We start from the raw sequence: 72,089 nt of genomic DNA, 5'->3' as shown, positions 1-72,089 counted from the left end.
CCTTCTATACTTTTTTCTCTTCCCTTTTCTACCTGCCTTATGCTAACACTGTGTATAACTTTTGATATATCTTTTTGCGTTTTTAACAGAAGCTAATGTATACATGAATGCTTCTTTTTTACACAAATAGTAGCACATTATAAGCAATATACTTCACCATGTTTTTCTCACTTAATGCTATTTTTTGGCGAACCATCCACAGCTATATATAGATATATCGAGACATTCATATTCTTTCATTTTTTTCTTTATTATTATTATTATTATACTTTAAGTTCTAGGGTACATGTGCACAATGTGCAGGTTTGCTACATATGTATACATGTGCCATGTTGGTGTGCTGCACCCATCAACTCGTCATTTACATTAGGTATATCTCCTAATGCTATCCCTTCCCCCTCCCCCCTCCCACAATAGGCCCCAGTGTGTGATGTTCCCCTTCCTGTGTCCAAGTGATCTCACCGTTCAATTCCCACCTATGAGTGAGAGCATGCAGTGTTTGGTTTTCTGTTCTCGCGATACTTTGCTGAGAATGATGGTTTCCAGCTGCATCCATGTCCCTACAAAGGACACGAACTCATCCTTTTTTATGGCTGCATAGTATTCCATGGTGTATATATGCCACATTTTTTTAATCCAGTCTGTTACTGGTGGACATTTGGGTTGATTCCAAGTCTTTGCTATTGTGAATAGTGCTGCAATAAACATATGTGTGCATGTGTCTTTATAGCAGCATGATTTAGAATCCTTTGGGTGTATACCCAGTAATGGGATGGCTGGGTCAAATGGTATTTCTAGTTCTAGATCCTTGAGGAATCACTACACTGTCTTCCACAATGGTTGAGCTAGTTTACAGTCCCACCAACAGTGTAAAAGTGTTCCTATTTCTCCACATCCTCTCCTGCACCTGTTGTTTCCTGACTTTTTAATGATTGCCATTCTAACTGGTGTGAGATGGTATCTCATTGTGGTTTTGATTTGCATTTCTCTGATGGCCAGTGATGATGAGCATTTTTTCATGTGTCTGTTGGCTGTATGAATGTCTTCTTTTGAGAAGTGTCTGTTCATATCCTGTGCCCATTTTTTGATGGGGTTGTTTGTTATTTTCTTGTAAATTTGTTTGAGTTCTTTGTGGGTTCTGGATATTAGCCCTTTGTTAGATAAGTAGATTGTAAAAATTTTCTCTCATTCTGTAGGTTGCCTGTTCACTCTGATGGTAGTTTCTTTTGCTGTGCAGAAGCTCTTTAGTTTAATTAGATCCCATTTGTCAATTTTTGCTTTTGCTACCGTTGCTTTTGGTGTTTTAGACATGAAGTCCTTGCCCATGCCTATGTCCTGAATGATATTACCTAGGTTTTCTTCTAGGGTTTTTATGGTTTTAGGTCTAACATTTAAGTCTCTAATCCATCTTGAATTAATTTTTGTATAAGGAGTAAGGAAAGGATCCAGTTTCAGCTTTCTACTTATGGCTAGCCAATTTTCTCAGCGTCATTTATTAAATAGGGAATCCTTTCCCCATTTCTCGTTTTTGTCAGGTCTGTCAAAGATCAGATGGCTGTAGATGTGTGATATTATTTCTGAGGGCTCTGTTCTGTTCCATTGGTCTATATCTCTGTTTTGGTACCAGTACCATGCTGTTTTGGTTACTGTAGCCTTGTAGTATAGTTTGAAGTCAGGTAGTGTGATGCCTCCAGCTTTGTTCTTTTGGCTTAGGATTGTCTTGGCAATGTGGGTGCTTTTTGGGTTCCATATGAACTTTAAAGCAGTTTTTTCCAATTCTGTGAAGAAAGTCATTGGTAGGCTCCGTGAGCATGGGACCCTCCGGGCCAGGTGTGGGATATAATCTCCTGGTGTGCTGTTTGCTAAGACCCTTGGTAAAGCACAATATTAGGGTGGGAGTTACCTGATTTTCCAGGTGTTGTGTGTCTCAGTTTCCCTTGTCTAGGAGAAGGAATTCCCTTCCTCCTTGTGCTTCCCAGGTGAGGCGATGCCTCACCCTGCTTCAGCTCTCACTGGTTGGGCTGCACCTGCTGTCCAGCACCGACTGTCTGACATGCCCCAGTGAGATGAACCTGGTACCTCATTTGAAAATGCAGAAATCACCTATCTTCTGTGTCACTCACGCTGGGAGCTAGAGGCTGGAGCTGTTCCTATTCAGTCATCTCCACATTCTTTTTTATAGCTATGATACTCCATTGTGTGACTGTACAATAATTTATACAACAGATCCCCTTTTGATGCACAGCTGGGTCCAGTCTTTGGCTTGTACCAATGGTGCCACAGTAAGAAACCTTATGCAAGTGTCGTTTTGCATCTTTTTTTTAGCATATATTTGGGTTAAATACCTAGAAGTGGGATTTCTGGGTTAAAGGGAAATTATATATGTAATTATTCTAGATATTGTCAGATTCTTCTCCAAAGGTGTTCTACTTTGTAATATTCCCTCAGAAATGCATGAGAAAGCCTGTTTCCCTACAATCTTATTAAAGAGTCTTGTTAATTTAGAATTTTTTGCCAATCTGATAGTCAAAGAATAGTATCTCAGTGAAATTTTATTTATCATTTCTTTTATGTTGAGTAAGATTGGCATCTTTTTATATGATTAAGAATTGTTAGCCTTTTTCCTGTGAACTCTGTGTATCTTTCATCATTTTTTTTACTGTGGTGTTGATATTTTCCTAGTTTTAAAGGTTGTTTCTATAATAGTGTTTTTAATCTTTGTTATATATGTTACAATTTAAAATCAGTTTGTCATCTGTCTTTTACTTTGCTTATGATTTTGTTTTTGTCACAAAATACTTTTACAAACATTTTTATGCAATCAATTTTATCAGTTTCTTTTATCATGGATACCAAATTGAATCATGGTTAGAAAAATTTTACCCAGTCCCAAATCATAAAGGAATTCATTCATGTTTTCTTCTACTGCTTTTGTGATTTTGTTTTTTACATGTATATTTCTTGTCCATTCAGTATTATCTTGCTATATGAATTGAAGAATCTGATTCTATTATCTCAATGCCAGGTATTAAAAAAATCAATTTGTTTCAACTGCTTTGCCCTTATCATACACTATATTCATATGGCTTTATCATATCCTATATTTCCATATGCAATTTCTGAATTCTCTACTTTGTTTCCTTTATCTGTTTGTCTATTCATGTACCCATAATACATTCTTTTATTTTACAGAAACTGTAATATGTTCTATTTTTGGTGAGGCTAGCTTTCTTCCTCTTTATTCTTCTCTTCTTGAATCTCTCTGATTATTCTTGTACATTCTTTCAAAAGAACTTTCTATTCAAACTGCTTGGTTTTAGAGGGGAAAAAACTTGATAGTTTTTATTGGTATTGCATTAAATTTAGATGCTAATAAAAGGAGAATAAACTTTATGATGTTGGCCTTCTTATGCAAGAATAAGGTTATGTCTTATTTTTTCATGTGTATTTTGTGTCTTTAAGTCTGCAGTTTTATTCATATAGTTTTTGGACATTTAGTATTCATTTTTTGTCTATAAATTTTATTTTCTTTTGTTATATGTTATTCAGTGGGGTTTTCCATTTTATTGTGTGTACATAGGAGGACTACTTTTTGCATTGTATAAGTATTTTTGAAAGCAACTTGGCAAAATGTATTCAGAGCCTTCCACATAATCACACTGTTGATGTATTGTTATTGAGTTATTATTGAAGTATTATCCATCATATCTTGAGCTTTTTATTATATGAAGTAATGATGCAAATTCCTACTGACCGTTCCCACATTCTTCCTCCACTTTGTGTCTTTCCTGTCTCAGATTTCCAATACTATGTTTCTCATTTCCCAGTCCTCACTTTCTTTCCATCATCTTTAGTCCCACAGCAACATTTTCAGGGTCTATCTTTGAAATATGTCTGGAGTCAACCACATCTCAACTTCTCTACCACTATAAGCCTGGTCTGAGCACAAATCATCTGTTACCTCCTAACTAGTCCTTTGGATTGCACTCCTGTGCCACTATTGTTTTTTCTCAGCACAGGCACCCAGAGTGATCCTATTAAAAGATAGGGCATGTCATGGTCTTTCCCTGCTTAGACCCATTTTCTGATCATTCATCTCATTCAGACTCAAAACAAAAGACCTTGGGAAAGCTGACAGAGCCCTTACTGCCTCCTCGGACTTGCTGTCTTTATTCCAGACGCAGTAGTTCCTTGGACAAGTCAAGCAAGCAACTTCCTCAGGGCCTCTCCACCTATTGCTCCTTCAGTCTAGAGAACTCTTTTCCCCACAATTTCATGACTTGCTCCCCTGCTTCCTTCATGTTCCTACTGAAATGTCACCTTTTGAGAGGCTTCCGCTCTTTTGCTCTGTCCCCCTGATTCTGCTTTATCTTTCTTCATAGTTTGTATCTTCACTTGTCATGTTATCTATTTAATAGTTTATGACTTGTTGTCACTCTTAAACAGGATGTAAATCCTATGGGCATCAGGCCTTTGTCTACCTTTTCACAGCTGTATCTCCAGCACATAGAAAAGCGGCAGGAGCTCCATAATTACTTGAATTTCACTAATGAATATAATGTATTAGCGCCTTAAGGAGTTTAAATTATGGTTTAAAATTAAGATAAAAATTATTTTAAATTATGTGATATCAACTCTATGTCCCATAGGAGTCAGGGGAAAATCCATGTGGGATTGAATCATTTACACATGCTTTCTGGAGAAGACGGGGCTTGAAGAGTGAGCTACATTTGGATGCATGGAAGGAAGGGAAACAGAGGACGTTTCTAGTGTTGAAACCAAGACAAAGGCACACAGGTGTGTGGGAATTGTTGTAGATCTCAGTATAGAATCCGATAAAGGGTAAAAGCCGTATTTACAAAACCCAAAAGAATAGCTTAGTTTATTTCTCAGTTTATTTGAAATGTTCTAGAATGATGTGTTAAGGCATTCTTTCATTGCTCTAAAGAAATACCTGAGGCTGGGTAGTTGATAAAGAAAAGAAGTTTAATTGGCTCATAGTTCTGCAGGCTGTTATAAGCATGGTGCCAGCATCTGCTCGGCTTCTGGGGGAGGCCTCAGGGAGTTTTTACTTAAGGTGGAAGGCAAAGTGAAAGCAGGCACGTCACACAGCAAAAGCAGGAGCAAGGGAGAGAGCAGGTTGTGCCACACTTTTAAACAACTGGATCTTGTGTGAACTCATAGTGACAACACTCTCATTACCACGGGGATGGTGCTATGTCATCCACGAGAGATCTGCCCCCGTGATCACATCACCTCCCACCAGGACCCATCTCCAACACTGGGCATTCCATTTCAACATGAGACTTGAGTGTAATAAAAATACAAACCTTATCAAATGAGTTGATACAGGTTATAGATAAATATATAGTTATGCCTTAAAAAGAAGGCATTTTGCTTCTTTTATTTTGCTTTTTAAACATCATCTTCATGTAAATAGGTCACATATTATTTTCATTGGCTTCATAAGCCTTTGTATTAGTATATCGATGGGGCTATCATCGCAAAGAAAGGAAGCTATTGAACACGTAGGCTATATATGTGTAGAGGAAGGTCTTACGTCAGCGTGTTTAACGCATATGGTGGGGAGGCGTATCATTCTCTTTGACACCTGCTGGGTGGGATGGCTTTGGAGTAGGTGCCGGCCAGGTCATATCGGTTGCGATTTCAGAGGCCCTTCTGGAAAGGGCGGGTCATACTGTCTCTGTCCCAGTTGCTTAACTCTGCTGTTGTGGTAAGAAATTAGCCACAGGCAATAGATAAACACTGAAGGTGATCATGGTGTAATATAGTTATTTATAAGAGCAGATGATGGCTGGATTTGTCCCTTGGCCATTGTTTGCCATACCATACTTTAGGCCAAACTCAAAGTTGGACAAAGCTTGTCTCTTGTGTCTTCTGTCTTCTTCTTTAGTTGGCCTCTTGGCCTGTGCTGGCATGTCACTCCCCAGCACCAATGATGCTTCCAGGTAGCTGACCTGGTTGGTCAGTCACTAGACAAGGTGGTCTGTGAATCTCAAGAAATTTACCCTCTAAGGACATGTTTGCATTTAGCGTTTTTTTGTTTGTTTGTTTTTTGTTTTGTTTTGTTTTTTAGAGATGGGGTCTCGCTTTGTTAATCAGGCAGGAGTGCAGTGGCATGATCATAGCACACCACAGCCTTCAACTCCTGGGCTCAAGGAATCCTCCCACCTCTGCTTCTCAAGTAGCTGGGACTGCAGGTGTGTGTCACCACACCTGACTAATTAAAATTTTTTTGTTGTTGTTAAGATGTGGTCTAGCTATGTTGCCCAGGCTGGTCTCAAACTCCTGGCATCAAGCAATCTTCCTGCCTTGGTTTCCCAAAGTGTTGGATTATAGGCATGAGCCACTGCATCAGGCCTAATAAAGGATTCTGAAGTTGAAATAAAAAGGCTGTTCTATGAAAAATACAGCTAATTTTATTTCATCTGGTCATAAAGATGACGCATAGTGATTATCAAAAACTTGGAAAAGGAAGAAGAAAAAATATCACAAATTCTACTATAGTCAACATTTTGGAGCACGAAAGAATTCATTTCCTGTTGGAGTATTTCAGGCTCTCAGGGATGCAGTTGGCATCAATACCTTACACACTAGGCTTGTCTTAAGCTTGACATAAGAGCAGCTGCTGCCCATTTTTCTAATCTGTGAGGGCAGCTCTATTTCCATAGCCTCTTTTACTCTGTCTAGCCCTTGCTTTCATATCTCTCCAGTGAGACAAATTCTTTGGCAGAAGTATTTAATTATAATATAACTAAAGAGAGCAGAACTGAGATAAAATAATATATGACTTGAGGCAAGTCACATATTATCTGTGGGTCTCATTTTCCTTTCTTGGTAAATGAAGGGGTGCACCTAAATGATGGTGACCACATTCTAGTATTTTGTGAAAACTATTTTGCCTTCATGATCCTAAAGTCAGGGCCACTTTAGACGAATGCAATGAAAGTTAGCAAAAAGGTGGGCATGGTGGCTCGTGCCTGTAACTCTAGTACTTTGGGAGGTCAAGACGAGAGGGTGGCATGAGGCCAGGAGTTCAAAACCAGCTTGGTCAATATAGTGAGACCCCTTTTCTACAAAAATAAACAAACAGACAAAAATTAGCTGGGTATGGTGGTGTGCCTCTGTAGTTACTCAAGGGGCTGAGGTGAGAGAATCGCTTGAGCCCAGGAAAAGGAGGCTGCAGTGGGCTATGATGATACCACTGCACTCTAGCCTGGCACTGCACTCCAGCCTGGCACTGCACTTCAGCCTGGGCAACAGAATGAGATCCTGTCTCCTAAAAAAAACAAACAAAAAGTTAGCAAGATGAGAGACAAAATTAAATGAAACTATTATGGAATTAAAAGCAGAACCAATTAAAGTAGATTCTGGGCCCAATAATATAATGATATTATGGGGTATACTTGCAAGAGGAAGCCAGCGTCAGAGGCATTGTGGGAAAAAATGAGAAATGAAGTGATAATTTATTTGGAACAAATCAGGTATTGCAACATACAAGAACAGAGGAGGGAAGAATAATGAATACATCATTCATGTATTCACACCCAATATGTATCAACAAATACTGTTAACATATAATTACCATTTAGTCTAATATGTGTTTTATTGGAATAGAGAGGTCACAAATGCTGGATCATCACTAGGTCCAAATGATCTTATAAAGTGGCATATTTGTAGTGGAGTTGGTATTGAAGACAACATTCTATAGCTAAACTTATTCCTTCATTTTGTTTTGTTGCTGGCAAATTTGTATCTATACAGTACTGCAGCAACCTCAATTCTTGCCTCCTCAGAAGAAAGAATTCAACTGAAGGGCATAAGGCAGCAGGAGAGATTGTTTTGGAGCAGGAGTGAAAGTTTATTAAAAACTTTAGAGCAGGAATGAACAGAAGGAAAGTACACTTGGAAGAGGGCCAAGTGGGTGACCTGAAAGGCAAGTGCGCGGTTTGACCTTTGGACTTGGGGTTTTACACGTTGGCATACTTCTGAGGTCTTGTGTTACTTTACCCCACTCACCCAGCTCCTGAGATCTTATCAGGAAGCTGCTGATCACCAGTTTCTGGTGTTTTCTATCTATTAAGAGACTGCCTTTCCCTGGTGTTGGCTGTGACCAATTATTACTTTAGAAAGTCAGTTAACAACTGCCCCACCGTGACCTGATGGTTGCCTGACACTTCTGGTGTGTGTGTGTGTGTGTGTGTGTGGCCTCTCCTGCCCTGCTCATACCTGACTAGCTACCTACTGTAACACTTTGAGAGGTTGTTCACACCCCAACTTTACAAAACATGCTGAAACCGTATTTCCACAATTAAAGTCATTTACCCATTTAGCAACATATATGCAATGCCAGATTTTCACTTTGGGACCAAACCTTACTTTATTTTTTGGACAGAGATGGGGAGAGAGAGAATAAGGCCCTTAAAAATTAAATCTCGTAATTGCTGGAACAGTCTTCACCAAACCCAGCCAATAGCTTGTTATACTCTAAATATAACATGTCATCTTGTGACAAAATCCAATTTTGAGAGTAAGTGAAAATTCATTTCAATTTTCTGTCATTTAGTGTACTTGAAAACCAGAAACTTACAGTTGGACTTTTTCCTATTTATTTTGTGTCAGGGGATAGGGAATGATCTGCCCCCATGTCCCTAGAAGATGGTAAGATTGATGAATTGTTTACACAGGCAATCAGAATTCCACTCAGACACCATTAAGCAATTCACTGTCTCGACTTACTTTAGCTTAACGTGGTTTCACCCCTTAGTCATTTCTGAATGACACCCACAAGGAAATTTAATTAGTTGACCTTATTCAGTTCTATATAGTAGTTATGTGACAGTTAATATATTTCACGGCTGGTAATTATTCTTACTGAATTACTGAATTTTCACAATAATTTATGTTTCAGAGGTTAAAATGCAATATTTAATTTGCAGTGTAAGAAATGAGCAACATTTAAAGCCTGAGGTGGAGGACAAAAGTATCATGAGGAGAAAAATTAAAAGAGCATAAAGAGGCTATAACAATGTGGTTACTTTGTTTCAAAACCATTCTTTTGCTAACCAATGCTTAGGCAGACAGCCAAGCAACACTAAATGGCCTCATTGTTAACAAGTTAATGTAATCAATTTTCAATTACAAAAATGTAGGTGAATTTAGGCCTTGCCCTTTGTTAATTTCTACCAGTTACGCTTCCTTTTTTTAGATCATAGAAGAAAATGTTTGAACATTTTGTCCTTTTTTGACCCTAAATAAATAATTCTGCTTTTCACCAAATAAAACTACTAATAGTAGGATTTGACAGTGAGAGGTAAGAATATTTGCTTTTGTAGAGGAAAAGCCATTTCTGTACAGATGTTCATCTGTCTTCAGTGGTTAAGTATAGTCATGTTTGAAAAGCAGGAACAGATAAAATGAATCAGTTCTCAAAATCTTGTCTATCCTCTTTTATTTTTGTGCTTGGAAAATTGAGGTAATTTACATGCAGCACAATGCTTAAATATTAAGTGTAACCACTAACCAGCTCAAGGTGAGATACAGCCCATTTTACTTAGAAAGAGAAACCTCAAAATTTCTTCTTGCTCCTTGCTAATCAATAAGACTCTCCTAAGAAGTAACTATTTTTCCTGATTTCTATCACGATAAATTAACTTTATTTGTTTTTGAACTTCATAGTTCAAGATGGTTTAGTTCTCCGATTACGACTTTTAAAATCCTGTCCACATCATCGATACAAATTTGTTTAGGTGTCACAGTATTCCAGGCAGAATGCTTCAAATTCACCATGTTCTCACCCCTATATAGGATTTCCTGTCAGTATCATAATTAAAAGTGGATCACTTGTGCTTCAGTTAAATGATTCTGAGCTCAAACGGAAAGCTGTGAGACAGTTAATCCTGGTAGAATGGAGTACCCTGGCCGATGCTGGAGTCAGAACTCACCAGCAGGTGACCCCGGGGAGTGGAGTAATGGGCGCTTTTCCGAATCTGGGCCACCTGAACAGAGAATACACTGTGGATCTGATTCCAGAAATGGAGTATATGGTGAGGCCGGCATTACGGGAAGAGGACAGGAGCCCACATTAGAATCAGCGAGCAGCAGCATGAATGTGATACGCCTCAGAATTAGGGCCTTTAGGCCTGCCTGTATCCATTTCTTCTCCCAACATTGAGGTTAGTCCTTCTGCCTGTGAGGGTTAGTACCAGCCTGCAGATGGAGATCCAGTTCTGGGAGACACCATGTAAATGTTAGAACAAAGTAGCACTCTCTTTCGCAGAGAACCTGCAAAATAAAGGCTGGCTCCGCTACAGGGCAGATTCACCCCTCATTGCCAGGCCCATGCCTTGACTGGCTGGAGCTGCCAGTGCTCCGCCAAATGCACCCTGAGTTTCAGACAGTCAGAATTCAGCACAAACTGCTTCATCAGCCTCCCCTTCCTGCATTCCCACCTTGAATAAATAGCCGTGTGCAGACAGTGAGAAGGCAAGCCTGGAGGACTGGCTTGTCAGGGCTCCCATCTGAGCTCTGTCACTAGCTTTGTGACTCTGGACAAATTGCTTTACTCCTCCAACTCTCAGTTTCTCAATCTGTTGAAGAGGAACATAATAGTCTTTTTTTTTTTTTTTTTTTTTTTTGAGACGGAGTCTCGCTCTGTCGCCCAGGCTGGAGTGCGGTGGCTGGATCTCAGCTCACTGCAAGCTCTGCCTCCCGGGTTTACGCCATTCTCCTGCCTCAGCCTCCCGAGTAGCTGGGACTACAGGCGCCCGCCACCACGCCCGGCTAGATTTTTGTGTTTTTTAGTAGAGACGGGGTTTCACCGTGTTAGCCAGGATGGTCTCGATCTCCTGACCTCGTGATCCGCCCGTCTCGGCCTCCCAAAGTGCTGGGATTACAGGCTTGAGCCACCGCGCCCGGTCAGAATAGTCTTACCTTATGGGTTAAATGAGATCATCTGTGCAAGTGGCTAGTGGCCCTCTTTGTCCCCTTTTACACTGAATGAAAAAGAAAAAAAGAGCCTCTTTCAACTATTGGCCTTCAAAATTCAGCTAAAACACTCTCAGAGACCTGCCCTAATCCCACCAGCAAGTTCATGGTGCCTCCCTATTTTAAAAATTTTATTAATTATTTTTAGAGATAGGGTCTTACTCTCTTGCCTGGGCTGGAGTGCAGTGGCCTGATGATAGTTCACTACAGCCTTGATCTCCTGGACTCAGGATATCCTCCTGCTTCAGCCTCCTGAGTATCAGGCACTATAGGAATGCACCACCATGGCCAGCTCATTAGAAAAAAATTTATTTTTTTGTAGAGATAGGGGCTTACTATGTTGCCCAGGCTGGTCTCAGACTCCTGGGCTCAAGCAATCCTCCCTCCTTCACCTGTCAATGTGCTGGGAATACAGATATAAACCACCATGCACCCAACCCCTTGTTTATTTTAAATAACAAACAATTTCCTTTCTAGCTCCTACTCTGGACAGTATACTACTGAGGGCAATGATTGTGTCTTTCACGTTCATGGTTCTAACACTGCTATGGTGTCCGGCACATGGTGGGCACACAGGAAATATTTGTCACATACATGAATGAAATCTGTGGCCTGGCAATTATATATTGCACATCATTCATTTTAAGTATTTATTCTTTGGTATAGCATTCATGTTCAAGTTTATTTTGTAGGGAAGGTATGAGTTTCAGTGAATCCTTCAAATTTACCTGTGGAGCTCCCCTAGCTATCTTAAATTGGCTTGACAATCAACACCAACACAAAATTACTATTTATGAAATGATTCTCTGTTGAAAGGCTCTGCAGTGACACTGTGAAAATAGCTATAATTTAGCAATTGAGTAGCATTTGCCTTAGTGGAGGAGTAAGTGGAAATAATAACCTTAGTTCTGACTGATGCCACAGAAACTGTCAGATTTCTGGGCTGAAGATTTACAGAGAAGATTGGCCATTAATTTCACATTATGCTTTAACACTTTTTATGATAAAAGTTAAGGTTCTGACTATAAGCCTCAATGCTTGCGAAATGAGACTAGCAACATAGGAAACACTCCCACCTGCCTGAAATACTAGATTCTGCTGTTATTATTAGATTATTAATACTGTGACCAAAAAAGTGCCTCTGTGCATGCCTCCCACTAGTGATGGAAACAAGCTGAAAGTTGCGGGGACTTCCTGTAATGTTATTAGCAGTCTTCACTCATCTTCCTAGCTCTTCCTAAGATCCTATCTCATTAAAACATACACACATGTCGTCTATGTACACCAACAGCATAAATTCTTAAAAGGAACTGTAAGAGAGGAAAAAGACTTTTTTTCTCAACCTTCATCAATTCTCAGTTGAAACAGATCCCTGTAACAAAAGACAGATTCACAAGAGAAAAACAAGCAGAAGCGTATTAACGTGTATATTTCAATGTACAGGGGAGACACCCAGGGAATCAATAGTTCTCACAGAGGTGGCTTTGAGTTCCAGTTTATATGGGATCTTCAACAAAGAACAGTAAATGTTTAGAGAAGTGACAAGACAAGGAAAAGGGCTTTGCATCTCCAGGGGCGGTAATGTGGGGAAAGGCAAATAACTGGCAGATAAAGGCTGGTTAGTAAAGCTTGTTAATGTAGATTGCTCTGGTGCAATCTTCACGCCCATAAGAGTCTAAAATTGTCTTCAGTGGTTAACCTTTGTTCTCCCTGTTAGAGAGGAGAAGTGAGATTTTTTGACTTTGTAAATTTATGTCCTGCTTTAATCCACGTAGACAGAGGACAGAGAGCTTTCCTGTGTCTGCTGTTCCTTCTCCTTCTTCTTCTTTTCCTTCTTCCTCCTCCTCTTCTTTCTCTCCCTCCTCCCCCCACTCCTCCTCCTCTTCTTTCCTCTTCTTTTTTCTTTTCAGAGGCAGGATCTCACTCTGTGCCCCAGGCTGGAGTGCAGTGGCACGATTATAGTTCACTCCAACCTTGAACTACTGGTCTTAGGCAATTCTCCCACCTCAGTCTCCCAAGTAGTTAGGACTATAGATGTGCACCACCACACTCAGCTAATTTCTATATATATATATATATATATATATATTTTTTTTTTTTTTGGTAGAGATGGAGTCTTGCTATTTTACCTAGACTGGTTTCAAACTCCTTGCCTCAAGTGATCCTCTCTCCTTGGCCTCCCAAAATGCCGGAATTATAGACATGAGCCATGGCATCCAGCTTGCATCTGCTTCTTAAATGCCATCAGCTCAATGATCTTTATGCCAAAGAGGAATATTTTGGGGTAGCATATTGTGGTCTTCCACAAAACAAAACGACTCATCCTTAAACTCGTAAGACTGCAAGCAAGTGTTAATGCAGCAACCCGGCTTTGACCTCCATGACTGTGGCATTAAAGAGTTGATATCCTAACCATCTTTGTCCGAAAGTTCTGTTTCCATGCTACTTTATTCAGGCACACACACAAATACTTCAGAACATGTATAATCATTCATGCTTCAGGGAAGTGTGAGTAATCAGTGTTTAAAAAATCATTTAACACATCTTGATATAATATTCTCATAGCTCACGATTGTTATCCTGGGGACACAACATTGGATAGGAATAAAAATGATGTTTAGCTCCCTTTTACATGTATATACGTATATATATATATATATTTTTTTTTTTGTGGTAGAGATGGAGTCTTGCTATTTTACCTAGACTGGTTTCAAACTCCTTGCCTCAAGTGATCCTCTCTCCTTGGCCTCCCAAAATGCCGGAATTATAGACATGAGCCATGGCATCCAGCTTGCATCTGCTTCTTAAATGCCATCAGCTCAATGATCTTTATGCCAAAGAGGAATATTTTGGGGTAGCATATTGTGGTCTTCCACAAAACAAAACGACTCATCCTTAAACTCGTAAGACTGCAAGCAAGTGTTAATGCAGCAACCCGGCTTTGACCTCCATGACTGTGGCATTAAAGAGTTGATATCCTAACCATCTTTGTCCGAAAGTTCTGTTTCCATGCTACTTTATTCAGGCACACACAAATACTTCAGAACATGTATAATCATTCATGCTTCAGGGAAGTGTGAGTAATCAGTGTTTAAAAAATCATTTAACACATCTTGATATAATAATTCTCATAGCTCACGATTGTTATCCTGGGGACACAACATTGGATAGGAATAAAAATGATGTTTAGCTCCCTTTTACATGTATATACGTATATATATATATATATTTTTTTTTTGAGATAGAGTCTCACTTTGATGCCCAAGTTGGAGTGCAGTGATGTGATCTCGGTTTTCTGGGCTCAGGTGATTCTCCCACTTCAGCCTCCTGAGTAGCTGGGACTACAAGCGTGTACCACCATACCCAGCTAATTTTTTTGTAGAGATGGGGTTTCACTATGTTCCCTAGGCTGGTCTTGAACTTCTGGGCTCAAGTGATCTACCCACCTCAGCCTTTCGAATTGCTGGCATTACAGGTGTGAGCCACTGTGCCCGGACCAATGTTTAGTTCTTAAATAAGATGTAGGGAACTAGGAGAGATTTTACAAATTTAATATTGGTACTGATACAGCTCTGATGACTGGAGGAACACCAGGGTCCTTGGTCTTGCTCCAATAGGATTAATGTCACAGACACACGTGGAGTGGTTTTGACGAGTGAAAAGTTTAATAGGCAAGAAAGAAGGAAGAAAGAAGAGAACAGCTCCCCTGTACAGAGACAAAGGAGGGGGACTTGGAACAAAGAGAAACCTCGCGTGAGGCAGAAAGGCAGTCTATTATATTGGGGGGGCTGAAGGAGGTGGTGTCTAGTTTGCATAAGGCCCAGGGGATTGGTTTGACCAGGTGTGTCATTCACATAGCCCCGAAAAACCTGACCCTCCTACCTTAGCCCTTTACTATGCAAAAGCGGGTCGCCATGATGTTTTGAACACGTGCTGTTATGTCGGGGTGGCCATGACACTTTTCACACCGAAGATGGTGGGAATCGCCATGTTGGGTAGACCCAGTTTCTATTTGCTGGTATTTGCATATCAAAGCTTGCTGGCCTGGCTCTTTAAGCCACCTTTCTGTTAGTTTCCACTGAGAACCTTTACCCTATCTAGCTGCCTAAAACTTATTTCTTAATAACTCCTGTATTAAGTACCAGGATACAAGCTTTTCTAGAAAAGGATATAGAAAATGAGGAAAGCTCATGGAATCAAGCTGGCAGTTTCTTTTCTGCATTGCTGTAATAAACCATTACCACCAATCCATTCTAACCTGTAATTATTGAGAATTCTTTCTTGTAGTCAGTCTCTTTATTCATGAACTTCTTAGTTTATCTGCTAATTACCTGTTTTTGAAATGACTGGAAATTTTGTTTATTAAAGTTTGCCACAGGTACATTTTTAGAAAATGCATTGCTTTCCCTATTTGTAATCAGCAGTACTCTGGTAACTGCTGGGCTTGAAGTGGTAATGCTAGCTATAATATTTGGAGCACCTACTGTAAACCAGGAAATTTACATATGTTGTATTTATTCTATTCTTAGAAAGCCTTGCAAAAAGGATCTTTTATCCTGCCATTCCAGAGCAGAAACCAGATGTTCTTAGAAGCTGAGCAACTTGCCTGAGGTTAACCCTCAGTTGGAATTCAACATCAGGCTGGTCTCCTCCCTAGAACCTCCGCTTTTTCTGTCTACCATTCCCTGCTGTGGGATGATCTATTTGGAAAGAACACACATTGTTGAAATACAGTGGTTATGAAGGGGCTTGTTTTATGTGTTCCCTCTGAAATCCTATAGAATGTAGTTGAATGTTTATGTTGCTGCTTCGGTAATGCTTCAGGTGTAAAGATGTAGTTCGGGTTATTCCTCTACCTTTGCACCTTCTTCTTACCAATTTTAATTTCGTTGCTAAAGATTTGGGTTACTTTAGATTTCCTAGCAATCACAAAGTCACCACAGGGTGTTCACTTCCGTCAACATATTACTATTCTGGTATAGGCTTCTCAGAAAAAAAATTTTCTGTAAAAGATCAGTTACCCAAGGGCAAGAACTTAGCAGCAGATCCTGAAGGTCGCAAAGAAATGATTACCATTTAACTCTTCTGTCTTTATAATAAAAGTGACAAGAGCTGCTCTTACAGATTCACATGCATGTGTAAATAGTGATGGAGAAAAATTCCATAACACTCCCAAACTGGAGTGTTTTTCATACCTATTTAATTTTTCAAGAAATAAAATGTCTTACAGGCATTCTGTGATTAATCTTCACATCTCCTGGCTTTTCCCTGTTATTCTAATTAACTGGAATCAATTGTGTGTGTTAATTATATGGGCAAATTAAGTAGGCTGTATACCTAATGGTTAATAATCATTATGGGCTCCCATCTTAGCTCTCTCACTGACTGCTGTGGGACCTTAGTAAGATCATTAACCTCTCTATGCCTTGTTTTCTCCATCTGCAAAATGGAGCTGGAAAACAACTGCACACATTTCAAAGCTAAGTAGCAAGATTTAAAAATACAGTAAGCCAAAAAATGGTTGGAACGTAGAAATCAATAAATATTAGCTATTTATTATTATATATTGTTGGGAAACTGGCTACAAGTAAAAATACTTCCATTTTTACTTTTTTTAGGGAGATAAATATATCTTTGAATTCTTCTGAGGCACGGAATAAACTTTAAAAAGGCAATAGAATGTGGTATAAATAAAATCAAATATTTCTGAAACATGAAAACACTTCAATGAATTTCAACCCAAAAAATATTGAACCAATATATTTGATCCATAAGCATTTATCATCTTCCAAGGTGTATAAGAGAAATCGTATCAAGCCTTTGCTCAGGCAATTACAATCTAGCTGGGGAAGGCTGACACATTTGAGAAAAGAGAAATAGATGATTAAGCACCAAAATGAGGGGAAACCTGCAACAGTCATTCTGTAAAGGATGAGAGCAAGCAAGTCAGACTGGAATAGCCTCAGGAGGACAGCTCTGAGCTGGGAGAATATGGTTAGGTAAGAAAAGACTGTTTAGATGGGAGGCATCATTGTACAAACAAACCAGTGCTTTTCAAACATCAGTGGATGCATGAATCACCTAGCAGGCTTGTTAAAATGCCGAGGCCGATACCAGAGGATGCAGTGGACTCTGCATTCTTTTTTTTTTTTTTTTTTTTTGAGACAGAGTCTCGCTCTGTCACCCAGGCTGGAGTGCAGTGGCCAGATCTCAGCTCACTGCAAGCTCCGCCTCCCGGGTTCACGCCCTTCTCCTGCCTCAGCCTCCCAAGTAGCTGGGACTACAGGCGCCCGCCTCGTCGCCCGGCTAGTTTTTTGTATTCTTTAGTAGAGATGGGGTTTCACCGTATTAGCCAGGATGGTCTCGATCTCCTGACCTTGTGATCCGCCCGTCTCGGCCTCACAAAGTGCTGGGATTACAAGCTTGAGCCACCGCGCCCGGCCATGGACTCTGCATTCTTAACCAGCTTTCATGTGATGTTGTAGGAACTATCCCCTGCTTTCTGGTGACATGGAGTCCAAGGAGAGAAACGACTTGTGTTTGGGAGACAGCAAGCTGAGGGTGTGGTGTTGAGAATAGTAAGAAGGCTGATTTCAGTAGTCTAAGTACAAAGTGAGAAGGGCCCAAATTGAGAGAGTGGCAGTGGCAATGGAAAGAAAGGCATAAGAGACTATTCAAAAGAGGAACAGAAAAATGCATAACACTTGGCAAAATACACAGGGAAAAGGAAGCAGCCTCAATGATAATCTTTGGGAGATGAATGATGTCATCGGCACAAGGAGGGAAGGTTAAGAGAAGAACTGGGTTGGGAGGAGAGGGGAGTGATGAAGTAGAGTTTTGGAATGTTGAATTTGAGGTAATGCTGAATGAAGCATTCAAGAGGAATATCTAGTGAAGGGCTGGAAATGAATGTTTAGAATGGATCTGTATAGAAGTGATAGCTGAAGTTATAAAGAAAGAATTCTGTCATTCTTTACCGGTCAATGAAGACTGACAGGAGCAGAATGGAGGACAGTATAGTCGGGAACATCTCCATTTGAGATGAGAGAGAGAGAGAGAGAGAGAGAGAGAGAGAGAGAGAGAGAGTCCCCACTTGGTGAGAGAGAAGCGGGAGAGGTGAGGACAGAAGGGAAGGACCTGGTATATTCGAGTATCCTTGCACTGCTATAAAGGAATAGCTGACACTGGGGAATTTATAAAGAAAAGAGGTTTAATTGGCTCGTGGTTCTGCAGACTATACAGGAAGCATGACATCAGCATCTGCTCAGCTTCTCAGGAGGCCTCAGGGAGCTTTTACACATGGCAGAAGGTGAAGCGGAAGTAGACACATCACATGGCCAAAGCTGGAGCAAGAGTGGGGAGAAGGTGCCACACACTTGTAAATGACTACAAGAACTCACTATCATGAAGACAGTACCAGGCCATGAGGGATCCGCCCCCATGATCCAAACATCTCCCACTAGGCTCCATGTCCAGCATTAGGGGCTACAATTCAACGGGAGATTTGGAAGGGGACAAATATCCAAACTGTATCACCTGGAATTGCAGATTCCTTGCAGATAAAAGTGCCCTTGAGAGTCCCAATGCCTTGTGAATCAAACCACAGCACAGAGGTTCTTTCAGCAAATCCTTCAGTAGCATTCATTTCAAGGTTTTTCAATTTAAAAATATTATGTATTCCCAGGATAAAATTCTGAAAATTTAGAAAATTTACAAAAAAGGGTAATAAAAATCAAATGTAATTTTATTACTCAGAGAACCTCGCTATCCTTTTTGCTTACATATGTGTGCACACTGTTTTATGCCTTTTCCTTTGCAAATACACATGTTTTTCACAAATTGGAATCATGCTATCTATACTGTTTGCTTTTAAAATATAATGTATTTTGAACACTTCCCCCTGACCTGAAGCATTCAGTTATAATATACTTTTTTGTGGATATATTCAGTTTGCCTGGCAAAGTTAGAAACTGAAAAAGAACCTGAAAAGGCATTTGCATCAAGTAAAGATTTTGTTCCATTTAGGAACAACCAGAACATAGCTGAGGAGCAAGAACCTGTGGAGTGAATGAAGAGAAATATTGGTTGAATGAATGAACAGAAGGTGAAGATGGTGAGAAGGCAGAGAGGGGGAGGTGACAGGAGAGCAGGGGTGGTCTTGAGAGGAGACAGGTGTATTTCCCGATGGAAAAATAAGTATGTGGAGCTAAAGAATTGGGCTGATGAAGGAATGCTGGATGGTGTTAATATTTGCAATAAACGAATGAGTAAAGACATCTTTTAAGAAATGGGAGAAAGGGAAGTTAATTTTTAGAAAAGAATAGGATATTGGCATTGTTCCTGAGAGCATAAACCTGGAGAATTAAAAACAGATGAGGCTATGATAAACAAATGAGTATTGTGTTATTGCCACATGAACTTAGAGTACTTGGAAATACAAATGATCCCATAGGTATTGCTGAGATTTTATTTAAATGAATTATTCAAACCTGCTTGGTCCTGTTGCTCTCATGCTGCAGGTTCTTAAAATCCTCTGAAAATATACCTAAAGAAGAAATCTTTATTGACTGGTGTAGTTTTGAGGAAGAAGAGATTAATGTATTTTATTCCTGTGTAATTTTTTACTTTTATTTTTCCCATAGATGTGCGATACTGGCCTCCTTTCTAGGTGAAGTAAAAGGGCTCAGACTTTTCAGACAAACCCTCTTATGTTATTCAACTCAAAAGTCCTCATTTCTTATTCAGAGACACATAGCAACAGACTTAAAGACCAGATGTGTGGTCTGTTTTTGGGGTTTACTTGGTGCATAGGAATTATTAATGAGCATTTCTGTATTTTTATAATAAAAATTCAGGCTGACAAGAAATAAACAATGAATCTTTTCCATTCTTGTTTCTCAATGATTGAAACACATATTTGTGTGTTTGTTCTTACTGTACACTCAGGCTGATACTATAGTCATGGTAGAAGAATATTTCCAGAATAATTTATTCTGTAAGTGTCAGTCAAAACCATCAGCTGTGGCCTAACACTGACCTTGGATGTAGGAGATGCCTGTTCTATTCTGAGCTCTGCAGCCAAAGAGCCCTGGGGTTTTGAGAAAGTTATTTATCTTCACTTGTAGCTTTGCTAAAAGAAATGGTTTGACTTGATTATTTTTATGGTCCCAATCTAGGTCCTGAATTTCAAATCCATATTTAAATTTGTAGCAGTACATCAGAATAATTAATACTTGTAATAATTGTGGCTGTAGACTGCCCACCTTAATACTACTGTGTAGATTACACCAGGGTGCAAGGGAAAAGGACCGCTGGAATGAACCCTCAAGTGGCTTCAGGGATAACATTGCTACTGCAGTTATTGGTGTCTTAGGAAGCTAACCAGTGGTTTTAAAGGTCACCTATGCAAAGTTATTCATATTATGAATATGTGTTTTTCCGTACCAGATAATCTTTATGACGCTACTGAATATAACTGAAAAAGATCACACAATACTCAATAATCCTAGGAAATGGTCATGCTGTACTAAAGGAAATTAAGGCAACAAGAGCAATTATTAGAATCACAGCAGTGAAGTGGAGAAGAAGGCTGAAATGACATTTTCAATTTAGAAATTCTATTTATAGTCACTGGAACTTTCCAATACTGTTCAGCTTTGGACTAACATGTTTTGGACATATTCTGGGCTTCAAAGTAAATTTATCTGAAAAGGCTTATGTAATTCTGTTCATTCATTTGAGCTTATGCAGTACTTCAGGGAAAACAAGCTGGCTTTTTTTTTTTTGAGAAAAATCTAAAGATATCTTCCCAGTATATTAAAGAATAGCTAGATGTATGACTTACATATAGTGACTTACTGACAACATGATTCATTTCAAACAAAGTTCTTAATAAGGCAAATCTAATTAAGTAATTCTAGAATACAATCTATATTTGATTATATGTCTATTTAGAATTTCTCTGGAACAAATACAGTTTCTGCTGTTAGTAGGAAAATAGGCACCCTTTTTATTCCAGAAAGATAGTTGTTGAGAGAAAAGGCATCAGGTGATTAGAATCCTGTTATTTTAATACACCATTGTAACAAGGAAATTCATGTAATCAATCAGTGAAATATACCGGCAACTCTTCCATCTATTAAGGAGCAGGGGACCAGCTGCGTGTTCTCCCAGATTGCTTCATAAATAATTAATAACACATTCTATCATCTGGCTATTTGCTTTACAACTAGTTGGTCTGAATCTGATTTGCAACTGTGCCAGGATATTTCAGTCACATCTGTCAAAACAAAGTGCCACTGTCTCACAAAATAATAAAAGAAAGCAAAGAGTATACCAGAAATGAATGTTTTACCATTTTATGATTTTAGGATAACAAGGAATGCTCCTCTGTTGAATTCATTTAGAAGAAATTGAAATAAGATGGAGAACATAATTTGCTTATCAAGTTATTATTGTACATGCTTGCTAGAAACTCCCATGGCAAAATGTGTAAACAGATAAGAGCAACTAAGCTTTTTCAGTTTGTCCGTCGAGCTGCTCCGGAGGGATTGCTCTCCAACTAGTCGGCCCATCAGGAAATAGACATGGAGCAGAGGTAGAAGGACTTACACACTTTTGACTTTTTTCTACATCAGAGGAATGTGGGCTCTCTTGTTAGTATTCATATTTGATATCTGCAGACTGTGGAAATGCTGGCCTCTTAATACCTTGTTGAAGAACAACAGCAGCAACAAATGCACAAAGTCACTGTCATTTGTGTCACAAAACTTTCCTTTGATTCTTTGGGTTAAAAAGTCCAGTAGAAGCAAAAGTTTCAGAACATTTTATACCTCTTGGAATTTACACAATTTAACCATCTACAAATTAAATTATTAAACAATATTAAAGGCAGGGTTCCCAGAGTAAATGATGCATCTTTGCCATTCATTTTGTTTGTCCCGTTCAGTTAAATTTAACCAATAGGAAAACCCAGATGGAAACAATAATAGAAAATTATAGCAAATTAGTCAGCTGGACTTGAGAGGCACACTGTAAAAACATGTCTCATCTATTTTCCTTTGTGGGTCTCAACTACTTTTCCAATTACTTGGTGAGCCCTCTCCGACTTTAAAAGGACTGTTAAGAGAGAATCTAATTAGAGATCTGTTCACTGAAGTGCCTAGAGGGTCATTTTGCCAGGAGCAAAAAAACAAAGTTCTCTGCTCATGAGTCACGTTTGAGGAAGAGTTAGATAGTGGGCTGCCAGATGGAATGAAGATCTCCATGTTCTCCTGAAATAGTCTCAGCCTAGGGAGTAAAACACGTGAGGACCCTTGGTACATACGTAGGGTGGAAGTCCAGCAAATCAGAGGTGTTAGAATCTAGCACTTCAAAAAATTGTTCACATTTGAAAGCTTTTCCCTTTCCCTCCCCAGTGATTGTAGTTGGAAATTAAATCCAATTCTTTTTTTTTTTTTTTTTTTTGAGACAGGATCTTGCTCCATTGCCTAGATTGGAGTGCGGGGGCTCGACCACAGCTCACTGCAAACTCCACCTCCCAGGCTCAGGGGATCCTCCCACCTCAGCCTCCTGAGGAGCTGAGACTACAGGTGCACACCACCATACCTGGATAATTTTTGTATTTTTGGTAGAGACAGGGTTTTACCATGTTGCCCAGGCTAGTGTCCAACTCCTGAGCTCAAGTGATCTGCCCACCTCAGCCTTCCAAATCCAATTCTAAAACAGGTACTGAACACCTACTGTGCAAAGCATATCGTGGTGGATACAAAGTAGCCAAAGCCTACTCTGATTTTAAGGAGTGTTAGAAACAAAATGCTTGTTCCTTGGTGTGGCAAAGAAACAGCACTCAAACATAAATTTAATTTTCTCAGTAAGGCAATTTTTACTTCTGGAGAAGGGTGCAATTCATGGATGGAGTAATGGCAAGTGCACACCTGGACAAGGGAGGAGAGAGGGTTCTTATTCCTGAGGCAGTTAGCCCCGACTTCTGTGTCGTTCCGCTATTGGCTAGGGTTGGAGTGCACAGTCTAAGCTAATTCTGTTTGACTATTTTAAAGAGAGCAGGGGTATGACCTGGAGTGGCAGAGTGAGTAGTTTGGCAGGAAGGGCGGTTACAGAACAGGTAACTCAGGATGATTCAGGTCAGAGCAGGTGACCAGGGGAACAGATGTGAACCACTAATTAGAACTGGCGGCAAAGTTGTTTACTGAAACTAGAGGCAAGGGGGTGAAGAGAACCAGGAAGTTAAACTTTAAAATGGAGAATCAAAGAATAAGAGAGCTGAACGTAGTGACATACTGATTCTTTGAAGAGAAACGTGGAGTTCACTGTATCTAACAGGAGCATGCAGTCAAATGAAGGAGTGTTTCTTTAAAGGAATGCAAAGGACAGTGACTAATCATTGACCAGTAGGACACACCTAAAATTCCTTGCAATATTCTCCCTAAACATCTGAGTGTTCTGGTCACGTTCATCCTCTTCCATCGAACATGTCCCACTGACACACACAGATTTTCGCCCTGGACACTTGACTTGCCTTCTCTTCTAGGGGACAGACTAAGCCTGTCTTGCTCTCCACTATACCTCCAGTATTTAGTAGAGGCATTCAACACATTTGATAATTAAATGAATGAAATCATTTATAAGCCATGCAGATTTGATTTTTTAAAACCACTTTTAAGTGTATAATTCAAGGGCATTCAGTACGTTTACAATGTTGTGCAAACATCACCACTATCCATTTCTGGAACTTTTTCATCATCACAGAAAATCTTTGTACCCGTAACAAAAAGTCCACATTTCCCTCCTCCCCAAGCTGCTGTTCACCTCTGTGTTATATTCTGTCTCTATGAATTTGACCATTCTGGGTACCTAATGCAACTGGAATCATACAATATTTGTCCTTTTGTGTCTGGCTTCATCAGAGCTTCATTTCTTCTTATGGCTGAATAATATTCCATTGTGTATATATACCACATTTTGTGTATCAACTCATCCATCAGTAGACATTTGGGCTGCTTCCACCTTTGGCTTAATGTGAATAAGGCTGCTATGAACATTGGTGTACTAGACCCTCCTTTCAATTCTTTTGGGTATGTACCTAGAAGTGGAATTGTTGGATTATATGTTTAACTTTTTGAGGAACCATCAAACTGTTTTCCAAAGCAGCAGAATCATTTTACATGCCCCCTAGCAAGGCATGAGAGCTCTAGTTTCTCTATATCTATATCCCTCCCAAAACTTGTTATTTTCTTTTTTATTCTTTTGGATTATAGTCATCCTAATGGGCATGAAGTACTATTTTGTTATGATTTTGATTTGCAGTTCCCTAATGCAGAGATGTTACAATGTTAAGTATCTTTTCATGGTTCTTATTATTCTTTAGAGAAATACCTATTCAACAGATTTGATCTTTTAATGATAGCTGTAGTTTTATTGGTTTCTAAGGAGTAAAATCTTGGGCAAGTCAGGTGAAACTTTGGTTATCTCTGTGTTGCCTGTAGGGGAATATTCTGGGTAAGATGAAAGTCTGTTCCACTGTAGAAACATCTGTTGTTTTTGCCTATATTGCACCCATTGCCCCTTCTAGTAACATACTCTGATTTGGCTTTTGCTTTGAGGAATATTTTTTTCATTGTATATCATCTTGGTGGCCCTGTCAATCAAGATAACCAACCCTCTCAGCCCAATAAATAGTCACGTGATCAAGGCTAGGCCAATCCGATATTCTCCCTGGAATGTAGACTCTGTACTGAGCAACCCAGAGGATTTGATTGAAGTTGATTCATCCTGATTTATTGGTTTTCTATTGCGACTGTAACAACTTACTACAAACTTAGTGGCTTACAAAAATATGACAATAAATATTGCCTTGTATTAATAATTCTGGAGGTCAGAATTTGGACAGGGGTTTCACAGAGCTAAAATTAAGGTGTTGGCAGGGCTGTCAGGAGAAGCTGTTTCCTTGTCTTTTCCAGCTTCTACAGGCCTCCTACTTTCCTTGGCCCCTTTCCCCTTCCTCCATCTTGAAAGGCAGATCAAATCTTTTCATAGTGTCCCTCTCTGATGCTGCTCCCATCATCACCTCTCCTCTGACTCTGCTCGCCTGCCTCCCCTTTCCACTTTTGAAGATCCTTGTGATAAAATTGAGCCCACCTGGAAATCCACGCTATTCTCTCTGCTTAAGATCAGCTAAGTAGCAACGTTGATTCCATCTGGAACCTTAATCACTCTTTGTTATGTGATACGAAATATTCCCAGGTCCTAGGGAATAGGATGTAAGCATCTTTGAGGAGGGCCATTGTTTTGCCTTGAAAAGTCTGTTACTAGCTCCTTCCCACACCTCAGGAGTGCCCTGGTTGTCATCCCAAGGACTGGTTTTTGGAATTCTTTTCTGATTCTGTAAACTACTTTGCATTTTTCCAATAAACTTAATCTTTTTGCTTAATTTAGCTAGAATTTACTTCTTTGCTTTTGAAAAAAGAACCCAAATTGATATACATGCTTGTTAGATTCTCTAGCTGATAAATAAGGCAGCTAACAAAAGAGCTGATTTCAGCCTTATTCTCCCTCTGTACTTGCTTCCTTTCTGATAGAGGATTCCAGTAAGACAAGGCAGTGCAGAGTCTTGTCGCTTAGAATCGTGTACCCTTTAGCAAAAAGATCCAAGGAAGATATTTAGAAATGAGACTTTCCACGTTAAGTTGATGAAGAAGGCTGAAGCTCACTGCACCTCTCTTGTAAGTGACAATGAACAGTACTTGATACTGTTTGTTCATGCAGGAAGGAAGTGCTGAATAAGAAATATTCAAAACCAGGAGCAGAACACACAAGAAAGTAAGAGTTTCTGTTTGTGTATCTACTGCATAAAAAAATACATAAACCATAAAAATTGAGTCCTACAAGCTAGTATTATCTCAAATCGCATCTGTTTTCACTCTCACCTCTCTGCTTATGTGTGGGACTAATACAGCCACTCAGTTTCTTAAAGAAAATAATGTTAACATAATGTATCATTTTTCATCCTTTCAATTTTATCCTACCTATGTGTATATATTTAAATGTGATTCTTACAGGAAGCACATAGTTGCGTTTTGCTTTTCAGAAATCTAATCTGACAATTTCTCCCTTTTAATTGGAATATTTAGACCATTTATTTATACTTCATGTGATTGTTGATATAAATATGTTTAGGTCTCTCTTGCTGTTTGTTTTCTATTTCTGATGGGAAATCATCTGTCTTCCTTCTCTTATTCCTCTCCATGTAATGTGTTACTTTGAAAATTTTCTCTTTATCAGTTTTTTAATTTTTTATTTATTTATTTTTGAGACAGAGTTTTGCTCTTATTGCCTAGGCTAGGGTGCAATGGTATGATCTTGGCCCACTGCAACCTCCGTGTCCCCGGTTCAAGCGATTCTCCTGCCTCAGCCTCCCGAGTAGCTGGGATTACAGGTGTGCACCACTATGCCTGGCTAATTTTGTGTTATTAGTAGAGATGGAGTTTCACCATGTTGGTCAGGCTGGACTTGAACTCGTGACCTCAGGTGATCCACCCTCCTCGGCCTCCCAAAGTGCTGGGATTACAGGCGTGAGCCATCACATCTGGCCTCTTTATCAGTGGTTTAGACTGATTTGGTTCCCTTTATAAATAGTTTTGACTGCATGTTGTTTTCTTCATGTTTCCTCTGCTTGGGGTTTGTTGAGACATTAGATGTGTTAGTTTATAGTTTTTATCAAATTCGGCAAAATGTTTGGCTGTTATTATTTTTTACTTTGAAAAAAATTTATTTTTTAGAGCACTTGTAGGTTTACAGTAAAACTGAGAGGAAGGTATGGAGATTTCCCATATACCTCCTGCCTAAACACATGCATAGCCTCCCCCATTATCAACATCCCTCACCAGAGTGGTACTTCTGTTACAATTGATGAACCTACAATGGCACATCATTGTTACCCAAAGTCTATAGGTTAGGGTTCACTCTTGCTGTTGTACATTCTGTGGGTTTGGACAAATGTATAATGACATGTGTCCACCATTACAGTACCATACGCAGTATTTTCACTGCCCTCAATCTTCTCTGTGCACTGCCTATTCATTCCCTGTCACCCCTTATACCACGGACCTTTTTACTGTTCTATAGTTTTAACTTTTCCAGAATTTCATATACTTGGAAACAGACAGTATGTAACCTTTCTAGTTTGACATTTTTTCATTTAGTAATGTGCATTTAAAGTTTCTCCATGTCTTTTCATGACTTGATAGCTCATTTCTTTTTAGTGCTGAATAATATTTTATTGTCTAGATGTACCATAGTTTATCCATTCACCTACTGAAGGACATCTTAATTGCTTCCAAGTTTTGGCAATTATGAATAAAGCTTATATAAACATCCATGTGCAAGGTTTTGTGTGGATATGTGTTCAGTTCCTTTGGGTAAGGACTAAAGAGTACAACTGCTGTATTGTATGGTAAGAGTATTTTTAGTTTTGTAAGAAACTGCCAAAATGTTTTTCCCAAGTGGATGTACCAATTTTCATTCCCAAAAGAAATGAAGGAGAGTTCCTGTTGCTCCATGTCCTCATCTGTCTTTTGTGGTATCGGCATTCTGGATTTTGGCCATTCTAACAGATGTGTGGTGGTATCTCATTGTTGTTTTAATTTGCATTTGTCTGATGGTATATGTTGTGCTGCACCTTTTCATATGCTTATTTTCCATCTGCATGTATTTTATAGTGATGTGTCCATTAAGGTCTTTCAACCATTTTTAAATCACATTGTTTTCTTGTTGTGGTTTTAAGATTTTTGCATATTTAGGATAAAGGTCTTTAATCAGATATGTCTTTTGCAAATATTTTATTCTAGTCTATGACTTGTCTTTTTCATCTCTTCATGTTGTCTTTCACTAAGTAGACATTTTTAATTTTAATGAAGTCCAATTTATCCGTTCTCTCTTTCACAGATGATGCATTTGGTGTTGTATGTGAAAGGTCATTGCCAAATTCAAGATTATCTAGATTTTCTTCTATGTTATCTTCTAGGAGTTTTAAAGTTTTGCATTTTACATTTAGGTCTCTGATCCATTTTGAGTTAATTTTTGTGAAGGGAGTAAGGCTTGTTTCCAGATTAATTTTTTTTTACATGTAAATGTCCAGTTGTTTCAGCACCTTTTGTTGAAAAGATTATTTTTTCTTCATTGTATTGCCTTTGTTCTTTGTCAAAGACTGGTTGACTATATTTCTATGGGTCTACTTCTGAGTTCTCTATTCTGTTCCATTCATCTACTTGTCTATTTTTTTGCCACTGTCACTGTTTGGATTCCTTTCATTTTATGTAGTGTAGTATCAGTCCTCCAACTTTATTATTCTCATTTAATATTGTGTTGGCTATTCTGAGTCTTTGCCCCTTTACATGAACTTTAGAATCTACAGAATAACTTGCTGGAATTTTGACTAAGCTCACATTGAACTTATATATCAATTTGGGAAGAGCTGACATCTTGATAATATTGAGTCTTTCTACCCATGAATGTGGAATATCTCCCAATTTATTTCATTCTTTTTTTTAAACAAAGTTTTATGATGTTTCTCATATAGAGCTTGTACATATTTTGTTAGATTTATTATTTTTTCTTTTCTTTCTTTTTTCTTTTTGAGACGGAGTTTAGCTCTGTCACCCAGGCTGGAGTGCAGTGGCACAATCTCAGCTCACTGCAATCTCTGCCTCCTGGGTTCAAGCAATTTTCCTGCCTTGGCCTCCTGAGTAGCTGGGATTATAGGCACATGCCACCACACCAAGCTAATTTTTGTGTTTTTAGTAGAAATGGGGTTTCACTATGTTGGCCAGTGCTGGGATTACGATGTGAGCCACCACGCCTGGCTGATATTTTGTAGATTTATTTTTAAGTATTTTATTTTTAAGGAGATGCTAATGTAAATGGTATTGAGCTTTTAATTTCAAATTCCACTTGTTCATTGCAAGTATGTAGGAAAGTGATTAACTTTTGTTTATTAACCATTGGTTAAAAAAAAAAAAAAAAAACTTCAGTCAAATTAAATTTAAAAGAGTTTATTTGAGCAAAGAACAATTTGTGAATCAGGCAGCCTCCTGAGCCAGAGTGGGCTCAGAGAATCTAGCACAGCCACGTGTTAGAAGATTTATGGACAGAAAAAGGAAAATAATGTACATAAAATGGAAGTGAGGTACAGAAACAGCTGGATTGGTTACAGCTTGGCGTTTGCCTTGTTTGAACACAGTTTGAACAGCTGGCCACATTTGATTGGCCAAAACTTGGCAATTGGCACAAGAATAGTCTATAGTCTGTTTACATTTCCACTTATTATAGTTCATGTACAGAGAAATCTTTAGGTTGAACTTAAAATATGTAAGGAGGCAGCTTTAGGCTAAATTTGATTTAACACCATGCATCCTGAAACCTTGCTGTAACTGCGTCTTAGGTCTCGGTTTTAATAAATGAATTCTTTTGGATTTTCTATATAGATAATCATGTCATCTGCAAACAAAGTTTTATATTTTCCTTCCTTATTAGTATATCTTTTATTTTTTGTTTAAAAATTAATTTAATTGACACACAATAATTATACATATTTATGTGGTACCTAGTGATGTTTCAATACTTGTCCCTAATCTGTATAGTGATCAGATCAGGGTAGTTAGCAGATCCATCACCTCAAGCATTTATCATTTTTTTTTTGTCTTGGGAAAATGCAATATCTTCCTTTTAGCTATTTAAAACTATAAATTATTGTTAACTTTAGTCATTCTATGGTGCTTTGGAACATTAGAACATATTCCTCCTATCTAGTCATAATTTTGTTTCCTTCAGCCAATCTGTTTCTATCATCCCCTCCCCATTTCCCTTCCAAGCCTCTAGTATGCTCTATTCTACTTTTTACTTCTATGAGAGCTGCTTTAAGCTTTCACATATGAGTGAGAACATGCAGTGTTTATGTTCCTGGCTTATGTCACTAAACATAATGGCCTCCAGTTTCATCCATGTTACCACAAATGACAAGATTTCATTCTTTTTATGGCTGAATAGATTTCCATTGTGTATATATACTACATTTTCTTTATTCATTCATCTGTTGTTGGACACCAATGTTGATTCCGTATCTTGGCTATTGTGAATACTGCTGCAATAAACACTGGAGTGCAGATGTCTCTTTATACACTGTTTCTTTTCCTTTGGGTAAATGTCCAGTAGTGGGATTGCAGGATCATATGGTGGTTCTATTTGTGGTTTTTTGAGGAACTGCTATACTGTTCTCCATAGTGGCTGTATTAACTTGCATTCTCACCAACAGTATTTGAATTCCCTTTTCTCCACATCCTCACCAGCCTTTGTTACTTTCTGTCTTTTTGATAGTTGGCATCCTAACTATGGTGAGATAATATCTCACTGTGGTCTTGTCTGTGTTTTCCTGATGATTAGTCATGTTGAATGTTTTTCACGTATTTCTTGGCCACTTGTATGTCTTCTTTGAAGAAATATCTGTTTCAGACCAATAACAAGCTCTGAAATGGAATCAGTAATAAATAGCCTACCAACCAAAAAAAAGCACAGGACCAGATAGATTCACAGCCAAATTCTACCAGATGTACAAAGAACAGCTGGTACCATTTCTACTGAAACTTTTCCAAAAAATTGAGGAGGAGGTACTCCTCCTTAACTCATTCTATGAGGCCAGCATCATCCTGATACTAAAACCTGGCAGAGACACAACAACAAAAAAGAAAACTCAGTCCAATATCCTTGATGAGCATTAATGCAAAACTCCTCAACAAAAACTAGCAAACTGAATTCAGCGGCACATTAAAAAGCCGGTCCACCATGATCAAATAGGCCTTACCCTGGGATACAAGGTTGGTTCAACCTATGCAAATCAATAAGTGCAATTCATCACATAACATAAACAGAACTAAAGACAAAAACCACATGATTATCTCAATAGACGTGAAAAAGGATTTTGATAAAATTCAACATCCCTTCATGTTAAAAACTCTCAACATACTAGTTATTGAAGGAACATATATCAAAATAATAAGAGCCATCTTTGACAAGCCCACGGTTAACCTCATACTGAATGGACAAAAGCTGGAAGCATTCCTCTTGAAAACTGGCACAGCACAAGGATGCCCTCTTTCACCAATCCTATTTAGCATAGTATTGGAAATGCTGGCCAGAGCAATCTGGAAACAGAAAGAAATCAAGGGCATCCAAATAGGAAGAGAGGCAGTCAAACTATCCCTGTTTGCAGACCACATGATTCTGTATCTAGAAAACCGTATAATCTCAGCCCCAAAGCACCTTAAGCCAATAAACAATTTCAGCAAAGTTTCTGGATACAAAATCAATAGACAAAAATTACCAGCATTTCTATACACCAACAACAGTCAAGCTGAGAGCCAAATCAGGAAGGCAGTCCCATTCACAATTGCCCCCAAAAGAATAAACTACTTAGGAATACAGGTAATTAGTGAGGCGAAAGATCTCTACAATGAGAATTACAAAACACTGTTCAAAAGAAATCAGAGAGGACACAAAACAAATAGAAAAACATTTCATGCTTATGGATGGGAAGAATCAATATCGTTAAAATAGCCATATTGCCCAAAGCAATTTGCAAATTCAATGCTATTTTTATCAAGTTACCAATGAGTTTTTTCATGAATTAGAAAAAAGTATTTTAAAATTCGTATGAAACCAAAAAAGAGTTCAAATAGCCAACGCAATCCTAAGCAAAAAGAACAAAGCTAGAGGCATCATGCTACCGGGCTTCAAACTATACTACATGGCTACAATAACCAAAGAAACACAGTACTAGTTCAAAAACAGTCACATAGTTCACCAGCAATGGATCCAAACCAAGAAGAAATCCCTGATTTACCTGAAAAAGGATTCAGGAGGTAAACTGAAACCTGTGCGAGTTTGCTCCAAGCTTTGCCTCATGGAGGGATCAAGGACCACGGAAAAGATTTAAAAAAAAAAAAAAAAGTAAACTACTTGCCCCTTCTGAGCAGGACAATTATTCCCATTCATTTCTAGGCCTTCAGGCAGTACTCGGGAGTGATCCCAGCCAATTGCCCTCAATTTCCAAAGAGCTATTGGAAACCAGCCACTGCAAGACTGTAAGAGAAAGACAAGAAAAAATAAAAAAATGAAAGAGACCCAGGTTCCTTAAACAAACCGGCAGTGGTGGCCAGGCTTCTCCACAAGGAAACCCCTTAGTTTCACTGGCCATGGCCAGAAACCTGCAGCTGCTTCCATGTTTAGGTGCTGCCCACCAAGGGCCCAGGTTGGAAATGAAAACAGATTCCCCTGTATGGAGCAGAAAAGAAAAGCAGAAAGGAGAATAAATTCCAAACTTTGGGCTTTCCTCTTCCCCCTGGCTGGCTCACCAAGATGTGTTAATGGTGGGGGGTATCTAGGTTCTTAGCATCTTGAAGAAAGATTTGAACAAAATGCACAACAAAGCAAGGATGGGATACAAGGATTTACTGAGAATGGAAGAATACTCCACAGTGTGGGAGCGGGCCAAGCCTAGGGGCTAAAAGGCCGTGTTACAGAGTTTTTGTGAATTTAAATACCCTCTACTTGGGGTATGCTGTATGTAAATGAAGACAAAGAAGTAAAGTTACAAAGTTACTTACATAGTGTATGCCCTATAGAGAGGATATTTCCTGTTATAACTGAAGTGTGAATTGGACTTAAATCCCCAGCTTCCAGACCTTGTTTTCCTGCCTCACCACTACAAGAACTGCTAAAAGGAGCTCTAAATCTTAGAAACTAATCGTGGAAACACATCAAAACAGAACCTCTTTAAAGCATAAATCTCGCAGGACCTGTAAAACAGAAATACAATTTAAAAAGCAAAAACAATAAAGAAAAAACCAAGGTACACAGGCAACAAATAGCACAATAAATGGAATGGTACCACACATCACGACAGTAACATTGAATGTAAATGGCCTAAATGCTCCACTTAAAAGGTACAGAACTACAGGATGGATAAGAAATCACCAGCCAATTATCTGCTGCATTCAATAGACTCACCTTGCACATAAGGACTCACATAAACGTAAAGGGTTGGAAAAAGGCATTCCATGCAAATGGACACCAAAAGTGAGTAGGGGTAGTTATTCTTACATCAGACAAAACAAACTTTAAAGCAACAGCAGTTAAAAAAGACAAGAGGGACATTATATAATGGTAAAAGGCCTTGTCCAACAGGAAAACATCACAATCCTAAACATACATGCACTTAACACCAGAGCTCCTAAATTTATAAAACAACTACTAATAGACCTAAAAATTGAGATAGACAGCAACACAATAATAGTAGGGGACTTCAGTACTCCACTGACAGCACTAGATAGGTCATCAAGACAGAAAGTCAGCAAAGAGGCAATGAATTTGAATATAGCTTGGGACAAATGGACTTAACAGAGATACACAGAAACATTTCATCCAACAACCGCAGAATACACATTCTAGTCAACAGCAGATGGAACTTTCTCAAGGATAGACCCTATGATAGGCCAGACAATGATCTTCAATAAATTTAAGAAAATGGAAATATCAAACACTCTCTCAGACCACAGTGGAATAAAGCTGGAAATCAACTCCAAAAGGGACCTTCAAAACCATGTAAATACATGGAAATTAAATAACGTGCTCCTGAATGATCACTGGGTCAAAAATAAAATCAAGATGGAAATTTAAAAATTATTCAAATGGAATGACATTAATGAAACAAGCTATGAAAACCTTTGGGAAACAGCAAAGGTGGTGTTAAGAGGAAAGTTCACAGCCCTAAATGTGTATGTCAAAAAGTCTGAACGACCACAAACAGACATTCTAGGGTCACACCTTGTTTGAGAAACAAGAACAAACCAAACCCAAACCCAGCAGAAGAAAGGAAATAACTAAAAGCAGAGCAGAACTAAATAAAATTGAAACAAAAAAATACAAAAGAGAAATAAAACAAAAAGCTGGTTCTTTGAAAAGATCAATAAAATTGATAGACCATTAGCAAGATTAACCAAGAAAAGAAGAGAGAAAATCCAAATAATCTAAACATGAAATGAAACTGGAGATATTACAACTGACACCACAGAAATACAAAAGATCATTCAAGGCTACTATGAACACCATTATGCACATAAACAAGAAAACCTAGAAAGGATGAATAAATTCCTGGAGAAATATAACCCTCCTACCTTAAATCAGAAAGAGTTAGATACCCTGAACAGACCAATAACAAGTAGTGAGATTGAAATGGTAATTTAAAAATGACCAATAAAAAAAGGTCCAGGACCAGATGGATTCACAGCAGCATTCTAACAGACATCCAAAGAAGAATTTGTACCAATGCTTTTGACACTATTCCACACAATACAGAAAGAGGGAACCCTCTCTAAATCTTTTTTTTTTTTTTTTTTGAGACGGAGTCTCACTCTGTTGCCCAGGCTGGAGTGCAGTGGCCAGATCTCAGCTCACTGCAAGCTCCGCCTCCTGGGTTTACGCCATTCTCCTGCCTCAGCCTCCCGAGTAGCTAGGACTACAGGCGCCCACCACCTCGCCCGGCTAGCTTTTTGTATTTTTTTTAGTAGAGACGGGGTTTCACCGTGTTAGCCAGGATGGTCTCAATCTCCTGACCTCGTGATCCACCCGTCTCGGCCTCCCAAAGTGCTGGGATTACAGGCTTGAGCCACCGCGCCCGGCCTCTAAATCATTTTATGAAGCCAGCATCACCCTAATACCAAAACCAAGAAAGGGCATAATCAAAAAAGAAAACTACAGACCAATTTTTTTTTATGAACTTGGTGCAAAAATTCTTAGCAAAATGCTAGCTAACTGAATCCAACAACATATCAAAAAATCTGCCATGATCAAGTGGGTTTCACACTAGGGATGCAGGGATGGTTTAACATATGCAAGTCAATAAATGTGATGCACCACATAAACATAATTAAATACAAAAATCACATGATCATTTCAATAGATGCAGAAACAGCATTTGACTAAATGCAGCATCGCTTTATGATTAAAACTCTCAGGAAAATCGGCATACAAGGGGCATACCTCAATGTAATAAAAACCATCTATGACAAACCCACAGCCAACATAATAATGAATGGGGAAAAATTGAAAGCATTCCCCCCTGAGAACTGGAACAAGACAAGGATGGCCACTCTCACCACTCCTCTTTAACATAGTACTGTAAGTCCTAGCCAGAGCAATCAGACAAGAGAAGGAAATCAAGGGCATCCAAATCAGTAAATAGAAAGTCAAAATGTCACTGTTTGCTGACTATATGATCATTTACTTAGAAAACCCGAAAGAGTCCTCAAGAAAGTTCCTAGAATTGATAAAAGAATTCAGCAAAGTTTCCAGATACAAGATTAATGTTCACGAATCAGTAGCTCTTCTATGCACTGACAGTGATCAAGTGGAGAATCAAATCAAGAACTCAACTCCTTTTACAATAGCTACAAAAAAACAAAAAACAAAAAACAAAAAAACCTCAGGAATATACCTAACCAAGGAGGCAAAAGACCTCTACAAAGAAAACTACAAAACACTGCTGAAAGAAATCACAGATGACACAAACAATTGGAAACACATCCCATGCTCATGGATGGGTAGACTCAATATTGTGAAAATGACCACACTACCAAAAACAATCTACAAATTCAATGCAACTCCCATTAAACTACCACCATCATTCTTCACAGAATTAGACAAAGCAAATCTAAAATTCACATGGAACCAGAAAAGGGCCCACAGAGCCAAAGCAAGACTAAGTAAAAATAACAAATCTGGAGGCATCACATTATCTGATTTGAAACTATACTATAAGGCCATAGTCAGCAAAGCAGTATGTTACTGGTATAAAAATAGGCACACAGGCCAATGGAACAGAATCAGCAAAACAGTATGTTACTGGTATAAAAATAGGCACATAAGCCAGTGGAACAGAATAGAGAACCTAGAAATAAACCCAAGTACTTACAGTCAACCAACCTTTGACAAAGCAAATGAAAATTTAAAGTGGGGAAATGACACCCTTTTCAACAAATGATGCTGGGATAATTGGCTAGCCATATGTAGGAGAATGAAACTGAATCCTCATCTCTCACCTCGTACAAAAATCACCTCAAGATGGATTAAGGACTTAAATCTAAGATTCTAGAAGATAACATTGGAAAAACCTTCTAGACACTGGCTTAGGCAAAGATTTCATGACCAAGAACCCAAAAGCAAATGCAATAAAAACAAAGATAAATAGCTGGGACTCAATTAAACTAAAGAGCTTTTGCATGGTAAAAGGAATAGTCAGCAGAGTAAACAGACAACCCACAGAGTAGGAGAAAATCTTTACAATCTGTACATCTGACAAAGGACTAATATCCAGAATCTGCAACAAACTCAAAAAAATCAGCAAGGAGAAAACAAAAAATCCCATCCAAAAGTGGGCTAAAGACATGAATAAACAATTCTCAAAAGAAGATATGCAAATGGCCAGCAAATATATGAAACAGTGGTCAGCATCACTAGTGATCAGGGAAATGCAAATCAAAACCACAATGCGATACTCCCTTACTCCTGCAAGAATGGCCACAATAAAAAAATCAAAAAACAGTAGATGTTGGCATGGATGCGGTGATCAAGGAACATTTCTACACTGCTGGTGGGAATGGAAACTAGTATAGCCACCATGGGAAACAATGTGGAGATTCCTTAAATAACTAAAAGTAGAACTACCACTTGATCCAGCAATCCCACTGCTAAGTGTCTCCCTAGAGTAAAAGAAATCATTATACGAAAAAGATATTTGCACATGCATGTTTATAACAGCATGATTCACAATTGCAAAATTGTGGAACCAACCCAAATGCCCATCAATTAATGAGTGGATAAAGAAACTGTAGTGTATATATATATATATATATATATACACACACACATACACACACAATGGAATACTACTAAGTCAAGAAAAGGAATGAATTAATGGCATTTCTGGTGACCTGGATGAGATTGGAGACTACTATTCTAAGCAAAGTAACTCAGGAATGGAAAACCAAACATTGTATGTTCTCACTGATATGCAGGAGTCAAGCAATGAGGACACAAAGGCATAAGAATAATACAATGGACTTTGGGGACTTGGGGGGAAGGGTGAGAAGGGGGTGAGAGATAAAAGACTACAAATAGGGTGCAGTGTACACTGCTTGGGTGATGGGTATACCAAAATCTCACAAATCACCACTAAATAATTTACTCATGTAACCAAACACCATCTGTACCCTCAAAACCTATGGAAAAACAAAAAACCAAAAACAGTCATATAGACCAATGGAACAGAATAGAGAACCCAGAAATAAGGCTGCACACCTACAGCCATCTGATATTTGACAAAGCTGACAAAAACAAGCTATAGGGGAAGGATTCCCTATTCAATAAATGGTGCTGGGATAACTGGTTAGCCATTAGTAGAAGACTGGAACTGGATACCGTCCTTACACCATATACAAAAATCAACTCAAGATGGATTAAAGACTTAAATGTAAAACCCTAAACCATAAAAGCCCTGGAAAACAACCTAGGCAATACCATTCTGGACATAGGAACGGGCAAAGATTTCATGACGAAGATGTCAAAAGCAATCGCAACAAGCAAAAATTGACAAATGGGATCTAATTAAACTTAAAAGCTTCTGCATAGCAAAATAAACTATCAACAGAGGAAACAGACAACCTACAGAATGAGAGAAAATATTTGCAAACTATACCTCTGACAAAGATCTAATATCCAGCATCTATGAAGAACTTAAACAAATTTACAAGAAAAAAAAAAAAAAACCTCATTAAAAAGTGAGCAAATGACATGAACAGACTCTTTCCAAAAGAAGACATACATGCGGAAAACATTCATATGAAGAGAAGTTCATCACTGATCATTAGAGAAATGCAGATCAAAACCACAATGAAATACTATCTCACACCAGTCACAATGGCTATTACTAAAAAGTCAAAAAATAATAGGTGCTGGCAAGGTTGAGGAGAAAACAGAACACGTATACACTGTTGGTAAATAGTTGTAAGTTAGTTCAACCATTGTCAAAAGCAGTGTGGTGATTCCTCAAAGAGCTGAACACAGAACTACCATTTGACCCAGCAATCCCATTATTAGGTATATACCCAAAGGAATATAAATTGTTCTGTCTCAAAGACACATGCACATATGTGTTCATGGCAGCACTATTCACAATAGCAAAGACATGGAATCAACCTAAATGTCCATTGATGGTAGACTGAATAAAGAGATGTGGTACATATACACCATGGAATATTATGCAATCATAAAAAAGAATGGGATCATGTCCTTTGCAGGAACATGAATGGAGCTGGAGGCCATTATCCTTAGCAAACTAACATAGGAACAGAAAACCAAATACCACATGTTCTCACTTATAAGTGGGAGTTAAACGATGAGAACACATGGACACAAAGAGAGGAACAATAGATACAGGCCTACTTGAGGGTGAAGGGTAGATGGAGGGGGAGGATCAGAAAAAATAGCTCTTGGCCACGAGGCTCAGGACCTGGGTGATGAAAGAATCTGTAAACCAAACCCCCATGATATGGCACAAGTTTACCTATATAACAAACCTGCACATGTACTCCTGAACCTAAAAAAAGTTAAAAAAAGATTAAAAGTAAAACAAACAATAAAAGAAACAAAAACAAAAACCAAGTGTCCGTTCAGATCATTCTGATTTTTTTTTTTTTTTTTTGCTTGTTTTGAGTGAATGAGTAAATCTGGTCTGTGCTACTCTATTTTGCTTGTAGACAAAAACTTGCTTATCTCTAAGTGAAAATTTTTAAATATTGGGCTTACAGAGGTTTTGCTAATTTACGACTTGATGATTCTTGGTAATTCATATTAATGGGAATATTGCTGCATCTTACTGGTAGATAAAATCTCAGGTATTTTACCCAATAACGTTTTAGAATTATTAAAGAAAAATGCCAGTAAGAATATATTCGAGATAAAACAACAACTAATGACTTATTTTTTCTGGTAATCAACTTTTAAAAGTGTAGTAGAGAAATGTTGAGAATGATGAGTTGATATTGAAAATTGGGGCATCTTTACAGGTGCTGGGGCGTTTAGGAGAGGAAAACATTATTTATTTACTTTTGTAATAAAGAGATATAAACCTGAGCAAGAGGAAACCTTCTATTGTCCCCGTGCTTTTGAGGGACTCCCTGTCACCTTTCTGGTCACACTTCTCATTAAGGAGAAGGAGTCTGTAGGTCCAGGTAGCCTGCAGCCTCCCAGCTACCATATTCTAGGTCCCCATGACTCTGGAATCCTTTACACACACAGCCCTGAGATTGCCTGTAGAGCCTGTGTGGGCCTCCTACCTCCACTGGCCTCCCAGGGGTGGACCGCAGCTCTGATGTGCACATTTGAGGCCTGAGCGGAGGCCAATCCGCTACTCACATGGCCCTGAGATGGCTTCTAGGGCCCGTATGGTCCTCTTACCTCCCAGAGGTGGAGCACAGCTCTGATGTGCACATTTTAGGATGAGAGGAGGCCAAGAGCCTGTAGACAGAACTTGAACTTGAGGGTATCATATGCATGCTAGGGACATATTTCATTTATAATCAATATAAATATATATGTATAGTTTTTTCCTTATGATGCAGATAGTAGAGGAGCAGGCAAGGGTCTGGTCTTCCCACAACACTGCATCTTCCCATGAGAACCTGAGAATTCTAAATTCAAACCAGGTCTGCTATGTTGTTATTAAAAATATGTTTGCAAAGGTAGGGCAGTGGAAGCTATTTTGTTAAATGTTTTGTTAGTTATAATTATAATTTTAAGATATTTAGGCATATGGAAATGAGCTTCCATTTGTACCCTTGCCTTGGGCTCCACAAGCATCAGGTGTGGCCCTGCTCAGAATAACAAGTGGTTTACCAGAACTCCCTGTCAATAAAGAAATGCAGGAAAGAAGATGAATGGACCTTCTAGTGCTCTTTTTGGCCATTCATGAGGGATAACTGTGAATCACAGGACCTGTAGCCCAAAGCCTGATCAGTCATGTTTAGTGACTGGGTAGTCTTTCCTTAGTATAGAGCTTTTCCCTGAGAAGATTTTGTAAAATAAGATTTTAAGGTGCTTTGAAACTTGGTCCAATCAATAGATGTCTGCTATATTTTCACTGGAAACGTGAAAGAAGAAGGGGGCTAGAATGAGGGGTGCTACAACCAATGACTAATACTATTTGTCACTTCAGGAGGTTTGAAGTGACTTTTTCTGTGTGTTATGGCCATTTTGCAAAAGACGGCTCTTTGTTTTAGCAAAAATGGTTATGCTAGTTTTTAGTTGTTTGCATTAAAGTTGCTTAAAAATTTAGAGCACTTAATAATCCAACGCATGAAACCATCTGATAAAATCTACGTAAATATACATGCATAGTTTTTTCCCCTTTCAATGACTTATAGCTGATTCTTAGCACGACACATACTTCCTTATCAAACAAGAGGGTGTCGTTAAATTTTATCCACAGTCCAAAACGTCAAATGTCTCACCAAAGTTTTACAATTGAAAACTAACAAGGACAGCACCATACAGGCCTAAAATAATTGGTAATATCGAATGTAATTCATTTCTGAGATTTTGATGCCAGTTAGCTTATTGTTCTGTTGAAATGTGAAAACAGTGTGACTAATAATAAGTTTTTGACAACATTTAAGTAAGTACTTAAAAGCAACGTTAAAAATGTTGTATGTGTGGAAATATCAGGGTCTTTCAGGTCAAGGGAATGAGTTTAAAATAGCATTATAGAATTTGGCGTCAGTGGACCTAGCCAGGGTTCAGATTTCACACTCAGCTTCTCTCTGACTCGGTTTCTCTTTCTGCAGATAATAAATGCACCCTGTTTTGTAGGGCTGATTGAAAGATGAAACATGACAATTGTTTACGAAGTACTTGTAAATTCTAAAATTTTCACTACATTACACAAGTGTTAATCCTTAATAATGCTGCTTCCTTGGGCGAGGAAGGGAGAAGGAAAAAACTTGCAATAAGCATCATCTGTGCGACTGGCCTGTGCCTGGCCTATGTTACAACAATCCCAAGAGACAGGGATTGCTTTCCTTATTTTACTATTGAAGAGCTGGAGAGATGGAGGAATCTGCCAAGGACCACAGATTTCATCAATCTGTCCGCCTGACGCCGCAGGTTGCGTGTTCTCCAGCAACACCACTTGGTAATTTATATTTTTATGTGTTACCTTTCCATGGAATACATTCAAGAGAAATATTCTTCCTTTTTCCCTTTCTTCCTTCCAATATATGCAGGGTCACAAAAGCCTTTTCAGAGTAGACTGAGTCTTAAAGGGTGAATACATTACCAAGCAGACAGAAAGTGAGAAAAAAGTTCAAGGAGAAGGAAAATCATTTGCAAATTCCGAAACTCGGGGCATATTGTTCTCAAGGGATTGCCGTCAATTGAGCCTGACTAGTGCTGGTGTTCTGTCTGTGTGAGGAAGGGGTGGGAAGTAGAAGAGAGAGTTTCAGGAGATGAAGCTGAAGAGGCAGGAGGAGCTAGAAGATCAGGAAGGGATGTGAGCCACATTAAGCACTTGGGAATGGATTCTGTTGGGGATGGGGAGCCTTCATGGGTTCCCCCAATTCTTAGGGAGAATAAATTATTCAATCATGCATTAAAAAGGTATTATGGGGTGGTGTTAGTTACTTTACTATCAATTCTCACCAAATGGATGTTTTAAACTTACAATATTTGACCTAGAAAAAGTATAGAAGATGCAACATCCAACTGGGCGTGGTGGCTCATGCCTGTAATCCCAGCACTTTGGGAGCCTAAGGTGGGTGGATCACAAGGTCAGGAGTTCAAGACCAGCCTGACCAACATGGTGAAACCCTGTTTTTACTAAATATACAAAATTAGCCGGGTGTGGTGGTGCATGCCTGTAATCCCAGCTGCTGTGGAGGCTGAGGCAAAAGAATAGCTTGAACTTGGGAGGCGGAGGTTGCAGTGAGCCTTGATGGTGCCACCGCACTCCAACCTGGGCAACAAGAGCAAAACTCCTTCTCAAAAAAAAAAAAAAAAAAAATGCAATTTCCTCTGAAGCCCTCCATGGGAATGCCTCATGCCTAATTTTAAGATTTCCAGCCCAGTACCCACGGTCGAGTCTCTATTAAACTCTCCCAGTCTCTCTTAGTATTCACTTTGAGCTTTCTGCTGGGAGTGAACCTCAAACTCATTTTCTGATGTCATAGTCCCCTTTTGCAGTCAACTCTGATTTACTTTAGAATGTCTTTGTTTTAGTAATTTCGTTTGAATTCACACTGACAAAGATGGAACACTGTGGCATGAAATAAAAGTTAGAAATCATCATTTTCTCACTGGAAATGTATTCTGATCACTGGAAATAAATATGAACAGTTGAAGACCGGTGCGATGGCTCACACTTGTAATTCCAGCACTTTGGGAGGCCGAGGTGGAAGGATCACTTGGGCTCAGGAGTTCAAGGCCAACATGGCCAACATGGTGAAATCCCGTCTTTACAAAAAATACAGAAAAATGAGCTGGGCGTGGTGGCTTGTAGACCCAGCTATTTGGGGGCTGAGGTGGATATCACTTAAGCCAAGGAGGCGAGGTTGCAGTGAGTCCAGATTGCACCACTGCACTCCAGCATGGGTGACAGAGTGAGACCCTGTGTCAAAAAGAAAAAGAAATGTGAACAGCTGTAGAGTCCAGCTGAGCAGGTGATCTGTAGCATGCTTGAAGGCCTGAGAGATGGAGCGTACAAATATGTAAGGCCAACCGTATATTAAAATAGAACTCTGACCCATGACCTGCAGCAACCACCCTGGGAGGCCAAAACTATACACCCTGCACCAACCAGCCCAGGAAGCCAGACCACAACCTCTGTAGCAATTGGCTCAAAACAGCAAGGGCTTGGTCAGTAACTGACAGCCTTCCTAATGCTTCTCTCCACTTCCAGTGTGAGACCACACAAAGCAACTCAAATACGCTCCCCTGACCAAGCACATAGGATGCCTACTTCTAGCAAGTTGCCCTCAGCTTTCCCACACCAATGGCCTCTGCTCAGCATGTACCTGAAGCCTTCCTTAATCCAGGATGAAGCTTTTCAGCTCCTCTGCCTGCTTTTGAGTCTCTGTCAAATGCAAGTGACTGTGGCCGACTCCTGTGCGACTGCAAGCTCTAAATAAACAGCTTTGCTTGTTCTCATCTGGGCAGCCTTCATTTATCTCCAAAGGCTCTTTCAGTAAATGAATATTTGCTGACCAGGTGGGTGGTTCTAGGAACAGGAACCTGTCACTGCGATCTCCCTGGTTAGGATATTTTGCATTAACATCTGATGGGATTCTTTAAACTTAGGTTTTATAATGGCAACAAAAAAGATGAAACACATATGAATTTAGACTTTGATTTGAACTATATATGCTAATCAAACCAGGTGACAAAATGAAAAATATATACATGTGTGTACAAAACTACAATGACAACTTGATGTGTATATGGCATTGTCTCCAGTTCTCCTTCCCTAGGGGATTAGTGGAATTGTTAAGTCTGCCCTGTTCTGTCTTGATTCTCTTTGTTCTTTAATCTCATCTGTGTTTTGGTCTGACCTTATGCTGTTCTCAGATGCTCTCTGTCAAAATGCTGCTCTGCTGACTTTTCCTTAAGAATACTTCTTTACTTGAGAATGGTAATGATGATGGGGTTATAGAACTGGAAAAAACCAACAACAAAAACCTTATTGCTTGCTTTACCTAAAAAAAAAAAATTCTTCCTCACTGTGTAAAAGTAACTGATAATATCTCTTCTCTGGTTCTGTTATTAACTGGTTAAAAATCTGGGATTTTTTTTTTTTTTTTTTTTGAGACAGAGTCTCACTCTGTCACCCAGGCTGGAGTGCAATGGCACAATCTCAGCTCACTGCAAACTCTGCCTCCTGGATTCAAGTGATCCTCATGCCTCAGCCTCACGAGTAGCTGGGATTACAAGCATGTGCCACCATACCTGCCTAATTTTTGCATTTTTGGTAGAGACGGGGTTTTGCCATGTTGGCCAGGCTGGTCTTGAACTCCTGACCTCAGGTGATCCTCTTGCCTTGGCCTCCCAAAGTGCCGCGATTACTGATGTGAACCACCACACTTGGCCAGAATTCCGGGATTTAAAAAATCTTTTAAATGTCCACTTTTTCTGGGTTGTCATATGGCTGCTTCATTTCTTAGGGGTTCATAGCTTCCATAAACTATTTTGCCTTTTCATTCCCTCCTTTTATCTCCACTCCCTCTAGGCCTTCTTTCCATGAGTCTTTTCTTCTTCTCGCCTATAATTGCATTATAAGCAGATGTTGATGCCAGAATTTCATATTCTTATATGTGGTAAAAAAAGGGTCAGTGTTTGCAATAGGTTATTCCACCTGACATAAGGCCTGACAATTCTAAAGCAATTAAAAACTGAAGAAGGCATTTGCCAGAAGTTTACAATGTGTTATTATCCTATAGTCTTGATAATGAAAATGCGGTTGGTACTTTTGGCTGTTGAGTAGTTTTTTTTTGGTTTTGATTAATGTTTTAAAAGGCATATTTTCTCTTTTTAAAGATGAGAGCTCTGCGAGGGTAAGGATTGTATCTTACAAGATTAAATGTACAGCAGAATTGCTAGGAATATAGTGGATGTATGCTTGGTCTTCTCAACACATTTCCTTTGACAAATCACCGTTTACCCATACTTTTTTTTTTTTTTTGAGAACTTTATTCTTTTATGCCTTTATTCCTAACCAACCAACATGTCTCCCTGACCCTCTGCATCATCCCAGCCACAGGAAAAACACATGTCTGGCCACCACCAATCACAGCCCCTCTGTCCCTTGCATTAGGGACTGGTCCAAGGCCCACCCTGGAGGACAGGTGGGACTGGGTGGTTGCCCAGCAGCTCTCAAGTATAAGCCCCTGTCATCTCTTCAGATATACATCCACGGTGCCCAGTCCTTCACTAGGCTCACAGTCAATGCCCCAGGAATGTTTAGAGAATGAATCTTGGAGATGACTGAATGCCATGAGGGCACTGGAAGTCTCCTTCCCTGGCACCAAGTATTTCTTTCTTCCCCTCGTTGTCTCCATGCCTTCCTATACTGTCATTTACATTGCTCCTTTGAATTGGCATTTTTTTCCTAGAAAGTTTCAGTGTACAGACAAATACATTGCTTAGAAAAAGATTCGCTTTTATTTTCTCTTTCCCTTGTTGTTGACTCACAGAAGAGGCCCCAACTGCTGCACTTGGAACTCTGGCTGCCTGTTGGAGCCTCCACTGTGGGCCCAGCACTGTCCTGGTGGGGGAGGAGCCTCACTGTCGTACCCGAGCACCTGGCCAAGCTGCAGAGTCTGCTGGTGTCCTGTTACGCTTCCAACTGCTCATCAAACTGGAGATTAAATCTATCTGTGGCTACCCTCACTCACATCACAGATAAAATTCCTTTGAAAATTAAAAAAAAAAAAAAAAAACTACTGAAAAACGGTATATTCTTTTTTTTTTGAAATGGAGTCTTGCTCAGTCACCAGGCTGGAGTGCAGTGGTGCGATCTCGGCTCACTGCAACCTCCACCTCCTGGGTTCAAGCGATTCTCCTGCCTCAGCCTCCCCAGTAGGCAGGACTACAGGTGCACAGCACCAAGCCCAGCTATTTTTTGTATTTTTAGTAGAGACAAGATTTCAGCATGTTGAACAGTATGGTCTCAATCTCTTGACCTCGTGATCCACCCACCTCGGCCTCCCAAAGAGCTGGGATTACAGGCAAAAGAGAATATTCTTTTAACATACAAATGTACTTTTGATAATTTCTTATTAACTTCCTACTGAGCCTAATTTCAAGAGGACGTATTTTAATTTTAACTTGTCTCATACATTCTGATAGGCATTACAAGACTGAAAGATAGTCTAGAAATATGGAGGGGTGAGAGGATGTTGGGGGTGTGTGTGTTGCTGGAGAGAAAAATTAATATCCGAAGTCAGAGGCTGTTGTCATCCTTCATCTGTGCTCAGATTGTCAGTGTCTTCCACAGTACATAGCATAGAGCTGGTGCTCAGTGATGAGGCAGAATGAGAGAATAAGACCACCATTGACACAGTTCTATGCCAGGCACTTTTAAATACAGCTTTATTGAGATATAATTGATATACAAATAGCTGCATATATTGAATGTATGTAATATGATAAGTTAGGACGTATCCATACATCCTTGATACTATCACAACAATCAAGATAATAAATACATCCATTACCCTCAAAAGTTTCTTTGTGAGCCTTTCTTTTTTCTTTTTTTGTGATAAGAACACTTAACATAAGGTCTACTCTCTTAAATTTTTAAGTGCACAATACTGTATTATTAACTATAGTCACTTACTCATTTTCTATAACTATAACTTCATACATATATATAAAATATATATTTACAATGAAATATTCACCTTAAAAAAGAAGAAAATCCTGCCATTTGCTACAACACAGATGGATCTGCAAGACTTTACACTAAGTGAAACAAGTCAGTCACAGAAGAACAAATGCTGCATGATTCCACTTAGATGAGGTATCAAAAGTGGTCAAACTTATAGAAGCTGAAAATAGAATAGTGGTTGCCAGGGGATGGAGGCTGGGGGAAATGGGGAATTGTTGTTCAAGGGTATAAAATAATAGTTATATAAGATGAATGAGTTCTAGCAATCAGCCAGGCATGTTTTTCTTATAGTCTCTCTTAATCCTCACAACGTCACTTCAAAGCTTTTATCATTATCCACATTTTATAGTCGAACACACAGAGCTTGGAGAGGCTAAAACAGGTGCTGTTGAAAGGCTTTGAATTCAGGGAGGTCTGTGTTAGTATCTGAATTCTGTGGTATTCCAGAACCATGACGTTGAGCAAATCACTTAACCACTGCATTGCCATTTTCCTATTTGTCAAATGGGAAAATTAATAGACACTTTGCAGGATGATGGAATCATAAATGCAGAGGTCCAGCAGATGCTAGAAAATAATTGGGACTTTTAAGGCCACTCAACCACTAAGTAAAAGATCTTGCATTCAAACCAACTTCACCTGGCTTCAAAGCTGAAAGAAGGGCATGGACCTCAGGGATGCCACAATCTGGTTAACAGAGCATTTAAAGGTACTTTATAGGGCTCTAGTGAATGGAAACTATTTGCAGAAATTATGACAGTTGTATTCATGTACTGTTTATCTTAGAAGATACTCTAGATAGAAGCAACTCTTTGTGTTGTGGTCATCTTATGTATCTTTATATTCTTTAATTATTTAAAATACACAGTATTTTAAATTTTTTTTGCACAAAGTGGTTAATTACTTGAAAAATGTATTGTTTCTTAACATATGCATTAGGGAAATTAACTTCCAGTTGGCTATGTCCTGTGTTTAAGCTCTGTGTTTCCTTGGCTTTTCCATTGAGAATCTAGGGTCAAGTAGATGCAAAATAGTTGACTATCTTAATTTGAGATACTGTAATAATTTTTTAAATACCATATATATGTAATTATTTTAGGTTACAGTATAGCAGAGAGAAAGATAATAGAGATAATGGTACATTTTAAACTGCAATATTCACATTACCTGAAACCCTTATTTTGTGGAACACAATCAGCAAAAGCTTAAATGGATAAAAATGTTTTCTGAAACAAAGGAATTTACACAGGATTAAAATTGGTGTAAAATGAGTCTCTGTTTTGTGCAAATAAACCCATTCTCTGATATATAGATGTGTATATATATACACACACACATATATGTATGTTTGTGTGTATATATGTATATGTATATATATTGTATATATACATGGGTATATGTGTGTGTATGTGTGTGTATATATATATATGCAGAGGTCCAGCATATATGTGTGTGTATATATATATATGTGTGTGTATATATATATGTGTGTGTATATATATATATATACACACACATACACATTTTTATCCATTTAAGCTTTTGCTGATTGTGTTCCACAAAATAAGGGTTTCAGGTAATGTGAATATTGCAGTTTAAAATGTACCATTATCTCTATTATCTTTCTCTCTGCTATACTGTAACCTAAAATAATTACATATATATGGTATTTAAAAAATTATTACAGTATCTCAAATTAAGATAGTCAGCTATTTTGCGTCTACTTGACCCTAGATTCTCAATGGAAAAGCCAGCATATATACATATATATACACATACACACACATATATACATACATATATATATTTTGGAGGGAATAATGACTTTTGCCTTTATAAATATGAACCAATACTCACTGAGGTAGAAAAGAGATTTTCTAGTTGTGCCAGCAACTAATGTAATTGTTTCTCAAAGCAAATTTGTTAAATGTCTGAAATTGAATCCTTGCTGGCTGAAAATCTGACTTGGTGACTTGTGAAGCAGGTCTTTAAAATTTCATGAAACAATGAAGATTCTGGTGTTCAGACAAGAAGCTTGCCAGAGAACTGCATTTTCACACAAAGCAATTATCACAGAGAGCATCAACACAAAGCAATTCTTAATTATAAAATTCATATATCAGGAATTATTTGCACAAACCAGAGGCTCATTTTACACAAATTTCAATCCTGTGTAAATTCCTTTGTTTCAGAAAATATGTTTATCTGTTTAAGTTTTTGCTGATTATGTTCCACAAAACAAGCGTACCCAGGTAATGTGAAGATTGCAGTTTAAAATGTACCATTATCTCTTATTATCTTTATCTCTTCTATCCTTAACCTATTAAAAAATTATCTTAATGGATAGAAAATCCTACCAAGTAAAATAGGAAAGATTACCAGTTTGAAATAAATTGATGATGTTTTTAGGTAAACATCAGACTACAAATACAAATTGAGGGCTATTATGTGTAACCCACTGTATTCAGTACAGTACAATAAGGATGAACATGTTCTTTCCTGATGGACTTTTTTTTTTCTTTTTTTTTTTTTGAGATGGAGTCTCTTTCGCTCTGTCTCCCAGGCTGGCCTACAGTGGCGTGATCTCCGCTCACTGCAACCTCTGTCCTCCAGGTTCAAGCGATTCTTGTGCCTCAGCCCCGAGTAGCTGGGATTACAGGCGTGTGCCACCACGCCTAGCTAATTTTTGTATTTTCAGTAGAGACAGGGTTTCACCATGTTGGCCAGGCTGGTCTTGAACCCCTAACCTCAGGTGATCTGCCCGCCTCTGCCTCTCAACGTGCTGGGATTACAGGCGTGAGCCACCACATCCAGCCTCCTCACTCCTCGTGGACTTTTAATCTAGTTGAAGAAAGAAGACGTAAATTTACTAAAAGAAATATGACAGTATGTAAAGCAAGTCGTTTTTCAGTGCAATAAATAGTATAAGAATTGGATAAATATGATAGATTGATAAATTGTCATATAATTTGGCAATCATTTGACAGACAAGAGGGATCCAGAGTGAGGTTTTACTGTGAAAGTGTCTTGAAGAGAAAAAATTTGAATTAAGTCTTGAAATATGACTAGGCTGCAGATAAACTGAGAGGAAGATATTCTTACATTGTTTTTTTCATTAGACAAAGGCTCTTGTTCCAGCATAAACATATTCTTAATCTTTTATACACATTTTTCTGGCTACATTTTGGCATTATTCTGTTAGCAAATTGTAATTTTTCTTAAGTATGATTTAAAAACATTTGCCACATGCTTTTTAGTATATTTTTAATCTGATTGCAAAGTGATATGTGCCTATATAGAAAAATAATTGTAAAGAATGTAAACACCACCTAACTTCTACCATTTACATTTTGGCATATTTTCTTCTATTTTTTATTTTTATTTTTTTCTGATCATAAAAGTAATAGGCAGGGCACGGTGGCTCACATCTGTAATCCCAGCACTTTGGGAGACTGAGGTGGGCGGATCACAAGGTCAGGAGTTCAAGACCAGCCTGCCCAACATAGTGAAATCCTGTCTCTATTAAAAATACAAAAATTAGCTGGGCGTGGTGGTGGGCGTCTGTAGTCCCAGCTGCTTGGGAGGCTGAGGCAGGAGAATTGCTCGAACCCAGGAGGCAGAGGTTGCAGTGAGCCGAGATGGTGCCACTGCACTCCAGCCTGGGTGACAGAGCGAGACTCTATCTAAAAAAAAAAGAAAAAAAAAGGTAATAATATACATTTGGTATGAAATCAATTATGTATATAATGCACAGAAAGTAAAAATTTCCTGTGATTCTCTGTGATAACCACGTTAGTATTCCTAGGCTGGTATTAACAAATTTGGAATAAACCTTTCAGAGCATTCAGACTCAATGTGTCAGATTATGCAATGATAGGGCATGGTGAGAACTGTGGCATGCTTCTGAATGCACACTCCATCCATAGTGCTGAAATTCAAACCTTGCTGAACAATGACCAAACAAAATACACTACTGGGCTGTGTGTGGTCCTGCAGTATTCTGTTTGCAGCACCCATTTAGATAAAATGACGTTGAAATTTCTTTGTAAATATAATTTTTCTGTCTCCATAATTTCCAAGTTTTTATGTTGTGATTTACTGAAATATTTCCTTTCTACTATTATTAGGCATTCCTGATTTTCTAAATCTCACAGTGTGCATAAAGCTTTCCTACCTGGATGTATAACAGAAACCTCAACCTCCCCAAACTGAACTTATCTTCATTTCTACTCCAGCCCTTCCTTTGCCAGTGTTTTCTGTTTTAGTGCAATAGAGTGTAACAATATCTGCAATCCCCCAGGCTATCCTCTGTGGTGAACCTCCCCGAACTGAACTTATCATCATTTCTACTCCAGCCCTTCCTTTGCCAGTGTTTTCTGTTTTAGTGCAATAGAGTGTAACAGAATATCTGCAAACCCCCAGGCTATCCTCTGTGGTGAACCTCCCCAAACTGAACTTATCATCATTTCTACTCCAGCCCTTCCTTTGCCAGTGTTTTCTGTTTTCGTGCAATAGAGTGTAACAGAATATCTGCAAACCCCCAGGCTGTCCTCTGTGCTGAGGCGTTTTTTGCAGGGAAGGGTGGGTGGTGGTGTCTATATTTCTTCTAAATCAACCTATAAAGCTGGCCGTTTCTGCTGTCTTGTTCCCAGTTCTTTCTCTCAGCTGCAGTGACTGCTTTCCACACTTCTACTCCATATTCTTTCTCCCCCCACCCATCCAATGCCACTCTCCAAGACCATTACCATTTACAGAAGATTTTAAAATACAATCAATACTTAAAAATTAAATATTTAGGCCAAGTGAGGTGACTCACGCCTGTAATCCTAGCACTTTGGGAGGCCAAGGCAGGTGGATCATGAGGTCAGGAGATCAAGACCATCCTGGCTAACATGGTGAAACTCCATCTCTACTAAAAATACAAAAAATTAGCCAGGCGTGGTGGCAGGCACCTGTAGTCCCAGCAACTCGGGAGGCTGAGGCAGGAGAATGGCATGAACCTGGGAGGTGGAGCTTGCAGTGAGCCGAGATCGTGCCACTGCACTCCAGCCTGGGCGACAGAGCGAGACTCTGTCTCAAAAAAATAAATAAAAAATAAAAAATAAATAAATATTTAGACATCTCTGTTTTAATGTGACCTGGCCTTTCCCGCCACAGGGTATTTCCCTCCGGTAGACATTCCTTTTAGTTCCCATTCACATATCTGCTCTTTTTCCTGTTTACAGACCCTGAAGACACTACCCAACTAGGTTGATATAGTTTGGCCCTGTATCCCCCCTAAAGTCTCATGTTGAATTGTAATCCCCAATGTTGGAGGTCGATCCTGGTGGGGGGGTGATTGGAACATGGAGGCAGATTTCTCATGAATGGTTTAGCACCGTCCCTCTTGGTACTGTCCTCGAGATAGTGAGTGACTTCTAGTGAGATCTGGTCATTTAAAAGTGTGTGGCAGCTTCTCCCTCTCCCTCTTGCTCCTGCTTCTGCATGCAAGACTTGCCTTCTGCCATGATTGTAAGTTTCCTGAGGCCTCCCCAGAAGCTGAAGCCACTGTCCTTCCTGTACAGCCTGCAGAACATGAGACAATTAAACCTCTTTACTTATAAATTACTCAGCCTCAGGTATTTCTTTACAGCACTGTGAGAACTGACTAACATCTTAAGCAGTGGAGTTCATTTTTCTTGTTTTGCCCTCACTTGTTCAGACTCATTAAGTGTGAAGAGTCAGATGCTGTACTAGGCTTGAGAGGGGACTGAGAATAAGACACCCAGCCTCGACTTTCTGGAGCTTGCACCTACCTCTTTCCTCACTCTTGCCTCTGTCCTTGTTGCCATGGCCCTTTCCTAAGTCATCATCTTCTCTTGAACACAACCTTAGCCTTCTAGGTGGACCCTTGCTTCCAATCTTGCTACTCTCCAGATTTTTCCTTCTTGTACTTTCTTCCTTCACTGCTTCAAGAACAATGATTTAAAAATGCAAACCTAGCTGGAATCTCTTTTGCAGGGTTCCCAATGCATGTAGGGTCAACATCCATCCAAATTATGTAAATGGCTTTTAGAATACTCTAGAATGTGCCTCTGTCCACTTACCCAGACTTCTGAATGCTATTCTACACTTGTCTCATTCTAATTAAACTGGTTATATTTCTGTTTTTTTTTTTATTTGTATGAATTTAAGGGGCACAACTGCAATTTTGTTACATGAATATACTGCATAGTGGTGAAGGCTTGGCTCTTACTGTATCCCATCACCTGAATAATGTACACTGTAGCTATTAAGCAATTTATCATAAACTTTCAAGTCCTAAACCTGCCCTACTCTCCCCCAACTGTGAACTGTCCACTGTGGTGCTAGTGGTCTGCACTGCCTTCCACCACATCTTCACCTGGCTCAGACCAGTCCTTCAAAGTTGAAGCATAAACTTGACTTCCTCAGGCACCTCTTCCATTCAAGATTACATTCTTCTCTAATTAGATGTCCCAATTGAAGTTTATAACTTCAATTTCACAGCATTCTCCACACTTAAAATTATTTCCAGAACACTTTCTAGATTTGGAATTTGCCTGGTTGAAGGGTTTTTTTTTTTTTTTTTTTGAGACGGAGTCTCGCTCTGCCGCCCAGGCTGGAGTGCAGTGGCCGGATCTCAGCTCACTGCAAGCTCCACCTCCCGGGTTTACGCCATTCTCCTGCCTCAGCCTCCCGAGTAGCTGGGACTACAGGCGCCCGCCACCTCGCCCGGCTAGTTTTTTGTATTTTTTAGTAGAGACGGGGTTTCATCATGTTAGCCAGGATGGTCTTGATCTCCTGACCTCGTGATCTGCCTGTCTCGGCCTCCCAAAGTGCTGGGATTACAGGCTTGAGCCACCGCGCCCTGCCTTAAGGGTTTAAATACTATATAGACCCTTGTCAAATGCCATCCAAAGCAGTGATAATTATACTCCTGTCAGGAATGGTGTATACTTACGAAGATTTTTAAATTTTGGATTTTACATTTTGATTTTACATTTACATAAAATTTTTAGATTTTACATTTGGGCTCAATATTTTCTTAATCTGTCTCTTGATTTATGTTAAAATCTCTTCTTCTTGCTACATTTGATGTATATGATAAGGTTTAATATATAGACGTGTTTTATAATATGTTTTCAGAAAGGCAGTTTTTTTTTCTGTGAAGGAAACTATGGCTGTCAGTGTAGTAAGTCAAAATGAAGCATAAGTTTTCATTTAACACACATTATGTCTGTTAAAAATCTTTAAAGTTATTTTTTTCACAGACATGATTTGTTATTTACAATCATTGTAAAAATACCACTTAATAACTTTCTTCTATGACATTTTTATACTGTTACTTTGCTTCTATAAATATAATCATCAAAGACTACTTAATGTAACCTTAATTTAAAATATCATAATATATTACCCTATTGCTGAAAGTTTAGATTTTTTACTGTTTTATGTGATGCTGAGATAAACATCTTCATGAATATAGATATTGACAAATTTGTGTTCTTGATTTCCTAAAAGTGAGATTGAGAGTTACAAGTGTAAGGGTATTTTTATTCCCCTTGAGTTATTTTGTCAAATGACTTTCCTAGAAGAAGTGATACAGCATTATTGTGGCTAAAAGACTGGACCAAGAAATGAGACAGCCTAGGTTTAAACCCTGCTCCATCAGCTTTTCAGCTGTGTGCCCCTAGGTAAGCTACTGACCTTGTCTCAGTTTCCTCATCTGTATGATAAGAAGATCAAGATAACTTAAAAAAAAAAAAAGATTTGCAAGGATAAAGTCTTAGTATGTGAAAAGTACTTGGAAAATTCTTAGCCTGGCACTACTAATGTACAAGAATATGAATTTTATTGAATTTGTACTAAAATAAATTTTATTTGAAACAACTTTTTAAATAAAAAATAATAATACTTCTTTTGATTTATATTTTTCTAATTTTTTTTTCCTCTCAAAAAGTTTTTTCAAAAGCTGCTTATATAAAGATCAGTTTCTCAACAGGGAGTAGAGAATGCAGAGGAATTTCTAACACCTTATTTACAAGTAAGTTGAAAGCAAATCATGCCTTTCTAACCAACTGTTTGTGGAGTAATGTCTAGGGGAACTGCTGGTAGCTTAGACTTCAATGTCTTTTAGATCAAAGAGAGGTCTTGGAAACAATGTGAGAAAATGAAAAAATGAATGTTGCTTTATTTTAATTTCCACATCTGTTCTTCTCTCATGAATTTGAATTTGTGCTTTTACTGTATTATCTTTTTTGTGTGCATTTAGCTTTTTTTCCACAAGGTAATTCAAAGTAAAAGATTGTAAAGGGGAGTAATAGAATCGCAGTATTCAGTAGTGGAATGTGACAGCTGTTTCAGAATGGTCTGGACTAATGGGGCTATCATAAGACAGGGTGGGTGGGGGAAGAATGGGCGGGGTCAGGGGTCAGTGAAGGGTGAGGAGATGTGGGACAGTTTTTGCTACCAAAGCTCTTCTGGTCATCAGTGAATAGGGAAAAATTATGTTATGTTTTAGTTCATTTGTGCTGCTACAGCAAACGACCTGACACTGGCTAATTTATGAAGAAAAAAAATTTATTTTCTCACAGTGCTAGAGGCTGGGAAGTCCAAGATCAAGGTGGCAGCAGGTTTGGTGCCTGGTGGGGCCTGGTCTGTGCTTCTAAGATGATGCATTTTTTGCTGTGTTCTCAAATGGCAGAAGGGCAAAAGGGCGAAAAGGGCTTTCATAGTTCCCTCCACTTCTTTTTAAGGCACTTATTCCATCCATGAGGGTGAAAATCTCATGGCCTAATCACCTTCTAAAGACCCGTCTCTTAATGCTGTTGCCTTGGAGATTACGTTCTTTTTTTTTTTTTTAATTTATTTATTATTTATTTATTTATTTATTTATTTTATTATACTTTAAGTTCTAGGGTACATGTGCATGACGTTTATATCATGTATAACTCCCCAATGCAATCCCTCCCTCCTCCCCCCTCCCCATGATAGGCCCCGGTGTGTGATGTTTCCCTTCCCGAGTCCAAGTGATCTCATTGTTCAGTTCCCACCTATGAGTGAGAACATGCGGTGTTTGGTTTTCTCTTCTTGTGATAGTTTGCTAAGAATGATGGTTTCCAGCTGCATCCATGTCCCTACAAAGGATGCAAACTCATCCTTTTTGATGGCTGCATAGTATTCCATGGTGTATATGTGCCACATTTTCTTAATCCAGTCTGTCACAGATGGACATTTGGTTGATTCCAAGTCTTTGCTATTGTGAATAGTGCCGCAATAAACATACGTGTGCATGTGTCTTTGTAGTAGAGTAATTTATAATCCTTTGGTATATACCCAGTAGTGGGATGGCTGGGTCATATGGTACATCTAGTTCTAGATCCTTGAGGAATCGCCATACTGTTTTCCATAATGGTTGAACTAGTTTACAATCCCACCAACAGTGTAAAAGTGTTCCTATTTCTCCACATCCTCTCCAACACCTGTTGTTTCCTGACTTCTTAATGATTGCCATTCTAACTGGTGTGAGATGGTATCTCATTGTGGTTTTGATTTGCATCTCTCTGATGGCGAGTGAGGATGAGCATTTTTTCATGTGTCTGTTGGCTGTATGGATGTCTTCTTTTGAGAAATGTCTGTTCATATCCTTTGCCCACTTTTTGATGGGGTTGTTTGTTTTTTTCTTGTATATTTGTTTGAGTTCTTTGTAGATTCTGGATATTAGCCCTTTGTCAGATGAGTAGGTTGCAAAAATTTTCTCCCATTCTGTAGGTTGCCTGTTCACTCTGATGGTAGTTTCTTTAGCTGTGCAGAAGCTCTTTAGTTTAATGAGATCCCATGTGTCAATTTTTGCTTTTGCTGCCGTTGCTTTTGGTGTTTTAGACATGAAGTCCTTGCCCATGCCTATGTCCTGAATGGTACTACCTAGATTTTCTTCTAGGGTTTTTATGGTATTAGGTCTAACATTTAAGTCTCTGATCCATCTTGAATTAATTTTCGTATAAGGGGTAAGGAAAGGATCCAGTTTCAGCTTTCTACTTATGGCTAGCCAATTTTCCCAGCACCATTTATTAAATAGGGAATCCTTTCCCCATTTCTTGTTTCTCTCAGGTTTGTCAAAGATCAGATGGCTGTAGATGTGTGGTATTATTTCTGAGGACTCTGTTCTGTTCCATTGGTCTATATCTCTGTTTTGGTACCAGTACCATGCTGTTTTGGTTACTGTAGCCTTGTAGTATAGTTTGAAGTCAGGTAGCATGACGCCTCCAGCTTTGTCCTTTTGACTTAGGATTGTCTTGGCAATGCGGGCTCTTTTTTGGTTCCATATGAACTTTAAAGCCGTTTTTTCCAATTCTGTGAAGAAAGTCATTGGTAGCTTGATGGGGATGGCATTGAATCTATAAATAACCTTGGGCAGTATGGCCATTTTCACGATATTGATTCTTCCTATCCATGAGCATGGTATGTTCTTCCATTTGTTTGTGTCCTCTTTGATTTCACTGAGCAGTGGTTTGTAGTTCTCCTTGAAGAGGTCCTTTACATCCCTTGTAAGCTGGATTCCTAGGTATTTTATTCTCTTTGAAGCAATTGTGAATGGAAGTTCATTCCTGATTTGGCTCTCTGCTTGTCTGTTACTGGAGTATAAGAATGCTTGTGATTTTTGCACATTATTTTGTATCCTGAGACTTTGCTGAAGTTGCTTATCAGCTTAAGGAGATTTTGGGCTGAGACAATGGGGTTTTCTAAATATACAATCATGTCATCTGCAAACAGGGACAATTTGACTTCTTCTTTTCCTAACTGGATACCCTTGATTTCTTTCTCTTGCCTGATTGCCCTAGCCAGAACTTCCAACACTATGTTGAATAGGAGTGGTGAGAGAGGGCATCCCTGTCTTGTGCCAGTTTTCAAAGGGAATTTTTCCAGTTTTTGCCCATTCAGTATGATATTGGCTGTGGGTTTGTCATAAATAGCTCTTATTATTTTGAGGTACGTTCCATCAATACCGAATTTATTGAGCGTTTTTAGCATGAAGGGCTGTTGAATTTTGTCAAAAGCCTTTTCTGCATCTATTGAGATAATCATGTGGTTCTTGTCTTTGGTTCTGTTTATATGCTGGATTACGTTTATTGATTTGCGAATGTTGAACCAGCCTTGCATCCCAGGGATGAAGCCCACTTGATCATGGTGGATAAGCTTTTTGATGTGCTGCTGAATCCGGTTTGCCAGTATTTTATTGAGGATTTTTGCATCGATGTTCATCAGGGATATTGGTCTAAAATTCTCTTTTTTGTTGTGTCTCTGCCAGGCTTTGGTATCAGGATGATGTTGGCCTCATAAAAAGAGTTAGGGAGGATTCCCTCTTTTTCTATTGATTGGAATAGTTTCAGAAGGAATGGTACCAGCTCCTCCTTGTACCTCTGGTAGAATTCAGCTGTGAATCCATCTGGTCCTGGACTTTTTTTGGTGGGTAGGCTATTAATTGTTGCCTCGATTTCAGAGCCTGCTATTGGTCTATTCAGGGATTCAACTTCTTCCTGGTTTAGTCTTGGAGAGTGTAAGTGTCCAGGAAATTATCCATTTCTTCTAGATTTTCTAGTTGATTTGCGTAGAGGCATTTATAGTATTCTCTGATGGTTGTTTGTATTTCTGTGGGGTTGGTGGTGATATCCCCTTTATCATTTTTTATTGCGTCTATTTGATTCCTCTCTCTTTTCTTCTTTATTAGTCTAGCTAGCGGTCTGTCAATTTTGTTGATCTTTTCAAAAAACCAACTCCTGGATTCATTGATTTTTTGGAGGGTTTTTTGTGTCTCTATCTCCTTCAGTTCTGCTCTGATCTTAGTTATTTCTTGCCTTCTGCTAGCTTTTGAATGTGTTTGCTCTTGCCTCTCTAGTTCTTTTAATTGTGATGTTAGAGTGTCAATTTTAGATCTTTCCTGCTTTCTCTTGTGGGCATTTAGTGCTATTAATTTCCCTCTACACACTGCTTTAAATGTGTCCCAGAGATTCTGGTATGTTGTATCTTTGTTCTCATTGGTTTCAAAGAACATCTTTATTTCTGCTTTCATTTCGTTATGTACCCAGTAGTCATTCAGGAGCAGGTTGTTCAGTTTCCATGTATTTGAGCGGTTTTGATTGAGTTTCTTAGTCCTGAGTTCTAGTTTGATTGCACTGTGGTCTGAGAGACAGTTTGTTATAATTTCTGTTCTTGTAGATTTGCTGAGGAGTGCTTTACTTCCAATTATGTGGTCAATTTTGGAATAAGTGCGATGTGGTGCTGAGAAGAATGTATATTCTGTTGATTTGGGGTGGAGAGTTCTATAGATGTCTATTAGGTCTGCTTGGTGCAGTGATGAGTTCAATTCCTGGACATCCTTGTTAACTTTCTGTCTCGTTGATCTGTCTAATGTTGACAGTGGAGTGTTGAAGTCTCCCATTATTATTGTATGGGAGTCTAAGTCTCTTTGTAGGTCTCTAAGGACTTGCTTTATGAATCTGGGTGCTCCTGTATTGGGTGCATATATATTTAGGAGAGTTAGCTCTTCCTGTTGAATTGATCCCTTTACCATTATGTAATGGCCTTCTTTGTCTCTTTTGATCTTTGATGGTTTAAAGTCTGTTTTATCAGAGACTAGGATTGCAACCCCTGCTTTTTTTTGTTCTCCATTTGCTTGGTAGATCTTCCTCCATCCCTTTATTTTGAGCCTATGTATGTCTCTGCATGTGAGATGGGTCTCCTGAATACAGCAGACTGATGGGTCTTGACTCTTGATCCAGTTTGCCAGTCTGTGTCTTTTAATTGGAGCATTTAGTCCATTTACATTTAAGGTTAATATTGTTATGTGTGAACTTGATCCTGTCATTATGATATTAACTGGTTATTTTGCTCGTTAGTTGATGCAGTTTCTTCCTAGCCTCGATGGTCTTTACATTTTGGCATGTTTTTGCAATGGCTGGTACCGCTTGTTCCTTTCCATGTTTAGGGCTTCCTTCAGGGTCTCTGGTAAGGCAGGCCTGGTGGTGACAAAATCTCTAAGCATTTGCTTATCTGTAAAGGATTTTATTTCTCCTTCACTGATGAAGCTTAGTTTGGCTGGATATGAAATTCTGGGTTGAAAATTCTTTTCTTTAAAAACGTTGAATATTGGCCCCCACTCTCTTCTGGCTTGTAGAGTTTCTGCCGAGAGGTCTGCTGTTATTCTGATGGACTTCCCTTTGTGGGTAACCCGACCTTTCTCTCTGGCTGCCCTTAAGATTTTTTCCTTCATTTCCACTTTGGTGAATCTGGCAATTATGTGTCTTGGAGTTGCTCTTCTGGAGGAGTATCTTTGTGGCATTCTCTGTATTTCCTGAATTTGAATGTTGGCCTGCCCTACTAGGTTGGGGAAGTTCTCCTGGATGATATCCTGAAGAGTGTTTTCCAACTTGGTTCCATTTTCCCCCTCACTTTCAGGCACCCCAATCAGACGTAGATTTGGTCTTTTTACATAATCCCATACTTCTTGCAGGCTTTGTTCATTTCTTTTTCTTCTTTTTTCTTTTGGTTTCTCTTCTCGCTTCATTTCATTCATTTGATCCTCAATCGCTGATACTCTTTCTTCCAGTTGATCGAGTCGGTTACTGAAGCTTGTGCATTTGTCACGTATTTCTCGTGTCATGGTTTTCATCTCTGTCATTTCGTTTATGATCTTCTCTGCATTAATTAGTCTAGCTGTCAATTCTTCCACTTTTTTTTCAAGATTTTTAGTTTCTTTGCGCTGGGTGCGTAATTCCTCCTTTAGCTCTGAGAAGTTTGATGGACTGAAGCCTTCTTCTCTCATCTCGTCAAAGTCATTCTCTGACCAGCTTTGATCCGTTGCTGGCGATGGGCTGCGCTCCTTTGCAGGGGGAGATGCGCTCTTATTTTTTGAATTTCCAGCTTTTCTGCCCTGCTTCTTCCCCATCTTTGTGGTTTTATCTGTCTCTGGTCTTTGATGATGGTGACGTACTGATGGGGTTTTGGTATAGGTGTCCTTCCTGTTTGATAGTTTTCCGTCTGACAGTCAGAAGGACTGTCTGTTGGTCTGTTGGAGATTGCTTGAGGTCCACTCCAGACCCTGTTTGCCTGGGTATCAGCAGCAGAGGTTGCTGAAGATAGAATATTGCTGAACAGCGAGTGTACCTGTCTGATTCTTTCTTTGGAAGTTTTCTCTCAGGGGTGACTCCACCCTGTGAGGTGTGGGGTGTCAGACTGCCCCTAGTGGGGGATGTCTCCCAGCTAGGCTACTCAGGGGTCAGGGACCCACCTGAGCAGGCAGTCTGTCCGTTCTCAGATCTCAACCTCCGCGTTAGGAGATCCACGGCTCTCCCCAAAGCTGTCAGACAGAGTCGTTCGCGTCTGCACCGGCCCCCGCTCTTTCCCCTGTTGGACTGCAGCTGTGTGCTGTCCGCAGAGGTAGAGTCTACCGGAGATTACGTTTCAACATGAATTTTGGAGGGACACGAACATTCAAACTATAGCATGTCACCATTGAAAACTAAATTTTCAGAAGGTGAAAGCAGACTGTAAGGTGATTGTCATAGAAACAGACTCAAAGAACCACAAAAAGAAGCCCAATACATCCAAGATAAAGTTGAAGAATGAATAGAGAGTATCACAAACTTGTATTAATAGAATGGCAGTGTTATGAGGTAGTTTCAAATTGCTATTCAAAATCTTGTGGAAATTTTATTTGGAATGCTCTGATCTATACCTTATGAAACATATCAATCTGGAAAAAACTGATGCAGTCTGCAAAAGTTTTATGTTACTAAATATTATTCAGGTAATCTAGATAAATTTTCTGTTCTATGGCATAAATAACAAAGTTAGATATCCAAAGGAGAAATGTTTCAGGTTTTCTGAGATTAAATGGAAAATTAACTCTGTGGTTTAAAACTTACAGGAGTTTTCACTGCCAGAACCAAGAAGTTTGCAGAGCTGGTTTTTTCTTTTTACTCTTCTGTCATACCAAAGAAAAGGCAGGAGTTGCTGGGAGCCGGGTGCCAGTGGATGCTAGGCAGAGAACCAAAGTTAATGTGGGAGCTTAGAATGGAGGGGCAAGTTAAGAATTAGAGCAGAAAGGCACGTATTTGAGAGAAGGCATGCTTTAAGGGTCACAGCAGATAGTACGGCAGTAATGAAAGAGATTGCACATTATTAAGTATTGTCTGTCAGAAGACAACAGATGACAAATTCAGGGCAGGCAAGCTAGTTGCAACAAGGAATCAATGGCTCAGTTGTCACAGGATGTCCTGATCCTAGGTTTAGTTTCTGATCCAGCTGAAGGCTCCTATGCATTTTCTGCTGCTCCTAGGAAGAGCTCAAAGCAGATAGACCTTTTCTTGGGATATAATTTGTGCATCGTGAGATGGTTATTGAAAATAGGGGAGCCATCTCCTAAAGTCTGTGTTGTGGCAGATGACCTAGCAGGGGCATTTTGAAAAGGAATAGTGCAAGTCCTGAAGTTGAAGAGCTGGGACCAGGGCCTTCAACTGCCACGCACCAGCTTTGTGACTTGGAGAAGATCAAGGGCTTTGAGTCTCATTTGTCCAGTTTACAAAAGTGGGATACTAATATATAATATACACACATGGTATTTTCGAAGGCGGTGTAGGCTGAAATGTTTTATACTAATGTGTTGTAAATAGTAGCTTGCAATGCCTGAACTCGGGATTTTAGTGAACAGAGGCTTAAGTTATTTGATGTCAGTTTTTATTCAAGCTGTGTTTAATAGCTACTTAATCAGGGTTAAATGAAGGAAATAATGTTCAGTGAGGGCAAGCTGCCACGTGTAAGAACAATGTCCAGAGGTTTGTAATGAAAGATTGGGATTCAAGTTCTGACTGTCACTTACTAGATTAAGAGGTGTGCGTGGTGGCTCACGCCTGTAATCACAGCACTTTGGGAGGCCAAGGTGGGTGGATCACGAGGTCAGGAGATCGAGACCATCCTGGCTAACATGGTGAAACCTTGTCTCTACTAAAAATACAAAAAATTAGGCGGGCGTGGTGGTGGTCGCCTGTAGTCCCAGCTACTCGGGAGGCTGAGGCAGGAGAATGGCATGAACCCGGGAGGCGGAGCTGGCAGTGAGCCAAGATCGCATCACTGCCCTCCAGCCTGGGCGACAGGGCACGACTCCATCTCAAAAAAAAAAAAAGGCGGGGGGGGCATGGACTTAAACTAGTTCCTTAATCTCTGAGATTCAGCTTTCTTCCTCTGCAAATAAAGATAATTATAAATGCTTTCTATGCTTTAAAGATGTGTCGATGGGCTTTACCAAGGATGGGTTTACCAAGGAGTTATGAGGATGGATGCTACCTATCCATCTCAAGCAGAAAGATGCTCTATCTGAATTTCTACAAACATAGATGAGTGATAAATTGCCAGAATAGATGAACTAGTTGGCAAGTGTGTAGGGCTTCAGCAGCACCAGATATAATAATTACATGTTTAGGTACAAAGAGCAGGTGGTAGACTTAATTCTTCCTTGGCTGGGAGTATGATCCACTCTGCCCTTTCCTCTGGGATATTATTCTGTTGCAGGAAATCCCACAAGTCTTAAAATGAAGTGTGCTTTTGGATAATAAACTCCTAATTTTTACTATATTAAAAATCAAACCCCTATATACATATACCCCTGTATGCCTCTTAACGTATCATAGAGTGAAATTTCTGAAGACTACATATTTGTTAGGGTCAACCCAGGATTTGCCCTGCTCTTGATTTAAATACATGAGAAGGAGAGCTGATGTCACAATAGGCAGGAGGAGACTTTTTGCTCCTGTGGAGTTTAGAGTATCCAGTTCCAATCTATTTTTTCATTCATCATTAATTTCCCTTGCTTATTATTTGGTTTCCTGGTGGGATTCATAGGTTTGTTCTAGCTCATTTCCTGAGGGTTTACATTCTCTCTTTTGGTTAAGAGCATTTTTATTTCTTTAGGAGCATGTCTTTTGTTTTGTATAACCTCAAATGATATTTCCAACTCTCTTCTGACCGGTTGTATGTTTAAAGGAAAGAAATACTGTACTAAAGCTAAAGAGACTTTGAAGCAACAGGGCATTTATAATTTATGCTGAGGAGGGGTTGGCAAGGCCTTCTCTGGGACCGGTGGATTTTAATGCATTTGAAAAGCTCAGATTTTCAGAAGGGAATTGCATAAATGTTCTTTCAGATTTGTAAGCTAGATCAATTTGCTTACTTTTAGATAGGAGCACTTTATAAATATCTTCCATTTCAAACATCAAAATAAAATTGAAAGTGGGAGCATGTCGCTTTGACTTATTTTTCTCTATGAGTGGAGATCAGAGGGGCAGCTGCAGTGTAGCCGAGGCTGCGTGCCCCTCCTGGCAGAGTCGGTGCTATACCCCATGTCTATCCCTGCCTGTTTTAGGGCTCTCAGCAGAGAAAGGCAGCACAGCCTTCACATTCCTGGGCCTGTGGTCACAGGAGAAAGGACCAAGGGCAGTGCTCAGGAGGATTATTTAGGAGTTCTACTTAAATAGAATTTGAGCCGTGGGTGAGTAGGAGTGTGTGCGTGCATGTGTGTATGGAGTGGGTGGGGAGCTAAACATCTGCTCTTGGAGGTCATTTGCACTGAAGATGAAAAAGACAAAACGGCAAGGAACCATTGTTGAGCACGTGCTGAAAGGAGAGCACTGTGCTTTACATATACAATTTCATTTAATCCTCAGTATAACACTAGAAGGTGATATTTTGATGCTGAGGGAGCTGAAGTCCACAGTGTTTGAGTAACTTCCTCATGCTCAGACAGTGAGTAAATGGCAGTGCTGGATTCTGACTTCTAAGTCCTCACCTTTCTGGGGCATTACACCAGGGAAATTCAGGAACAGCCCTTCTCTAATCTTGTGATTGAAAAAGGTCAAGTTTAAAGATAGGAACCCAATCTCTTCTCCAAGGAATGATCCTCCACTGAATGCTGTCAGTGTATTGACACCAAATACAGTCTCCCTGATGATAGAGCAGGCACTTCATGTATGGATCCAAGTTGCCATGACTTGATTGCTACAAACGAACTTGTCCTCCCTCCTTCTTGTTCTGCCTTCTGGTTTTGTCCCTCAGCAACTCTCCTATTGGTCTACTTTGTCACAGACCCATCCTGGCACTCTTCCATAATTACTTGCTTATTTTCCCATATCCACTGCTAGCCCCCTGGAGGAAGAATAACATTTTTGATCACTTTTGCAGTCCCAGCAACTAGAACAGTGCATGGCACGCAGCAGGCATTCGGGGTATCTGAATTCAGGCACAGTAGTTTCAAGGACTTCTGAGAAGGGTGGGTTAGAACCCCACTGTGATTCCAACCATCCCAAATAATCACAATAAGTATAAACAGTGTCCTCACTATGTGAACACAGCTTCAAGACAAGTCCCCTATCATTCCCATCAGGGAGTTTCCCTCAGTTCAATACATATTGAGTGACACTGTAGTGTCACTTGAGTAGCTGTTTAGATGTACAAAGAGACAAAAGTATAGACTTTACAAATGAAAGTGTCTGTATTTCTTCCTTTCCCTTCCCTTCTCATTTCTTCTCTCACCCCCCCCCTTTTTTTTTTAAAGAGACAGGAAAAAATTATTGCCCTAGGCTTGTGATTTATGAATTCTAACTTAGAGATTATTTTAAAAGATTTAAAGACAATGGCAAAACCAATATTAATTCCTACTTCCTAAAATGGATAAAAATACACTTGTATTTGATGTAAATGACAGCTTCAGTTGAACAGGAATAATAATTATCAACAAGTGTACCCCACACCATTGGACATTGAATACCACTAATGCTAATAAAATAATTACTAATAAATTAATTATTTGTGTATTAAAGCAAGAGTCTGAGCTTTGGTTCTGTCTGGTTCTAGTTATATGGTTTAGATTCTGGGCAAAATTAGGATTCCTGGTCTTGTTGGAGGTAATAACAAGGAGTGATTATGATGGATGCTACCCATCCATATCTCCAAGAGCGACCAGGCTCTTGTAACAGCCTTGTTTCCTGTATACAAAGAATCATTTACATTACAAAAAATTTCTTCAATGAAGAACTTGATGAACACTTAATGTCTGTGCAACCCAATCCCCCTAACTACCCTAGATCAACTGGTTTCCCCTCTATGTATCTGTAATACTATGTTTCTGTCTTCAACTTTAAACTTGTGAGAAGATCCTTGTTATTTCTTGACTCAGAGAAAGGTAGTTTACCTTCTGACAGTAACAAAAATGTAGGAGGTAGTATAAGAAAGAATTAAAAGGGAAAGGAGGACCTGGAAAGATAGTGTTGGCATTAAGATGCTGCCATCTTTGAATAACAGTTGAATCGCTGGAAAAGTAAAAACCTTAGAAGAATGAAGGGCTGTGAATGGATTTTATTACATTGCCAATACAGTTGACCCTTGAATAAAGTGAGGATTAGGGGTGTGAACCCCCGTGCAGTCGAAAATCTGCACATCATTTTTGACTCCCAGAAACTTAACGACTAAGAGCCTACTCTTGATGGAAGCTTCACTGATAACACAGTTGGTTAACACATCATTTTGTATTTTATATGTATTATATACCGTATTCTTAAAATAAACTAAATAAAACAATGCCATTGAGAAAACCATAGGGAGAGAAAATAGATGCACTCTGCATTAAGTGGAAGTGGATCATCATGAAGGTTTTCCCCCTCATGATCTTCATGTTGAGTAGGCTGAGGAGGAGGAGGAGGAAGAGGATGGGTTGGTCTTGCTGTCTCACGGGTAGAAGAGGTGGAAGAAAATCTGTGTGTAAGTGGACTCATGCAGTTCAAAGAAAATCTGTGTATAAGTGGACTCGTGCAGTTCAAACCTGTGTTGTTCAGGAGTCAACTGTTCTTCCAATCACAGTTCACAATTTCACAGTGCAGCTTTAGGGCCATTTAAAATTATTATTCTTGGTCGGGCATGGTGGCTCATGCTTGTTATTCCAGCACTTTGGGAGGCCAAGGTGGGCAGATCACCTGAGGTCAGGAGTTTGAGACCAGCCTGGCCAACATAGTGAAACTCTGTCTCTATTAAAAACATAAAAATTAGCTGGGTATGGTGGCAAGTGCCTGTAGTCCCAGCTACTCAGGAGGCTGAGGTAGGAGAATTGCAGGAGAATCACTTGAACCCAGGAGGCAGAGGCTGCAGTGAGCTGAGATTGCACCACTGCAATCTGGGCGCCAGAGCAAGACTCCATCTGAAAAACAAAAATAAAAAATAAAAATAAAATAAAATAAAATAATTATTCTTTGCAATTATGACAGTGATTCTATAATATATACATAGAAAAATAACATAATACATAAAATTAATATAACAGAACTTGATACACAAACTTATAATAATAAATTTTGCACTGAAGAGAATCTCAGGAGTAGAGTAATCACACTCTCCCGCACTGAGTACTCACCATGAGGAAAGAATCCTGGGGCTATGTATGCCAGGGCAGGGAGCCTAGAGAGTCCACAGAACCTCTGCCATGGCTGTTCACTTGGAATGCTTTTGTTTTTCACTCACACCAGTGTTCCTCTCAGAGCTATCTGCAGGGACACTGATAGATACCTAAAGGACGGACGTTTAGCAGGATATGATGACCAGTGCCATCTGTGGGTCAAAGTGTCTTAGTTATCTCAGGTTTCTATAATATAACAAAATGCCACAGACTGAGTGTCTTATAAATAACAGACATTCATTTCCCATGGTTCTGGAGGCTGGAAGTCCAAGATCAGTGAGCTAACGTTAACATAATCGGATTCTGGTGAGGGCTCTCTTCTGGGTTGCCGACAGCCACTTTCTCCTTGTAGTCTCATGTCTCTTATTTTAAGGGCACTAATTTCATTCATGAGACCCCTTATGACCCAGTCAGCTCCCAAAAGCCCTACATCTTAATAACTATCACACTGGGTGTTAGGATTACAACTTATGAATTTTGCTCATGTGAAGAATGTCCATATGAGCATTTATGAACATTAACAAACATTCAATCCATTGCACTGAGTATTGACATCTTAGAGATTCGCTCTTCAAGTTGCTGAGCTGGAGGGCATCCTTGCTGTTTTTACGTTACCTCCAATAGGGATGGGAATGCTAGGCAGAGGTAAATTTGACTATCAATACTGGTATTGTGGAGTGAGGGCAGCATTGAGGGGTAGCTGCTCCTGGGGACCGGGGAAGGGTCTTAATGAGCCATAAAACTGTGAATTTTGAATTTTCAAATGGAAGAATCTACCTTAGATTCAGAACAGAATGATGATTATGTTAATTGTTGATTAGGAGACTAACACCCACCATATTCCCAAAGATGTGGAGAAATGACTCGAAATTTTGCATGCCACTCAGAAACTGTTAGATTTGAGCATCTCAAGACTTCCCCCTTGGTACACAACAATCTTTCAGAACATAGTTTTATTTCATTGATTTTTGTCAACATATTGGTTTAGATTTTGTCAGGTAAAAGCTTTGGAACTGCAGAAGAGAGCCTTTGTTCCTTTTACATCATGCTGCCTTTTATTTTCTGTTATGGCATTCTCTCTAAATGATGCACCTTAAGATTCATTCAGAATGCCACCGCTGACAGATGGCATTCTCTCAGTCTGACTTGGTGCAACACAGCTGGGCACTCTGTAAAAACCGAGAAGTCAGAGCCCTCCTAATTCTCTGCTCAAAACTGAATACCTGTTGAGGAGCCTGGCTGCCGCTTAGCAGCTATAGTGTGGGGTGGGGAACTGGTGTTCAGGGTTAACAGATGTACGTGGGCACAACAGCCCTGTTCTGGGTTTCCTCTGCCATGTGCCGGGATGGGCTATGTGCTGGTCTCTGAGACCAGTCAGCAGAGGCAATGTTTCCCTGTGGTGATACATTTTAGTGGCTTACAACATCCAAGCCTTATTTTCTGCTCTCATTTCATGTTCCTTGAGGGTTGACTTTGTTACACAAGTCCCCATTCCAGGACCCAGGATGATAGACAGCCCCTAATTGGGCCATGCTAGGGCTGTGGCAAAGTGAAAGGGGCTGGAATAACTCATAAGGGCTTTCAAAGAATCTGCTCAGAAGGGGCTCGTGCCACCTCCTACATTTCATAGGCCCCAATGGACTTGGTCAATGTGGGAAGAATTATAATCTTCCTATACAGACGGGCTGCCGACAAATGCTGGATAGTAAAACAAATGACCACAGGCTTTCTCCAGCCTCATCTCCCACCTCACTCTCCTGTACCCAGGATTCTAGGATCATGGTGCGACTTGTGCTTTGCGAGAGCCTTGTGTTCTCACGACTTTCCATTTTCCTTCCCCTGCCCAGAATGTCCCATTCTCTTATTTACCTGGAAACCTTCTCCTTCATGTGCCACCTCTCCAGGGATGCTTCTTCTCTTTTTCATTTTTTATTTTATTTTGTTTTTAGAGACAGGCTCTCACTCTGTCATTCAGGCTGGAGTGCAGTGGTATAATCCTAACTCACTGCAGCCTCCAACTCCTGGGCTCAAGCAATCGTCCCTCCTCAGCCTCCCAAGTAGCTGGAACTACAGGCATGCACGACCACACCCACCTAATTAATTTTTTTTTTTTTTTTGTAGAGACAGAGTCTCAGTATGTTGGCCAGGGTGGTCTTGAGCTCCTGGCCTCAAGCGATCCTCTTGCCTTGGCCTCCCAAAGTGTTGGGATGACAGGCTTGAGCCACCGCACCTGGTCAGGGAGTGCTCTTCTAATCCTTCTAAGGAATGTGTGGTTCTTTTTCCCCTCTCTACCAGGGCTCCTGGTACACAGTTCTGCCCTACTGTTTTGTAACCACAGGTTATCTACCTGTTTTCCTCAAGAGACTGTGACATTTTTGAGGACAAGCTGTATGTTTTGTTCATCCTTGATCCTAGCTCCTAGCCCAGGGCCTTCCGTGCATTCAGCATTCAGCATTTTATTGAGTATTAAATAGATGCAGTAATGCAAAACCAGGTGGAGAAAGCTATTTTATACCCCATTCCTAGTTGAGACTAGTGCTTCTCAAACTATTTGTGGTGAAGGACCACATCTGTAAAATTTCTAATTTGATGCAAACTGATACTCTTGTAAAATACATTAAAAATTAAGTTCTGGGGAAAAGATCAAGCACATGTCAAATTGTTATCAAAGTTGGTAAATGCTTACTCTTGATTTCTATATTTATCTCATTGCAGACCAGTCTGTGGTCAGCAGACCATGCTTTGGATAGTGCTATGTTAGAGTCATTCAAAGACATTTACTGAGTTCCCTTGTGTGCCAGGCAATGTTCGAGGGGCAGGGGATTCAGCTATGAACAAGACAGACAAATTCCCTGCTCGCAAAGGGCCTACTTGCTAGTGGAACAAGTGGAAAATAAGTGACAGACAAATCAATAACTAATGTGACTTTGAATAATGATGAGTGCTACCAGGGAGGTAAAAGCAGATAATGAGAGAGAGAGAGATTATTTATGAGTCGTCAGGGAAGCTCGCTCTAAGAAGGGGACATTTTAGCAAAAACTTGAGCATTCTAGGCCAAGAAAGCAGAATGTGTTGAAGTCTTGAAGGAGAAAAAAGCTTGGGGCAATTAAGGAACCCAGAGGCCAGTGGGACAGGTGTTTAGGTATCATGGAGAATCGTGGGAGAGGTGGAGTCTGCGAGTCAGGCCAATGCCAGACCATACAGGACTTTGTGGGTCATGGTCAGATGCTTTGATTTTATTAAAAGTGAAATGGGGCCGGGCGCGGTGGCTCAAGCCTGTAATCCCAGCACTTTGGGAGGCCGAGACGGGCGGATCACGAGGTCAGGAGATCGAGACCATCCTGGCTAACACGGTGAAACCCCGTCTCTACTAAAAAATACAAAAAACTAGCCGGGCGAGGTGGCAGGCGCCTGTAGTCCCAGCTATTCGGGAGGCTGAGGCAGGAGAATGGCGTAAACCCGGGAGGCGGAGCTTGCAGTGAGCTGAGATCTGGCCACTGCACTCCAGCCCGGGTGACAGAGCAAGACTCCGTCTCAAAAAAAAAAAAAAAAGTGAAATGGAAGCCATTGAAAGATTCTGACTGGAGATGCATCATGGTCTGGTTTATTTAAAGCAAATTACTCTGTTAGTCTAGATGGCAAACAGGCTGCATGGAGAAAAACTGATTAGGTAGAAGATTATTTCAGAAGTTCTCATGAGAGATGGAGAGGACTTCCCTCAGCAGCAGATGCAGATGGGTGGAAGTCAACAGACTGAGAATGGATTCTAGAGAAAGGGCTGCTGAGACCCACTGGCAGGATAGATATTAGATGTGAGGGAAAAATGAAATTAAAAAATGACTGCTAGTTGAACCAGGCGTGGTGGCACACCTGTAGTTCCAGCTGCTTGGGAGGCTGAGGTGGGAGGATCAGCCTGGGCAACATAGTAAGACCTCATCTCTTAAAAAACAAAAAGAAATGATTACTGCTAGAGTTTCAGCTTGGCATTTGGTATTCAGTTGGTGAATATGTTGTTAACTGAGATGGGGAAGATGGGAAAGGAGGTACAATTTAGGTGATAGGAGGGACTGTGCCTGGAAATGAATGAAATTCATGTAATGTTTCTTTATTAAATATGTTTACAGTCAGTTTTTATAATATAACCTCTATCAAATTACAGAAATTTCTTTTATTTTATTTCTGAGTGGTATTTAAAAAATCATAAATAGATGCTGAAATTTATTGAATGTTCCTTATAAGCTTCCTAAATAATTTATTTTATTTTTTTCTTAAGTTTTATATTATATTACCTTGAATGACTTTCTAATATGGAACCAAAGTTTGCTTTCCATGATGAACCCTATTGGTCATAAAACATAATAGCGCACTGTACAAATAATTGGAGGATACACGGTTATGTAAACACACACAGAACTTACTTATGAAAATTGGCCTTGTTTTAGGTCATAATCTTACAGAATTGCTGTTATACATTTTATGATGACAATAAAATTGAATTAGAAATAAATAACAAAATGATAAAAAAATTCCACTTACATTTGAAAACTAAGAAATGCTTACAACTAATTTAGATGAAAATTAGAAAATACCTAGAAGAGAATAGAAACGATTATACTACATATCAACATTTGTGTGATGTGGTATAGCCTTAAATATTTTTATTACAATTATTGGCTTGCAAATTTTAGGCCAACTAAATATCAAGATTCTGAGTTAAAGGACACAAAAGGTCTATCAATTGCCATAGATTCTAAGAGAAGCCATTTAAAATTGTATTTGTTTGTTTTTTAAACAACCCACGGGCTGTTATGCCTAGCTAGAGAATGTTCCTTGCTGTTTTTTTCTGGGCTTTATTTCCTGTTATTATTTTCACATCTCACCTTTGAATCCTAGCTTTTTCTGGTGTGGTCTCTAAGCAAGGTTTGGGCTTGCCCAGGACCAAAGGGACTGGTTAAACCACAGCAAATGAAACTGGGGTTCACACTGGCGACCCCCCTCACACACCGAAACTATAGGTCACGGGAGGCATAT

The sequence above is a fragment of the Trachypithecus francoisi genome, unplaced genomic scaffold (genome assembly GCF_009764315.1).
Source record: "Trachypithecus francoisi isolate TF-2019V2 unplaced genomic scaffold, Tfra_2.0 Lachesis_group19, whole genome shotgun sequence".
Taxonomy (NCBI): Eukaryota; Metazoa; Chordata; class Mammalia; order Primates; family Cercopithecidae; genus Trachypithecus; species Trachypithecus francoisi.
The sequence above is the reverse complement of the archived record's forward strand: the minus strand, read 5'-3'. Positions refer to the sequence as shown.